The 72,089-nt window shown below is 43.9% G+C and overlaps 1 protein-coding gene across 3 annotated transcripts; it reads left to right on the top strand.

The window, feature by feature from the left end:
- Positions 1 to 13,621: 13,621 nt before the first annotated feature.
- On the top strand, positions 13,622 to 58,506 carry CDCP1 (CUB domain containing protein 1). 3 transcript variants are annotated; one of them, XM_084858101.1, is made up of 9 exons: positions 13,622 to 13,852; positions 36,137 to 36,343; positions 39,145 to 39,498; positions 42,019 to 42,393; positions 44,461 to 44,691; positions 45,810 to 46,196; positions 48,963 to 49,328; positions 51,367 to 51,466; positions 54,569 to 58,506. In XM_084858101.1, the coding sequence occupies exons 1-9, from the start codon at positions 13,792 to 13,794 to the stop codon at positions 55,011 to 55,013; spliced, it is 2,526 nt and encodes an 841-aa protein (XP_084714227.1). In that variant the 5' UTR covers positions 13,622 to 13,791; the 3' UTR covers positions 55,014 to 58,506. The 3 variants fall into 3 exon arrangements, with proteins under 3 accessions (XP_084714227.1, XP_084714226.1, XP_084714228.1); XM_084858100.1 differs by having other exon boundaries at positions 13,622 to 13,981; XM_084858102.1 differs by lacking the exon at positions 54,569 to 58,506 and having other exon boundaries at positions 13,622 to 13,981; positions 51,367 to 51,470.
- The last annotated feature ends 13,583 nt before the right edge of the window (positions 58,507 to 72,089 follow it).

The following is a 72,089-nucleotide window of genomic DNA, read 5'->3' as shown; positions in this document are numbered from 1 at the left end:
AAGAAAAATGGTCTTTGCCCAGTGCCAAAAAGCCACTGGGTTGGATCCAGGCTAAGTTAGTCATTCTTTAGTCCCACTGAAATCAATGGGGCAAGTTAAGCTACAGTCCTATTACACACATACCAGGGAGTAAGTCCCATTGTAGAAAATGGAGTTACTCCTGAGTAGACATGGATAGGGCTGTACTGTTAGTCAGGACTAACTTAGGTTGATTTCAGTAGGACTAAAGCATGACCGACTTACAGAACAATTCTATACGTGTCCTACATCAACCTCTCCCCACTTTAAAAACAACACACATTGAGCTTGGGGGAGAATTTTGTGTATATTGAAAGCTAGATCACTCCTTTATTATTTTTAGTTGGTCCCGATAAAGATATTATGACACATTCCTGTTTGTATTCGACATTATGTAACTCTTGGCTTCCTTATAAACAGTGCAGTATCACATAATGGTGGTGAGGACAGAGGCTGACATTATAAAAAGTATTACAGTTCCTATGCTTGTTTCTGTCTCTTGAAAGCCAAAGCAGATCTTCAAATTGTGTCTATTTTAATGGTACAGTGCCTGTGCACAAGTTGCTGATGTGCAACAAAAGGTATCCCACATTCTAGGACTGACCTTCTATTCGTTTTTCGTGGAATAGGAAACACAATTTGATACTGGATTGTGAAGTTATGAATATTTGTACTGTTCTGGAGGTGAGATATTTGTCTGACAACTAATGTGCAAATCCCAATGATAGCTATATGTGCAAATATGCATTCTGGGCTGTATGGAGATGTATATTTTGAACGTAATATTTCAAGAAGTCTTTCATAAATCGTGCACTGGGCCACACTGAAATGACTGGCTTATTGCTTGATTCCCCCCTTCCACACTTAACATAAACCTCTGCTGCACTTAATACAAGGCAGAATTTCAGCAGGCACTTCGTAAAATCCCCTCTTAGCGGAGTCCTACCGCCCTTTGCATCTGGTAATCCTATCACAAAGAGCATGCCCTTGTTAAAATCTATGGATCCTATCTTCCAGTACACAGGAATGGTAGTGCAGCTTTTAGAAGGATCAGCCTGGATTCCAGTGTCAGACTAGAACTGGGAAGATTCAGGTTTGAAACTCCATTCAGCCTAGAAGCCAGTCTTGGGCCAGTCACTATTTGTCAGCATAACTTACCTCACAGGATTGTTGTGAGGACAAAATGGGGCACCATTTAAGCCACACTCAGTGCTTGCAGGAAAGACAGGATATATATGTAATAAATGAATGAATACTGACAATTACAGGCATTCAGTTGAGTTACACTGTTGATGGGCGATACAGGGATTGTATGGTTAAACTTAGGTGAAATATTTTTATGAGCCCACAGGGAAAAGTACGCAAATTTCATTAACAAACTTAGGATGCAATCCTATGCATGTTTAGACAGAAAAAAGTCCTACATACTGGCAAGGGAATGCTGGGAGCTGTTAGGAATTTTTTCTGTCTAAACATGCACAGGATTGCATGCTTAAATAGCATTATTCCACTTAGGGCAATTTTAACAATATACGGTGGTAAATCTGGGCTTTGCCACCAAGGATACATGCAAGAAGGCGATGTAGCCCATCACAGCTCCCTGAAAAAGAACACATGTATGACACATTTGCAAACACTTCGTTGCTTGCATTCACACTTTCCATTTCAGGTGCACACTTATGTGTGCTCTTTAAAAATGTATCATGTGGAGTGGTCCTCGTTCATGATACACACAGACAATTAACTGAGATTTATAAAGCATGCTTGGCAACTTATTTCCTTCTCTCATCCATTCTCACAAAAATCCTGTGAAATGGGTCACTACTATTATTCATTTTTCACAGATGGGTTTTTAAAAAATGAAACTGAGCAATGGTGGCTTTTGCAAGCCAACCCTGTAAGTCAGAGGTCCCCAACATGGTGCCCACGGGCACACAACATGTTTAATTTCCTTTTTTTTCTTTTTACTTTCCCCCCATTTTTAAAAAATACACATACATGGATTTGTATGAAATGCATACAACTTTCTAGCAATTGTAGTAGGCTTCAACAAAAGCGGACCAAATATCCAAATAAGTATCCATTTGAAGCTGGCTATATGCCACCTGGCCCCTTCATGGATCACTGCCTTGTTGTGGCGAAGGGGCTTGCGTAACTCAGTGAAGCCATAAGCTATGCCGTGCAGGGCCACCCAAGACGGACAGATCATGGCAGAGAGTTCTGACAAAATGTGGTCCACTGGAGAAGGAAATGGCAACCCACTCCAGTATTCTTGCCAAGAAAACCCCATGGAACGTATCACAAGGCTAAAAGATATGACGCCAGAAGATGAGCCCCTCAGGCCAGAAGGTGTCCAATATACTACTGGGGAAGAGCAGAGGGTATTTCCAACTAGCTCCAGAAAGAGTGAAGCGGCTGGGCCAAAGCCAAAAGGACACTCAGCTGTGGATGTGTCTGGTGGTGAAAAGAAAATCCGATGCTGTAAAGAACAATATTGTTTAGGAACCTGGAATGTAAGATCAATGAATCAAGGTAAGCTGGAAGTGGTCAAACGTGAGATGGCAAGATTGAACATCAACACCTTGGGAATCAGCGAATTAAAATGGACAAGCATGGGCGAATTTAATTCAGGTGACCATTATATCTACTACTGTGGGCAAGAATACCTTAGAAGAAATGGACTGGCACTCATAGTCAATAAAAGGGTGGGAAAAGCAGTACTGGGGTACAATCTCAAAAACGATAGAATGATCTCAGTACGAATCCAAGGCAAACCATTCAACAACACAGTAATTCAAGTCTATACCCCAACCACTGAGAAGCTGAGGTTGATCGGTTCTATGAAGACCTACAACACCTTCTAGAACTAACACCAAAAAAAGATGTCCTCTTCATCATAGGGGATTGGAATGCTAAAGTAGGAAGTCAAGAAATCACTGGGATAACAGGCAAGCATGGCCTTGGTGTACAAAATGAAGGACAAAGGCTAATAGAGTTTTGCCAAGACAACACGCTGATCATAGCAAATACTCTTTTCCAACAGCACAAGAGGCGGCTCTACACATGGACATCACCAGATGGTCAATATCGAACTCAGATTGATTATGTCCTTTGCAGCCAAAGATGGAGAAGCTCCATACAGTCAGGAAAAACAAGACCTGGAGCTGACTGTGGCTTAAGCTTCTTGTTGCAAAATTTCAACTTAAATTAAAGAACGTCGGGAAAACCACTAAACCGTTCAGGTATGACCTAAATCATATCCCTGATGAATATACAGTGGAGGTGAGGAATAGATTTAAGGGATTAGACCTGATAGACAGAGTGCCTGAGGAACTATGGACGGAGGTCCGTAACATTGTTCAGGAGGCAGCAACTCAATCCATCCCAAAGAAAAAGAAATGCAAGAAAGCCAAGTGGCTGTCTGATGAGGCTTTACAAGTAGCTGAGGAAAGAAGGGAAGCAAAAAGCGAGAGAGAAAGGGGAAGATATATCCAACTGAATGCAGAGTTCCAGAGAACAGCAAGGAGAGACAAGAAGGCCTTCTTAAATAAACAATGCAAAGAAATTGAGGAAAACAACAGAATGGGAAAGACTAGAGATCTTTTCAAGAAAATCGGAGATCTCAAGGGAACGTTTTGTGCGAAGACAGGCATGATAAAGAAGGCAGGGACCTAACAGAAGCAGATGAGATAAAGGAGAGGTGGAAAGAATACACAGAAGAACTATACAGGAAAGATCTGAATGTCCCTGATAGCCATGATAGTGCGGTCACTGAACTGGAGCCGGACATCCTCGAGAGTGAAGTCAAGTGGGCCTTAGGAAGCATTAGTAACAACAAAGCTAGCGGAGATGACAGTATTCCAGCTGAGCTATTTAAAATCCTAAAAGATGATGCTGTTAAAGTGCTACAAATATGACAACACATTTGGAACACTCAACAGTGGCCACAAAACTGGAAAAAGTCAGTTTACATTCCAATTCCAAAGAAGGGCAATGCCAAAGAGTGTTCAAACTACCGTACAATTGCGCTCATTTCACATGCCAGCAAGGTGATGCTCAAAATCCTACAAGCTAGGCTTCAGCAGTATGTGAACCGAGAACTACTGGAAGTACAAGCTGGGTTTCGAAAGGCCGAGGAACTAGAGATCAAATCGCCAACATTCGCTGGATCATGGAGAAAGCAAGAGAATTCCAGAAAAACGTCTATTTCTGCTTCATTGACTACGCTAAAGCCTTTGATTATGTGGATCACAACAAACTGTGGCAAATTCTTAAGGAGATGGGAGTACCAGACCACCTTACCTGTCTCCTGAGAAACCTGTATGAGGGTCAAGAAGCAACAGTAAGAACCAGACATGGAACAGCCGATTGGTTCAAAATTGGGAAAGGAGTACGACAAGGCTGCATATTGTCGCCCTGCTTATTTAACTTATATGCAGAGTACATCATGAGAAACGCCAGGTTGGATGAATCACAGGTCGGAATTAAGATTGCCGGGAGAATTATCAACAACCTCAGATACGCAAACGATACCACCCTAATGGCAGAAAGTGAAGAGGATCTAAAGAGCCTCTTGTTGAGGGTGAAAGTGGAGAGTGCAAAAGCTGGTCTGAAACTCAACATTAAAAAAACGAAGATCATGGCATCTGGCCCCATCACTTCCTGGCATATAGAAGGGGAAGAAATGGAAGCAGTGACAGATTTTATTTTCTTCGCCTCCGAGATCACCGCAGACGGTGACTGTAGCCATGACATTAAAAGATGCATGCTCCTTGGAAGGAAAGCTATGGCAAACCTAGACAGCATAGTAAGAAGCAGAGACATCACCTTACTGACAAAGGTCCATCTAATCAGAGCTATGGTTTTCATAGTAGTAATGTATGGCTGTGAGAGCTGGACTGTAAGGAAGGCTGAGTGCTGAAGAATTGATGCTTTCGAACTGTGGTGCTGGAGAAGACTCTTACGAGTCCCCTGGACTGCAAGGAGGTCAAATCAGTCCATCCTAAAGGAAATCAACCCTGACTGCTCATTGGAAGGACAGATCCTGAAGCTGAAGCTCAAATATTTTGGCCACCTAATGCGAAGAGAAAACTCCCTGGAAAAGACCCTGATGCTGGGAAAGACTGAAGGCAAAAGGAGAAGGGGACGGAAGAGGATGAGATGGCTAGATAGCATCACCGATGCAATGAATACGGACTTGAGCACACTCCAGGAGAGAGCGGAGGACAGGAAGGCCTGGCGTGCTATGGTCCATGGGGTCATGAAGAGTCAGACTCGACTTAATGACTGAACAACAACAACATATGCCACCTGATCAAATACTGAAAGCATTGTAAGGTCCTCAGTCCATTGCATTATAGGAGGTGAGTGTTTATCCTTCCAATGTTGCAATATCAGTCTTTTAACTGTCAAAAGGGCACAGAGAATCGATTTACACTGGCCATCTGTTAATTTCCATGAAGCAGGTCAAAAATTTAAAAGAGTGAGTACATCAGTGAACATTAAAGACTGTTCCAACACAAAATTTACCTTCGTAATAACCTCCTCCCCAAAAGAAGCAACTACTGGTCACTGCCAAAACATATGACAATTTAAACATTATCACCTGAAAAATTCATTATGTGATGTGTATTTGGTGGAAACGTACTGTTTTGACATACCTTTCAACATCAGATGGAGGAAAATAGGTACAGTCATCCTCTGGACAACTTTTTAAAGTACAGAGCCCTGTTCACCTTTGCATCTGATCTCTTTCTGAACCACTTAGGAAGCTGCCTTATACCAAATCAGGCCACTGCTTCATCTAGTTCTATAGTCTTTACTGTCAACACTGACTGACAGTGGCAGCGGTTCCCCAGAGCTGGAGTCTCTCCCAGCCCTATTTGGAGATGCTGGGGCTTGAACCAGGGACCTTTTGCATGCAAAGCATGTGTTCTACCTCTGAGCGACAGCCCTTCCCTGCTGTGCTGTCTCATTATTGTGACAAGACTTCTGTCTCTTGGGAGAAATTCAGGGTTACGTAAACTGGCAAAACGTGTGCAGACAAGTTGTTCACAAACCGGTTACTTTTCTACTTCCAAATATAGGCCTTCTGTGATCTTCGGAAAAAGAAAAAAAACCAAGCAGGAAATGCAAATTTTTGAAGTTTAACAGCAGGAAAAACAACTACCACCAAAAAAGCATCTTAGGAGGAAGTCACCAATGATTTCCTTAAAACTCAAGTGCCTCCTGTTGTGAGCCGCCCAGAGAGCTTTGGCTATTGGGCGGTATAGAAATTAAATAAATAAATAAATAAATGCAGAGAGAGCAAAGGAATCTGGGATTTTCAGCTGCATTAGGAAACGATGGGAACAAGCGTTGTCCTTTGCTGTAATTTTGTGGCACTGCACTGAAGCCTTGCTTCAGAGTTGAAAATGCAATTCCTCTTTTATGATATGAAAGCCTCTCACTCACCTACTCCTTTCTAGAAATCAGATCCTTGTTTCTTACAAATTGCTTTCATTTTCTCTCTGTCTCTGTCTCTGTCTCACACACACACACACACACACTTCTTTGAAAAAGAATAAACTAAACATCTACCAAGGTTTCAAATCTCAATTACTCTGCCTGACAGTGAAGGATATTGTGAAAACATTGGTCTGATTTGAAATCCTGTCTATTACTCCAAGTTTTTCAGAGGTTTTCAAGACACATCTAGTTTACTATCAGTTATATTGCTAAGCAAATATGTGAATAAGGCTGCAATCATCCTATGTACCAGTCTTCCCCAACCTGGTGTCCTCCAGATGTTTTGGACTGCAACTCCCATCAGTCCCAGCCACTCAGCAATGATGGGAGTTGTAGTCCAAAACATCTGGAGGGCACCAAGTTGAAGAAGGCTGCTATACAGATTGAACATGTTCACACCAAACAATATGCCAGAATTCCAGAGAATCCTGACGTATTGTTCACAAGTAAGCATGCTAGTGCGTGCTGTCCTACTGCTCTCACTTGGCTCCTCTCGCCAGTGGGAGTGGCTTCAGTAACCCAGGAACTCACCAGGAAGAAAAAGCTTAGCATTACATCTGAACCCAACTCCTCAGTTGCTGCTCCCAAACAAGCCAGGAATCATAAGCCAACTTCAAATCCTGGCTTGTTAGTGGAACAATATCTTGGGAGCCATTTGGAGATCATTCAGGCTGTATGAGAAAGTTGTTTCACTTTGTTTTTTTTAGCAGAATTGACCCACTTTGCACCTCCCAGAACTGAATGCAGACCTGAACACAGTCTGTAGTCAAAGCCCATACGTTTCCAAGCTTGCACCACACAAAAAATGCATTCGAAAATGCATTGCATACATTTGAAAAGAATGTGCAGTTTTGAAAAAGGAACACAAAATTCTTTAATCAATGGGAGAAAACCATCTACCTTTCAAAAATGTGCACAAACATGCATGAATGTTCATATCAAAAGACAAAAACAAAACTTGCAATCTGATACAGACATGAGTTGGAACGAGTTTCAAGGTGGAATTTGGAGAACCTCAACAAACTCGAATTTTGCTGATTCACACATCCCTAGACATAATGCTAAACTTGTTCCTCCTGGTGAGTTCTGGTTACCGAAGCTGCTCCTGCTGGTGAGAGGAACCAAGCAAGTGAGATTGGGCACTGTACACCAGCACTGTTGCTCATGAACAATAAACCAGGATTCTCCAGAATTCTGTCTCACTGTTTTGTGTGAATGTGGCCATTAGTTGAAAGAAAGCCTCATTTAACACAGTGGGACTTACTTCTGAGTAGACATGCATCAGATTCTGCTGTAAATGAGATGTTCAGCTGCAGAAAGCCACTGAAACTGGATTCATTGGGTTTTGCTTCCATGTAAATTTATTTACGAATAGGCTGTTTGTTAACTGTAAACACAGCTGTTAATCCTATTTGAATGTAATCTAAATTCAGCATAAAGAAAACCAAAATTTAATGTATTTATTTGCATAATGTATTCTCTACAACTTGAGCATTCATTATGTGAAAAACTGCTTCATTTGCAGGTTTTACTCTAAATAGGATGTTCGGTTTTCTTTTTCTTTTTTACATGGAGTGGTAGCAGTAGCTAGAGTTGCCTAGTGGTCAGGAGGGGAGAAAAACAGCCAGGGCTGTTCTTTAACAGCACCTTGATACATAGGAATTTTGATATGCAGGTGAAGATTTTAACAGCAGATTGCTCAACATGATTGCTGTTTCAGGGACAGCCCTGCCATGCAGCAGTAGGGTGAAGCACCTTGCACACAGGGCCAGCCCTAACATTAGGCAGAGCGAGGCAGCTGGTTTTGGGTGTGATGAAAGGGCAGCAAGTGGTTTGTTATTTATTTAGTTATTTGTTGTATTTTTACTGCCAGAGAGAGGTGCTTGTGGGATTGTTTTTTTTGTCTCAGGTGCCAAAATAACTTGGCTGGCCATAGGTACTAAGCACCTTGACCAGGGAGCATGGGAGAGGCACCATTTGCTGCTCTACCTCAGGCAACAAAATGTCTTGGGCTGGCCTAATTTCAATGACAGTGCTATGGTTGGGATAAAAGGAAGAAATGAGTGTCTGAATGGTGCAGCAAGGCCTTTTAAAGTAGTGCCCCTAACATGTGGAGGCATTTGCAATCCACTTCAGGGAACAAAATGGCTTTGGCCAGCACTGGTGTTGCGGGAACAGTTGAACAAATGAAGACACCCCTGCTGAACTAGGAATTACTTAATGTTATATACTCAGAATGGTGCAGTACAACAATAAGGGTGAAATTCTATGCATGTTTAGACAGAAAAAAATGGCGCAACACCCACCATGCCCCAGCCAGCATGGCTGGCACATACTGGGAGTTGGAGGCCTTCTTTCTATCTAAACATGCATAAGATTGTGCCTTAGGAGACTTATCCTTGTTTGTCTTTATGCCTTGCTTCTCCTGCATTCTTGAGATAGAAGCACTTTTAGAGTGCAAACCTATGCATATTTAGACGGAAAAAGTCCTATAACTCCCAGCATGGCTGGCTGGGGCATGCTAGGAGTTGTAGAAGTTTTTTTTTTTTGGTCTAACCATGCATAGGATTGCACCCTTAGTTAAATAAAGGTGCAATCCTATCCATGTTTAGACAGAAAAAAGTCTTACAACTCCCAGCATTGGATAGCATTGCACCCTAAGGCTGCAATCCTATAACCTCTTATCTGGGAGTAAGCCCCACTGAACTAAATGGGACTCATCTCTTAGTAGAGACGTATAAGATTGCACTGTTGTTGTTTAGTCGTTCAGTCGTGTCCGACTCTTCGTGACCCCATGGACCATAGCACGCCAGGCCTTCCTGTCCTGCACTCTCTCCCGGAGTGTGCACAAGTCCATATTCATTGCATCAGTGATGCTATCTAGCCATCTCATCCTCTGCCATCCCCTTCTCCTTTTGCCCTCAGTCTTTCCCAGCATCAGGGTCTTTTCCAGAGAGTTTTCTCTTCGCATTAGGTGGCCAAAATATTTGAGCTTCAGTTTCAGTATCTGTCCTTCCAATGAGCAGTCAGGGTTGATTTCCTTTAGGATGGACTGATTTGACCTCCTGGCTGGGCAATTTCCTTTACATAAAGCTTTTTTCTCCTGTATTACATTCTTCAATGCTTCCGAGCCTGTTGCTGTGTTTCACTTGCTCCCTTAAGAGACTATTGCCCAATCCATTACTTTTTACCACTTGGCAATTATTCCTGCATGCAAAAAGTTATCCTTTGTTCAGTGTCATTCTACTACTCGTAATTACAATAGCCTTCAACCTCTCAAGTCATTACTTTATAAGGATTTTATGTGTTCTACTTCTACTGCTTTGTCAGTTTAATTGTGGTTTCCCTCTGTTCATTAAAAGGTAAGATGCATTTTTCAACTGTAATTTTCAAATGTGGTGGACTAAATGAAGCAATACTCAGTTCTTCCATGTGGATTTTGAGGAAAAGCTAAAAGTATATGACCCTCCAGCTTCTTCAGAGCTCAACAAGATTTGAAATTTTCTCTTAACCTTCCTGATTTCTTATCATTTGGAAAAGTCACATTATCTCATCACCTAAAAACAAAAGGATATCCACCATGGAATTTCTCTTGGCCATGCTACTAGCCTTCATTGTGTCCTTGGGCAAATCATTTAACAATGTTCAGTGCCTTACTCTTCTGATTTGCTAAATGCACAGAGAAGCAATCTCCTGGAGGTCATGCATGATATGAATAACTGCAAAGATTAAAACCCTAAAACAACCTACATATCCACCTGACTATCCTAATAAGGAGCTTAGTATCCATCCTTTAGCTGTTGCAATTTATTAACACAATGGGGAGGAAAGTGGAAAAAGAGACTTTTAGAAGCACAGCTTGTGCAGGCTGAGCACACACATTTATCTTGATCCAACTTAGGAGACCTGTGCACATCATAAGCAAGCTTCGGGAACCATTGGCATGAATTGGATGCACACCTGAGCACAGATGCCATCTATTGCATGAATTGCTTTCAATGGAATGCACTTCGGATGCGCATTCATATGTGCATCCCCCTCCCAGCATAACTAGCCACGTGTAAATACCTTTTAAAAGCACGACTACAGCTAGATTGGAAAAGTAATGAATTAGAGCCCAAACCACAACACTGAAGAGAAAGAAAAAGTGCCTTCTTCTGGCTTCGTTTAAAATCTGCTCAGTCTCTCTTTCAAGTTAGGTTGAGTTCACATGTGCATGTTTATCACTTGGTGGCTATTAAGTAACATCTTGCATGTATGAAACACAGATCAACCACCACACATGGAGTTTTCATCTCTCACAGGACACAACCTTATAAACAATGCTTTTCAACTAAGGCAACTCACATGTCCAGCAGATGTTAGACACCAAATGATGACCTATCCAGTGATTTACATGCATGTATGATTCAGTGTCTTCACATGTGATGGAGATGTGGGGAAAACAAGAAGTTCAAGTTTCTTGGCCTTCCTGTCTTGCACCTGGCGTGTCATTAGAAATAGAACTTTTTGAAACAGAACATGCAAGCTGTCTTTGCAAAGGGAGCTAGTGCATCTCCCTGGTGGGATTTGTGAGGAATGGGAAGAGTTGGCAAAGTTCTCTTTTAGACCTGACAGAGAAGTGCAAAGAATAAGCAACTCTTGATTTCCTGGCCCCCTACATCGCCATTATATCTAAAGTTGCACACACTTTCCCTCTGGCTATTATGATATTGTTCACTCAAATAAAAAAACAAAACAAAATTACCACAATATTCATTATCCGTTAGGACTGTATATCAGATCAGATTGGATGATGATTCAAAACATTTTTTTAAATACTACGTTGCAGCACACATGTCAATTGTTCGTCTAATTTATGATTATTATAACATAAACACATTCCTTGTTTTTAGAATCTAGTGGACTTTGGACCCTTTTGCTTGGAAAAGAATATTCTATAATCTGATCACAGGCGATATTCTTCCAAAATAGAAAAACCAAACATATCAGTGATTTGTTTGACATGGTGGACCATGCCAGCAAAGTTTTTTTTTTTGAACTAGATGACTGCTGATGCCTTTTTCCAGACCTAAAATTCCCCATTGCTACATTTCCATTAATCATGTACTCTTTCACCTGATCTATTACAACTGATGACTATGTATTTTTTCCTTTGGGTTAAAGTTGCAACATGCCTTTTTCTGTGACAATGGTGCAGGGTATGGAAGGGAAGGGGGTAGAGAGAGCAGCAGCCACTGTGCCCTGTGCAACAGAGTGAGAAGCAGAATGAACCCCTGAGGGAAGAAACAAGAGAGAGAAAGAGAAAGTTAAAGTGAGGGAAGCACAAAAGGGAATAAGCTGCCAGGTGAAAAACTGAGAAAGGAGGAGAGAACTTTAGGGCAGCTGCACTTAGCAATGTTAATAAAGTATCCATGTCTGTGTTACACACTACAATAATGCCCTGGCTAGTCCATTCCCATGCTTTTAATACCACGATTTGCAGAAATCATTAGGTAAAGCCTTTCAGGGCATGGAGAACAGCAGCAGCCTTATTAGCAGGTGATAACGTTTAAGGCCCAAGGGCACCTAGGGATATATCATCACATGCATCTCTGAAAAAGATTCCCTAGCTGCATATAATCCCAAACATCAATCCAGTAGCAGTATCCTGATAAACTGTACTGATGGGGGTTTAAATTCACACCTTGATCTTCACAGCTCAAGGTAAGCCAAGATTCAGCCCTAGAAGCTTATTTTCCAAGGCCAAAGCTTGGATACAGAGTATGTTAATTGAATATTACATCCCCCACCCCTTACAAACTAGTCATGGCAAGATGCAAACTTCATTATTCACAGTTTTGTTTTGAAAATGCAAAATCTATAGAGTACAAAATAAATGTTGCAAAAAATATGCCAATGTGTGAAAAAAAAGGAGGGCCTCTGAGAATGTACTGTCCGCTCTTTACCCCTGAAGACAGCTTTACATATTACACAGCAGTAATACACATTTGCCTGCCACACCAGTACATGCAGCAGGGAGATCTGGTACCCACAGCCACAGTTTTTGTATACATGTGTAGAAGGGGCCCTAAAATAAGGCAAGGCAGCTACCCCAGGCTGTGAATTTTGGGCATCAATATAAATAGGATTCTAGGACACGTAACCCATAGTTCTCTTGCATAACTCCCATTGAAGAGCACGGGTTTGCACATGAGGGCTTCCCAGTGTTTAATTAACAGGAGGTTGAGCTTCAAATGAGTTTTTCACTTCAGACATTAAAATATCATGAACATCTTGACTGTCCTTCACAGCTTTACATGCACCTCACAGTTTTAGGGGTAGATGGACACAAAAAATGTATGATGTGAAACCACACACATTGAGAGGCTTCTAGACTTCTCTTGGGGGGGGCGGGGTTAACGCTCTAACGTGCAGCTTGAACTTGCTTTTTTGCTTACAGTTATTTGAAATAAGTCCCACTTAGGACGATTTACTTTCAAGTAAATGTGCACGCATGGGGCCGCAGCTGTACGGAAACAATACACAAACCACGGCCTAGAAATTGCAGTCCAGTCACAGAATTGTTTCACAGAGGTTTAGGGGCAGGAGGACCCATAGTTACTTACGAAGCCAACACTTTTGTGGACCGCAGCTTTAATATCCAGAATTATCCACGAAAGACCTATTCATATCCACGCTCACCGATAGGATTCACTTCCCTCCACCCCATTATTTTTCCCCACCCCATTATTTTTTAACCCCTGATTCACCCGAGCAATCTAATATTCCCTTAAGAGTTGAGAAACTCCCGTATACTTTGCAGGGATGTTGCGTGCACGATCCAGAGCAGTCCGCGTTTCTCCAGCTTAGCGCGCTCAGACGCCGCAGCGGCGCTAGATATTCTATTATAGGATCCCTCCCAGTGGCGGGATGATCCAATCTGGGGCTGTTGGAATGGGGCAGGGGAGGAGCTGCGATGTCCTCCCCCCCCCTTGCCAATGGGGCAAGTGGAGTAACTCAACCGTTTCCCCCTGGGCGCGCATTGAGGAAGAGGCGGAGCTTTACCTGGAGATCGGTAGCTGCGAAAGGGAGGAGCAGCCTCCCGCCTGACCCCAGACAGAGCAGGAAGAGATCGCCCAACAGCCGCCACCGAGGACTCCCGCGTCTGTCCAGTGGCGCGCTCCGCCAAGCGAGGGAAAGCGCCTCGAAGGATCGCCCGCGGCCGGAGTTGGAGCGAGGGAGACTCCGCTGCTGCTGGCGCCGCAGAGGGGCGAATGCGCACCGATGGCTGCGGGCCAGTGGATCGCCCTGCTGCTGGCTGCGGCTCTGGTCCTACGTGGGGCAGGTAAACGGGAAGCCAGGAGGTCTCTGCACGTCTTTCGGCAGATCCGATCTTTGGGTGGCGTAAAAGGAGGTGGCCCGGTGCTGCTTGCTCGCTTACCGGAGTCGGCTGCAAGCTCAGCGCGTTCTGAACGTGGGTGCCTGAACTGAAAGTCGGCTTGGAAAAGTTTCCTGCCCGCGCGGGTCGCTTCGACGAGCGTCTGGTTTTGGTTTGGTTTTTGTTTTCTGGGTGTGACAGCGAAAGTTTGCGAACGGGCCAGAAACGCTCGTTTTCGGGATGTGTGTTGGAAGTGTGCTTTCCTAGTGATTGCATACACGGAGCTTTCACGTTGAGAGAACTTGTTGGGGTAGTCCAAAGGCAGAATGGGTTGGATCCAGACTGAAGTCATGCTCGGAGAGCAGACCCATTGAAATCAACGGGGCAAGTAAGTCACGAGTAATGCCAGTCCCATTGATTTCAGTGGGTCGACTCTCTTAAGCCTGCCTTACCCTGGCTCTGACCCACTGAAAATTATGGGGCTGAGAGGGAAATAAGGAAGTGAATAGCAATCTCAGTTGAGATCTTCTGTTTATCCAAAGTGAGTTGTAAAATAGATGGCACGTCTGCCTCCTTTTTAGTAAACTGCGTATCCTGAGTCTGAAGTGTCTGGTTACTGGATTTCGTTAAAACAAAAGTAGTATTTTTCACTTCCAATGCATGGCTTGTTTTCGGTATGCTCTTGGTTGTTTTTGTTACTCTTACAGATGTGATTATGCTACTTTTCTTGTATAAACTCCTTGCATTACCCTCCCCACTGATTTCCCCCCAGTGATGTGGCTTATTCTGTGTAGGGCAGCTTTCCAGATATTTTGGACTACAGCTGCCATCGTCCTTGATTATGTGGCTGGGGCTGATGGGAGCTGTTGCAGAAAAATTCTGGGGAGTGCCATGTTGGACAAGGCTGGTGTAGGGTGTCTGTCTCTGAATGGATTGCTCTGAGAGCCAGGTCTTGTGCATGTTTACAGACAGGTAAATCCCACCAGCCTGGGACTATAACCCAATGGGTTGAGTGCATACTTGTACAGAGAAGATCCTCCTGAGAAGATCCTCTGTCCAATCCTGGCAGTCTCCAAGTCTGAGAAAGACCCATCACCTAGGACCCTTGCTGTTGCTGGTAAGAATAGAAAAAGTCTGCGTCCATAGAAGGGATTTGCTCCCCAGTAAATATACTTAGGATTGCAGTTTTGTTTGGGGAACCACCGTCCTATATGCTCCAACATTATTAACTTCCATATTAAGGGTGCAATCCTATGCATGTTTAGACAGAAAAAAAGTCCTCCATCTCCCAGCATGCCCCAGCCAGCATGGCTAGCTGGGGAATACTGGGAGTTGGAGGACTTTTTTTCTGTCTAAACATGCATAAGATTGTGCCCTAAAATATCATTGTAGTTTTGCACTTAAGTTTGTAATTGCTCAAGACTCTCCCTAGTGTGTGTCTCCCCATTCCTCTGCCCCTCTCCCTGCCCTGTACTGAAGTCAGGAAACAATTGTGGCTTATCTGTGCTTTTCTCAGAATTGAACTTGCAACTAGAGAAGGAGAAGCGCAGTCATTGTGATTTTTTTAATAGGCAGTAAAACAGTCACAGCTAATTGTCTGAATAATTGTTTTGGACATGATTTCTACCTCTACCAAAAGGAATGGATGCTAGGGGCTGCAATCCTATACACACTTTGTTGGGAGCAAGCCCCATTAAACTGTAGGGATCTATGAGTAAACCTGCATAGGGCTGGGAGATTGCAGTCACACACACAGGTGAGTTAACAATGAGCACGTGGCAATACTTCGGGTTCTTTTCAGCCTCCTGGCTCTGCCTTTCTACCAAGAAAAATGGTGCGCAAAGCAAGCAGGAGGCTGGACTAGATGGTCACATCAATCTGTGGATCTGCAGTGCCTATAATTGGACCCGAGCTGTTACCTGATAACTGGCTGTACCTCGGAGCGCCAGGTCAGGGTGAGTCAAGTGGCTGAAAACACCCCCCAATTATTGCCCTGTGCTCATTACCTCTTCACTTAGGTCAGTCTTCCCCAACCTTGTGGCCTTCAGATGTTTTGAAGTAGAACATAGGAAGCTGCCTTATACTGAGCCAAACTATTGGTCCATCTAGCCCAGCATTGTCAACACTGATTCCAGGGTTTCAGCAGGATTCTTTCCTAGCACTACTTGGAAATGCTGGAGGTTGAACCTGAGACCTTCTGCATGCAAAATTTGTGCTCTGCCCACTGAGCTACAGTCCTTCCCCCTCCCACCAGCCCCAGCCAGCATGGTGAATGGTAAGGCATGGGCATCTGGAGGGTGCCAGGTTGAGGAAGGATGACTTGGGTCATTATCTGAGGCCCTGCTCTGTATCCTCTCTCCGTCTGAAGTATGGCAGGTTGCTACAAGACAGAGGGCTTTAAGAAATTAAGAGCTATATATAGAAATATTCAGTGGCACTCCAGTAATGTATGAATCAGGCCAGCTCTTCCCACTTAATCCATGTTTAAAGTGTACCTTTGGCATGTATAATATGGCCATTCTGTTCTTTGTTCTGGGCCATCTGCTAGTACCTTAGATTTTGCGATCAATTGAAGCTGTGAAACTGATTTCTTCCCATGTGATAAGGGAACAACCACCATGTTCTGAATTACAAGACTGTTTAAAAGAGCCTTGCATGTGACATAAGAGAGATGCATTCCCCACATTTTGTGTAACTCTTCAGAGGCTTCATAATTTGGTTGAGGTAATTCTGTGATGCTGTATTTGCATAATGGTTAATCCTGTGCTGATCTGATGCCAGCATACCATTGGGGTGTGCTTTATATGTTTCTGTGAGAATTCTGAGCCCAGGAATTTGTTTTGAGCACCAGAACTGAATGGAACTCACAGTTCGTCTACACAGAAATCCACTCCTGGATAATCCCAAGCTTTCTTCAGTTCAGCAGTATAATTGGGGATGGGGGTGGGGGGGTGGGAGAGTGGCTGACCTGGATCGCACATAACGCTAATCTATGGTTTATTTAACCCATGACTTGTCGCCCTTCCGTGGGTTTGTCTGGCAGACATTTGAACAAGCCACAGTTTGTTTTCTCATTTCCTGAGTAAGGAGGTGTCCCCCTGTCCTTTGCCTGCTCCCTCCCTATATCCCAAATGCCTTTGTGGTGCTTTAGTACTGGCATGTAGCATGGCTGGTTTGGTTTTTGTTTTTTACTACTCTTGCCCACTACCTCTGTAGCCTGGCAAAACAACCCATGAACAACCCACAGTTCTGGGTCCACACATAACACCAACCCATCGTTTAAACCCACTGTTCACAACCCAGCAACAAACCATGGCTTCTCGTTCTGGGTTGTTTGTGGTTAGTGTGGCTGGGTTCGCAGATCACAACAACCCAGAATTCAACTGCCTATGGGTTAAATAAACCAAGGGTTAGCTTTATGTGTAAACCAGGTCACTTTGTGGGTGCTTTTTTAAACAAATAGAAGTCAGAAATCCATGCCCATCTACTGCAAATGAACCAGAGAGCTACCAATATATCTACTTTCTGCCCACCCTTGCCATATACCATTTCTCAGAATGCGGCTACTTAGAGGTATTGCAACTTTGGCTAAGAAAATCCTTGGCTGCAGTCCCAGCATATGCAGTGGCTGTGATGCGCATGCTTTATATATGTATCAGAGTTTAAATTATATAAAACATGTTTAATTGTTGCATCATTTGAATCAGTAGATGATTGGTGAAGATATCTCAGATTTCAAGGAAAGAGCATATCCAGTCTCTGTTCGGTCACACTCAGACATAACCAGGGCTAGCCTAAGACATTTTGCTGCCTGAGGCAGTGTAGCATATGCCCCCTGACATCAGATACCTAATGCCAGTCAAGTTATTTTGGTACCTAAGGCAAAAAAAAAAAAAAATCACACAAGCACACACACACCAGGCAGTAAAAATACAACAATAATGAAATAACTAACGATTTGCTGCCCTTTCATGAGGCCCAGAATCAGCTGCCTGAGGCAGATGGCCCACTCAGCTTAATAGCGGGGCCAGCACTGATATCACTTAAATAATTTGAATATCTTTTCAAGAATACATTGAACAAAAAGAGTGGATTTTCCTTCTTAAACTTCTTGCGTGCCTTAATTTTTCTTTTCTGAAAAAGAGCTGTCATCTTACAACATGCAACTGAAATTACTCACCCAGATAGGCCAGCTGGAGTCATCACATGGAGTCAGAGGGGCAGGAAATGGCTGTTATTGATTGGTGGCTTCATAATGCCCTATTTGCACCACTAGCTGTTTTAACTCTACAGATGTTTATCATGTTATATGTTTTAGTAAGGGTTTTTTTTTTTATTAGCTTATTGAGGAAATCCATATTCCTGAAGTTTTGAGAGAAATGGGGCTTTCCTAAATCCCCAGAGCCTTTTTTACTCTTAAGAATGATCCTCAATAAGGCTCTTTTTGAAGTTGTAGAGCATCCTGTCCCTGTACACATATTTGTAGAATTAGAAATGGGAAAATAGCATGGAGACTGTTCTGTAAAACAAAAAAGGTGTGGCTGAGTGTGATGATTTTCTACCTTACATTAGGGATGGGCTTTATTGTTTTAGCGTGATTGCGGCTTGTACTGTAGCAAAGACATAGCTAAATGTTGACTAAATAACCCAGACAGCATTGTGATTAAGCTCTTGGACTGTTCTGTCTAAAATTCCCAAAGGATGTGACTTATCTTGCTGGAGGGATTTGGATTTTTTCCCTGGATGTTCTGCTAAGGGTGATAAACAAGAACATAAGAGCTTTACATAGCTCAACCCAAAGATCTAGCATTCTGTTTCCCACACTGGAGTATAGTAAGCTGCCTTATAACAAGATGGACTGATTTAAATCAGCAAGAGAAAGTATCAATTTAAATCGATGAAACTTTTTCGTATATTTCCGAACAGTGGTGCAAATCTGACCACTAAGCTTGTTCATTTACAAATAAATAGAGTACTATTTGCACTGACTGGGTTCAGACAACACGATAACCCACAATGTGTTAATTAACCTACAATGGTTTACTTAACCCACCATGGGTTATCGTGTCGTCTGGCAGTCACCATGGGTTATTTTGGCTGATTACAGAGCTGTGAGGCAAAAGCAATAAAAACCGCAGAGGCTCTGCTCACTACTGCAATACAGGCTAGGCTGTGGGCTATAAATCGCTAAAACACTGTAGTGAAAATGCACCCCCCACTACCAGCTCGAACACAAGCTTGTCAAAATGACAAGCCTGTATTCCAGCCATCGGGGCAGTGGGGGAGCACGTTTTTGTTTCATTGCTAAAGTGCTTCACCAAACTATATCTCTCAGCTCAACCTGCAAGGCAGCAATAGCTCTGAGGTGAAAATGTGCATTTTCATCCCAGAGTCATTGCTGAAATACAGGCTGGGCTGCGGGCTATAGATTGCTAAAGCGAAAACGCGTTTCCTGCCCCCCAAGGCTGATACAGGCTTGCCATTATGACAATCTGTACTCCAGCCATGGCGGCAGGGGACGGATGGACACATTTTTGCTTCATCACTAAATTGCTACAGCATTTTAGTGATCTATAGCCCTCAGCCCGGCAATGACATTTTAGCAATGACTTTGGGGCACATTTTTGCTTGATCAGTTAAGCAGTATAGTGCTTAAGCAATCTATCGATCACATAGGAGCCAGTATTCAGTGGGGAGTGGGCAGGGAATGGCCAAGGATTTCTTTGTGTCACCCGCTTTTTATTCTGCCTGGGATTTCTGCTCCTTTATGAGTAATGGTGCAGGGTTTTGGTGGTGCAACAGGTGCTCCCTGAATAGGGGAGGCTGCATATGAAGTTTGGTCCCAATCCTGCAAACCCCCAAGGGTTTATAGCCACCACCCCTTTTTTGCTGAACTTGGGAGTTTCACTCCCCTGGGGTAATTGTGCATTGTTTCAGTGGTGGATTGGGTGCCTCCTGGCAAGGAAAAACTGTGTGTAAAGTTTGGTCCTGATCTTGCAAACCCCCAAAGCTTCATAACCACATCCCCCTTTTTGCTGCACTCGGGATTTTCGCTGCTCAATGAGTGATGATGCAGGGTTTTGATAGTGGATCAGGGTCCCCCTGACCGGGCGAGGCTGTGTATGAAACAGTGCTACTGCTCGAGTGGGAGGACTGCAGCAGGACAGGGGGTGGGGGACAACTTACATTATGCACAGTAGTTTAATAAGCTACTCATAGTAGCCCGTTAGCCCACTCATGTAGCGGAGCTTTGTGGTCTATTTAAAAAATAAGCTACCATGAGTAGATTATTAAGCCACCATGGCTTAAAGTGATGTCCGAACGCGGCCACTGTTTCATTCTTACAAAGCAGGCTTTGTCTCACTGTGTATACTGTGTGTGCTTTCCTTTTTTACCTATACAGGGAATGTCTTTAAAATATTCCCATATAGGGTCTTATGATCAGCACCTGTGACAGTTTGAGGTTAACAGCACAATCTTATACATGTCTCCTCAGAAATAAGCTTGATTGAGTTCAATGGGCTTACTCCCAGATAAGTGGGTATAGGATTGCAACCTTAGTATGGGAATGCAGGAAGATGCACACTGGGCAATTTTGTCTTTTGTTTCTCTTTCCAGTGTTGCTCCTTTGTGCTTCACTCTATCTTGGCTCAGCCTTGCCTTCACAAAAACAAAGTAGCAATCAAAACCAGAATGCCCATGAGTGACAGGTCAAAGCAAGATTTGGTCGTTACTGGGCAGAAAATAATCCAGTTTAATTTTTTAAAAATCCAATCATTTGGATTTTATTTTAAGCATCAGTTTTTATCCACTGTGCTATATTGCCTTTTCCTCTTAACTAACTCCTGTGCCTTGCTTGGCCCAACTTCACCACCACATAAGCACAGTGCAACAACAATCCTATGTATCCTGTGTCTTTGCACGTGTGACTTTAGTCAAAGAAACGGAAAGCCCAGAACTTTAAAAAAGCACAAGCTGGAAGTTAAGCTGGACAGAGCCATTTTCATGGAATGAATAACCAAAATAAATGCCCATGTTTGATTGGTAGGTAACTTCATTGTTATGAGAGTTTAAGTTTAGTATATTTATGATGACATTTAATTGTAAATGTTATTTTTATGTGTGAGAGAAAATTAGTACTTTATGTTTTTTAATGAAAATATTTAAATTTTAGAGTTCCGTTGTATTTTTTTAATTTGATTTTTAATTTTTTTTAATCATTGCATTTTTATCCACCCTGCCTTATAAGTTAGACCATTGGTCCATCTAGCCCAGTATTGTCAACACACCAACTCCAGGGTTTCGAGGACGATTTTTTCCTAGCCCTATGTGGAGATGCTGGGGATTGAACCATGGGCCTTCTGAATGCAAAACATGTGCTCTCCCACTGTGCTACAGCCTCTGAATATACTTCTGCTGCATTGGCCAGGAATTGAGCCTGGATCTCCTGTGTGACAGGCAAGAATTCTACCACTGAACCACCGATCCATCTGGGAAGTCCATAAGCAGGGCATAAAGGTAATAGCCCTCTCCCAGTGATGCTCCACAGCAACTGGTATATCGTAACAGACTGTTCCAAACCGGCAAATAGTTTGGCAGTTCGTCCCAAATAGCCAACAAGACAACCATCATGAAAGGCCTGTTCTTGATGATTTTCATAATCCTCTTTTAAAGACATCTAAGCTTAGTGGCCCTCACACTGTCTTGTGGCAGCAGATTCCATAAACTAATAATGCCTTGTGTAAAGAAGTACTTCCTTTTGTCTGTCCTAACAGCACAATTCTCTGCATGTTTGCTTGGAATCAAGACCCACTGTGTACAACGGAGCTTACTCCCAGCTCAGGTTCTGTGTAAAATTGCAGTCTGAATCTAGCGCTAGCCAATTTCATTGGGTGATCCAGAGTTCTAGTGTTATACAAGAGGGAGAAAAATCTCCTGTCCTCTTTCTTGATACCAGCTTCCCCCAATCTGTTTCCCTCCAGATGTGTTGGACTACAACTCCCACCCTAACCAGCCAGGATGTATGAAAATTTTCAGTAATGGGAGATTTCTGGAGAAAATATTCCCTTTCAGAAAATACATTGTTTCATCAAATTTATTGGTAACATAAAGAATATGGATATAATACCAGTCAAATTGAAATTGCCCAGAGATGTAAAAACCGTTTTAGGTGACTATCGCTACAGAGGGCACATGCATACGCATAATATGTTAACAGTTTTCAGTGCCTTTGTTCTTCTTAGCTGTGGGCCTCTGAGGATGTTTGCTCATGCCTGGCCTGTTCAGACCCAAAGTGTGCTTGCAGTCCTGCCTACCACCACCTGGTGCTGTCCAGATGTGCTGGACTACAAAGCTTTTGTAGTCCAACACACCTGAAGGGCACCAGGTTGGGGAAAGTGGATATTGGAAGAAAAGTGCCTCCTACAGCACTCCGGTAATGTGTAAAGGGCACTGAGCTGATCTGGTTCAAGGTACAAAAACTAAGAGAAGTGCATGTTTAGTTCTGTCCGATGAGTCTCTTTGAAATCAAGGCTTTGCTTTGTCGCCTAATGTTTGCAAAAGCTTTATTTACCAGAGTAAGCATAATTCCTTTGGCCTGGCTTTTTTCTTTGTCAGGCTGATAAATTCCTTGCCCTTCCTTGTGCCCTTGCTCTGTGTGTGTGTGCATATGTGTATGTGTGTGTGTGTGGTATTGCTCAAAACAGATTCTTTATACCATGTGGAAAGAATGGGAATCTCTTGTGGCCTGAGTTTGGAATTTCATGTGTATTTTATTTATTTAGTACATTTCTATGCCACCCAATAGCCAAAGCTCTCTGGGTGATTCAACAATTTAAAACCATAAAATACAACATGATAAAACACAATATAAAATTTTAAAGCTACAGTATAAAATAAAAATTAAAACCAAAATTAAACCTATTTGATCTTGTCTCACTCTTCCAGTGTTACAAGTCAGCCTACTCTTATAGCACTTTTCGTTCTAGTCTGTGAGCTGTTGAGTTGTCTAACATGCAGGTTTTTAAAAATGTGAATTGCATCTGCCAGAGGAGTGTGTATGGGATCAGAGCAGGCATGGGGAAGAAACTTAACCATTTTCTCCATGCTGCAGTCCTGAGGAAAATCCTTAGGAAGGTGCTGTTTGCATTGGGGGCAGACTCCTATTGATGTCAATAGGGGATTCTCTCCCCCCTCCCCGCCCCGGCAACAAACACCAGTGTCCACAGCAGAGGGGTAAAGGATTAAATTCTCTTTCAATGTCTGCTCCAATCCTTTTTGTTATTGTTGTGTTGAGAGGCCTGAGACTCCTTGGAAGTAAGGCTTTGGATTTAGAGCAAGCTTCATAAATGATACATTTAAGTTGACCGTTCCTTGGTTGGGTTCGGCTACAAACAGTCTTCTGTTCTTCCACCCAGAATCCCGCTTGCTCTGTCTATAGATCCAGGGATGGACTAGGACTGTGATTAACCTAAAGCATTCTGAAATCCTGGCTTGGATCAAGAAATGGATCTGTCACAAAAACACATTGGCCCTTTAAATATGGATTTCCACAAGCTTCCTGTTTGTGGCTGTTTCCTCACCACACTCCTTTTACATGGAGTAGTGTTGTTAACGCCTTTTTGTAATGGTTTAGTTTTAATAGCACAGTGGTCAACAGTCCCCTCCCCCCCTCCCCCACATTTTTTTTCAGGAACTAGATGGCACTCCACCCTTCCCATTTGGGAATAACCCCCCTTTATTTCTCATCATCTTGGTGGTCTCACAATAGCAAGCTGGGGCTAAAAACATCCATGTCATAATAAAGTACAAAGAAAGGGGGAATGAGGGAAAAAGTAAATCGGCGGAGGCCAAGTGAAGTCTACATAATTTTCCAACTTTGTGACTCCTATTACGCAGTCCATAATCTTAATATTGCCAGGGGGCATAGTAGTCCTGTTCGGGCTATGGCAGGGGTGGGGAACCTCAGTCCACAGGGTGAATTCAGTTCTGGAGAAACTCTCTGGAGCCACATTCCAGTATTGGACAGGGCTAAAGGCAAGAGGGGGTGGAGCCAAAACCACAGCATATTGCATCTTAAAGCTCTTACTGTCAGTAACTAAGCCTTAGAGAGGCATTTCCACCTTTAAGAACGGGGCAAGGGCGGGGGGAGAACAGTACAAATGCCAGGAAACTACCAGACAATTTGCGGTCAGGGGAAAAAGGGTGGGGTCAGGGAGAAGGCATGGCCATCTGGGCAACCCAAGAGGGCCAGATTTTACCCCCAGGGCAGGGGTATTTTGCAGCTCTATGCTACAGATATGCTACATACCTCCAAATTTCCTTGACGGAGACTTGGACTGCTAAGAGTTCCTCTGCTTTTGATGGGTGCGAAATTCAAATGAGTTTTTCAACATAAAACCTTTTGTTGCTGACTTCTTGAAGGCGTATTAATCTTGTTAGCAAATGTGTGTGCATGCACGAGATTTCACAATATTCCTCCCACATTTGTTGTTGTAGAATCAACTGTGAAAGTGATTCAGGTGTCGCAACCGTTTCCTTTGCATATGTCAGGAGGGTTAGACTATTTCCAATAACAGGACATTAGTTCGTCTTGTTTCTCTCTGCTGAATGCTCAGTGGTGCTCAAGTCTACCATTTTGGGGGGTTTTGCTGGGCGTAATGTTATGGTGCTGTTGCATATTTTTAGAATTGGGGGACATGTTTTAATATCCATGTACACTCGTTGAAACTGAAAGGTCATCCAGATGTACTCTACATATTCTCTCTCATTATTCTTACGCTTGGAGTGGTGTTATAGCTAGCTTTATTGATGTCTTGATGTGCATCACCTTCAGCACATACTGAAAAGGTGCATAAAGGTGCAACCCTATGCATGTTTAGATGGGAAAAAGTCCTACAACTCCCGGCATTCCCCAGCCAGCCACACTGCTTGGGGAATGCTGGGAGTTGTAGGACTTTTTTCCCATCTAAACATGCATAGGATTGTGCCCTACATTGGATATAAATACATAAATTAGATTGGATCCTGAGAAGCACTGATGGAAGGGGTTTGGTGGGAGGTGACCTTCCTCTCCCCCCGCCATCCTGCAGCTCCCAAAGCCCCCCCCAAACCTCTCCCGAACAAATTCTTCTGTAATATGAAGAGACTAAAGGGGAAGGCAGGATAGCATAACACTGGGCAGAGGCTCTGCTTACAGAAGGTGCTTCCTTCCCCCCATTTTGGGCAGTCCCCAGCCCCCATACCACAGCCTACCCCATTCAGGGGGGGTCTCCCAACTCTCTGGAGAAGATTTTTAGGGGCTTCATGGAGGAGGAGAGGGTGGGAAGGTCACCTTCTAACTCCCTTCTGCCAGTGCTTCTCAGGATCCAAACCAATAAGCAGAAGCATCAGTACATATTAACCACCTCCTTTCCATAAAGGATGTTGATCCTACTAATCCCTTGGTATATTGTTCAATATCATAGATTTAGGAAAAGAGGGCAACTAAAATTATGAAGAGGTTGCAGCACTTTTCATGTGACCTAGGCTGAAAACATTGGGAGAGACAGTTCCGGAACTGCAAGTTAGATGTGATATTTTGTTAAATATTAATGTATGCCATTAAAAAGTTATTTTATGGGTGGGTTTCTTATGAATTTGCTACAGGACAGAACTGCTTTATTATCTAGATATAGACGTTACTGTATTTATACTGGTTTGTAATTTTGATATTTTTGTATTATCTGTTGAGGAGATGCTTGGGGGGAAAATGCCTGCCTCTTTTTTTTTTTTAATCCCCTATTTCAGTCCAGGGAACTAGAATCTTCATTCCATTGCTTCTGTCCTGTCACGTATCAAGCATCACTCACTTATGCAGGATGGAATTCCCCCTTTTGATGTGTCCCAGCTAGTAAATAGGACATTTCCCCATTTTTCTTCTGCATATCTGGGTTGTTGGGAAGTATTAATGGCTCACTTTCACAGAAACTCTGTATCTGAGATGGTTGTCCATTTACTTTCTTAAATATAGTTTTTTAAAGTATGTTTAGGAATAGTTGTCATTTCCATGTCCTGCTTGTGAGCTTAGATAGCTCCTTTGGAGTTCTGACTGAAACCCGGAGCAGATTCACCACCCCACTGACATCAGAGCCACCCACTTCCTCCGCTTGGTGGGCTTACATGGCTGCTGTGGCAGTGCTTGGCAGCAGAATCTAGCCATCCTTTTAATTTCTCACAATGCCCCAGAGCAACGCTAGGTCAGGAAATTGAAAGGGTGGCTAGATCCAACAGCCTAACATTGTTTGCAGTTCTGTTCCAGAAAAAAATTAAGGGGAGCCCAGGGCAGGCATCAGCAGTGAGGCTCTCCCCAGACCCTGGCAGCTGCCCATGGATGCCAGATGCTGGCGCTGGTCCTAATGGTTGGAAACAGAACACTAAGTTAAATAGACCGTAGTCTGATTCAGCAAAGCCCTTGTTTTGTTCTTATCAACTAGCAGGGTTTGGCAGACTTTCTGTATGACCTGTGAGTTAAAAAACAGAACCCTGTGTGGAAGCGCTTCGAGGCTGCAAACCTGTGCACACTTACTTGGGAGTAAACCCCATTGCACACAATGGGACATATTTCTGAGTAAACATGCATAGGGTTGAAAGCATCACATTACATTGCTCTTGATAGTCAGGCTTCTGAGAATCTCTTTAAAGTATGTACTAATTCTGTGGGAATTCACTGAAATGAATGAGAGCTCTACTGCTTCATATCTGCTTTCATTTAGGAAATAAAGGATTATGATTCAGGGCACAATCCTATGCATGTTTAGACAGAAACCCCCCCCACACACACACACAAACACACACAACTCCCAGCATTCCCCAAGCAGCATAGCTAGCTGGGGCATGCTGGGAGTTCTAGGCCTTTTTTTCTGTCTAAACATGCGTAGGATTGTGGACTTCAATTTTATAGGGTCTAGAGTGTTTGGGTGCACGTCTTTCCACACACACTTGTTCCTGGCATGTAAATCTGTCTCAGCATAACTATTCACCTGTGGAGGCAACTTTTATTTTAATTCTGACCAACTTATGTCTTGATTAATCTTGCATTTGAATTGGGACTTGCCCATCTTATCCTTTCATCTTGGGATGGGTAATTATATAATAAATTATTTCTTGAAACACCCAATTAGGCAAGTTATGATTGTGCCCATTTTACAGATACAGAGCTGCAGATGAGGTAACTGCCTGAAACTACCTTACTGTGACTGTGTAATCTATCTATGATAGCTGTGTGTTGAAGGCTTCTGCCAGCCTGGCCCAGGAGCTTTGTAGTACTGCTTGGAACTTGTAGAGTAGGGGGAAAAGAAAAAGGGCAGCCCTTTCCTTCCCCTGCTGGCTGCCCAAACCTTGGTGCTTAGTTATATATTAGGAGAGGGAGGTGTGTGTGTGTTTGGAGAGTAGGAACTATAGTGCAGTTAGGTAATTTTAGACTCTGCACTTAATGGCCTTATGGAGATCCCTCTTTAGAGGGTAATATGTATTCTTTCCCTTCCTTAAAAATGTGGTAAGACTGCCCTGCTGCATTTAGCACCCCCTCCCCTGCTCATTCTGCCAAGTGGAGCCCTGGACCTCTGCCCCAAAGTCCTACCCTGATGGCTCCACTGAGTAAGAAAGGGAATAAGTGTGCTTTCTCTTTTCCTTCTTCCTGAAACCTCCCTGTATAGTGCAGGGAAGAATGTTTCTTCGCCTCATGGCATACCTCTTCTGAACCACTGCCATTCTGACCCTAAACCAGGTTACTATAACTGTTAGGATCTCTGTCCCAGGAAGCTTATGATCTACACTATTACACAGGAGAGACAAGAGGGAGGATGCAGTGCAATTCCCAAATAGGTTGTTACATGGGAAAGGCATGTAAGAATCTCTGGACTGTGGTTGTGGCTGTGTTTGCTTTCTTTCTTTAATGAGAAGCAGGGTAGGACTGGGGGTGAGGAGCTGGAATGGGGGAAACTTGGAGCGGGGGGGTGGGGAGGAAGAGACTGTTCAACCCTTTCTTGTCCAGCTGTCCTTCTACTCAAAATCACTCCCCGCCCCTGCCTTTTTTTCCTCACCAGTGAGGAAAATATATTACCTTGTGAGTGAAAAAGCAAGTTTGGAGGATAGGGATTGAGAAGAGAAAAGTGGCCAAGGGAGATGGATTTAAGTAGCCTCTGCTCTGCCATTTCTTTAATCCAGGGGGAACCTCAGGCCTGGGGTCCCAATCTGGGCCTCGGGGGTTCCCCAAAGGGCCCTACTTGCTTTTCCCCAACCATTGATCATTTGGTGGTTTCCTGGTTTTTGTGCAGTTCCCCCCATTCTAAAAAGTTCAAATGCCTCTCCTAAACCTTAGTTCCTGGCAGTAAGAGCTTTAAGCTACAATATGCTTGTATTTTTATAGTGTTTGCATTTCTGGCCCCACCCCATTTTGTGTTCAGCCCCACCCACCACTGGAATGCGGCCCCCAAGAGCTTCGCCGAAATTGAGTTCGGCCTGAGGCTGAAAGAGGTTCTGCACCCCTGCTCTAATCTAATTCACAGCCTCCTGCCTCTTCTTTTTGTGATAAAAAACAGACATGAGACTGTTATAGACATCTCCTGTATAAATGTCTAATTAGGCCCTTATACTGCAAGGAATATTTAAAAAAATAATTCACACAGCACTTAATATTCCCTACAAAGAGCTCTTGATTGGAGGTGATATTTACACTTTCTTCATGTGATATGAACAACAGCTTGGAAGCCACTCATACTAGGCACACTGAGAATACTTAAGTCTTGTGCTGTTGCTGTTGTTTCTAAAGCACTAAAGAAAAGATCATGGATCACTGCCTTGTTGTGGCGAAGGGGCTTGCGTAACTCAGTGAAGCCATAAGCTATGCCGTGCAGGGCCACCCAAGACGGACAGGTCATGGCAGAGAGTTCTGACAAAATGTGGTCCACTGGAGAAGGAAATGGCAACCCACTCCAGTATTCTTGCCAAGAAAACCCCATGGAACGTATCACAAGGCTAAAAGATATGACGCCGGAAGATGAGCCCCTCAGGTCGGAAGGTGTCCAATATGCTACTGGGGAAGAGCAGAGGGTATTTCCAAGTAGCGCCAGAAAGAGTGAAGCGGCTGGGCCAAACCCGAAAGGACACTCAGCTGTGGATGTGTCTGGCGGTGAAAAGAAAATCCGATGCTGTAAAGAACAATATTGTTTAGGAACCTGGAATGTCAGATCAATGAATCAAGGTAAGCTGGAGGTGGTCAAACATGAGATGGCAAGATTGAACATCGACATCTTGGGAATCAGCGAACTAAAATGGACAGGCATGGGCGAATTTAATTCAGGTGACCATCATATCTACTACTGTGGGCAAGAATCCCTTAGAAGAAATGGAGTAGCACTCATAGTCAACAAAAGGGTGGGAAAAGCAGTACTGGGGTACAATCTTAAAAATGATAGAATGATCTCAGTACGAATCCAAGGCAAACCATTCAACATCACAGTAATTCAAGTCTATGCCCCAACCACTGAGGCCGAAGAAGCTGAGGTTGATCGGTTCTATGAAGACCTACAACACCTTCTAGAACTAACACCAAAAAAAGATGTCCTCTTCATCATAGGGGATTGGAATGCTAAAGTAGGAAGTCAAGAAATCACCGGGATAACAGGCAGGCATGGCCTTGGTGTACAAAATGAAGCAGGACAAAAGCTAATAGAGTTTTGCCAAGAGAACATGCTGATCATAGCAAACACTCTTTTCCAACAGCACAAGAGGCGACTCTACACATGGACCTCACCAGATGGTCAGTATCGAAATCAGATTGATTATGTCCTTTGCAGCCAAAGATGGAGAAGCTCCATACAGTCAGTAAAAACAAGACCTGGAGCTGACTGTGGCTCAGATCATGAGCTGCTTCTTGCAAAATTTCGGCTTAAATTGAAGAACGTCGGGAAAACCACTAAACCGTTCAGGTATGACCTAAATCATATCCCTGATGAATATACAGTGGAGGTGAGGAATAGATTTCAGGGATTAGACCTGATAGACAGAGTGCCTGAGGAACTATGGACGGAGGTCCGTAACATTGTTCAGGAGGCAGCAACGAAATCCGTCCCAAAGAAATGCAAGAAAGCCAAGTGGCTGTCTGATGAGGCTTTACAAGTAGCTGAGGAAAGAAGGGAAGCGAAAAGCAAGGGAGAAAGGGGAAGATATACCCAACTGAATGCAGAGTTCCAGAGAATAGCAAGGAGAGACAAGAAGGCCTTCTTAAATGAACAATGCAAAGAAATTGAGGAAAACAACAGAATGGGAAAGACTAGAGATCTCTTCAAGAAAATTGGAGATCTCAAGGGAACGTTTTGTGCAAAGATGGGCATGATAAAGGACAAAGAAGGCAGGGACCTAACAGAAGCAGATGAGATTAAGAAGAGGTGGCAAGAATACACAGAAGAACTATACAGGAAAGATCTGAATGTCCCTGATAGCCATGATAGTGCGGTCACTGAACTTGAGCCGGACATCCTAGAGAGTGAAGTCAAGTGGGCCTTAGGAAGCATTAGTAACAACAAAGCTAGCGGAGATGACAGTATTCCAGCTGAGCTATTTAAAATCCTAAAAGATGATGCTGTTAAAGTGCTGCATTCAATATGCCAACAAATCTGGAACACTCAACAGTGGCCACAAGACTGGAAAAGGTCAGTTTACATTCCAATTCCAAAGAAGGGCAACGCCAAAGAGTGTTCAAACTACCGCACAATTGCACTCATTTCACATGCCAGCAAGGTGATGCTCAAAATCCTACAAGCTAGGCTTCAGCAGTATGCGAACCGAGAACTACCAGAAGTACAAGCTGGGTTTCGAAGAGGCAGAGGAACTAGAGATCAAATCGCCAACATTCGCTGCATCATGGAGAAAGCAAGAGAATTCCAGAAAAACGTCTATTTCTGCTTCATTGACTACGCTAAAGCCTTTGATTGTGTGGATCACAACAAACTGTGGCAAATTCTGAAAGAGATGGGAGTACCAGACCACCTTACCTGTCTCCTGAGAAACCTGTACGAGGATCAAGAAGCAGCAGTAAGAACCAGAGATGGGATAACCGATTGGTTCAAAATTGGGAAAGGAGTACGACAAGGCTGCATATTGTCACCCTGCTTATTTAACTTATATGCAGAGTACATCATGAGAAATGCCGGGTTGGATGAATCAGAGGTCGGAATTAAGATTGCCGGGAGAATTATCAACAACCTCCGATATGCAGACGATACCACCCTAATGGCAGAAAGCGAAGAGGATCTCAAGAGCCTCTTCTTGAGGGTGAAAGAGGAGAGTGCAAAAGCTGGTTTGAAACTCAACATTAAAAAAACGAAGATCATGTCATCTGGCCCTATCACCTCCTGGCATATAGAAGGGGAAGAAATGGAAGCAGTGACAGATTTTACTTTCTTGGGCTCCAAGATCACCGCAGACGGTGACTGTAGCCATGAAATTAAAAGACGCTTGCTCCTTGGGAGGAAAGCTATGGCCAACCTAGACAGCATAGTAAGAAGCAGAGACATCACCTTGCCGACAAAGGTCCGTCTAATCAAAGCTATGGTTTTCCCAGTAGTAATGTATGGCTGTGAGAGCTGGACTATAAGGAAGGCTGAGCGCCGAAGAATTGATGCTTTCGAACTGTGGTGCTGGAGAAGACTCTTACGAGTGCCCTGGACTGCAAGGAGGTCAAATCAGTCCATCCTAAAGGAAATCAACCCTGAGTGCTCATTGGAAGGACAGATAATGAAGCTGAAGCTCCAATATTTTGGCCACCTAATGCGAAGAGAAAACTCCCTGGAAAAGACCTTGATGCTGGGAAAGACTGAAGGCAAAAGGAGAAGGGGACGGCAGAGGATGAGATGGCTAGATAGCATCACGGATGCAATGAATATGAACTTGAGCACGCTCCGGGAGAGAGCGCAGGACAGGAAGGCCTGGCGTGCTATGGTCCATGGGGTCACGAAGAGTCGGACACGACTGAACGACTGAACAACAACAAAAGAAAAGAGGCTAGACATACATAGGTAAAATAGAGGCAAAATGGCCTGGAGCTGGGCAGAGTGGTCTTAAATCAGAAGTAGTAATGTTTATAACCATTTGTAACTGCTAGTGCAAGCTTGAACAAACAGTAATGAACTCCAAGTGCAGCAGGAAAATCATAGGCTAAAATGCAGGAAGGATCTTGTGTGGCAATGAAGGATACAAAATCTGGATAGAATCAGAATGGTTCCTGGGCAGCTTCCAGACTGGGGGAATGGGCATTAAAATAGTAAATGCAGTTCAGCATAAGCAAGTGTAAACTGATCAACATTGTGGCAAAAAGTCCCAGCTTCTCATATACAGTGATGTGGTCTGAAATGGTGGTGACAGATCAGAATAGGGGTTTTGGGGTTGTAGTGGATAGTTCAGTGAAAATGTCCATCCAGTGTGCAAGTACTGTGAAAAAGGCAAATTCCATGGGGTCATTAGGAAAAGTAGAAAATAAAACTGCCAATAGCATAATATCTTTACACAAATCTATGGTGGGACCACACTTGTAATATTGTGTACAGGCCTGGTCACTGCACCTCAAAAAGGATATTGTAGAGCTGAGAAAGGGGCATAAAAATAATTAAGAGGCTGGGGCAACTCCCTTATGAGGAAAGGTTACAACATTTAGAGCTTTTTAGCTTAGAAAAAAGATGAGTAAGGGGATATGATAGAGGTGTATTGATGGAGAAAGTGGGTAGGAAGATTTCCTCCCCCCCCCCCCAAATACTAGAACTCGGGGTCATGCAATGAAGCTGAGTGGCTGGAGATTCAGGTAAAAGAAAGTACTTCTACATACAGCAACATAGTTAAACTATAGAATTAGTTACCACAAGATGTGTAGTGATGGCTATCAACTTGGACAGCTTTAAAAGGGCATTAGACAAGTTCATGGAGAATAGGGCTATCAGTGGCGACTAGTCATCATGGCTGTATGATCGCCTCCAGCATTGGAGGTAGTAGGCCTCTGTATACCACTTACTGGGGAATACGAGTGGGATGGTGCTGTTACACTAGATGGTGCTTGTAGGCTTTCCCACAACTAGGCATCTGGTTGGCCACTGTGAGAACAGAATTCGGGACTATATGGGCCTTTGGTCTACTCCAGCATGGCTGCTGTTAAGTTCTCCTGTAACTTGGGTGGGCATGAGCCCTTCTCGGTGTCCATTTTCATGTGTGTGCCTTGACTGAGCAAAGAAGCAAAGTATCTTGGCAGAGTTAAGCTCTGTGCTCCTTCACTTCATCATCTGGTGAGTCATCATGCTAAAATGGTGTTTTATAACCCAAAGAAATCCCCTTCTCATGAGCATGATATGCATTTCTTGGAATTCTAACAAGGATACATGCAGAGAGAAGCATAGACTTAAAAACACACACACACAAACACAACATGATACTTCAGCATGAATCATCGCTACTGCTGTGCTTGCAAACCGCACTGATTAATCAAAGGATATATATAATGCTTCTTTCTCCATATGCTTGCTAAGTTGTTTGGTCCTGAACGCTGAGTACACTTTAGGCCTTTGCTTATGCTGTGGCCCTGCTTGTTTACTAGATGGAGCTCTTTGCTTACCCTTTCAACTGTGTTAATCTTACTTTTTGCAGATCTTAAGGCTTTTAAAAGAGGTTTTGCTCATGGGGATAGTAGAATTTGACTACTCCTCTGTCGGGGGGCGGGATTTGTTTACTGTGCTATCTTCTGGCAGAGTGGTTAGCTCACTTCGCATATATTATCCTTGCTCTTGACTCCATGAAGCAGCTCGGCTCTCATTTCAGACATAGGCCACTTACATGGTCCAGCATGCCCATACACAGGTCATTCCTAATTTACTCTTAAAGCAGCCAGAAGTAGTAGTTCAGATTCAAATTTTATTGTTTATAGCCAATGGCCATTACAATATAAACACAAGAAAACATATTTATAGAACATTGAACAATCAATCCGATAAAACACAAATAGGCCCTTGGAAACACAGATTAAAAGTTTTAAGCATATGTTTGAAAAACACAACTCCCCTTAGCTTTTGTCACTAATGTGATTCAGAAAGGCCACTCTTAACTTGGTTGCAGCTAGCGCCAGCAGGCCTACTTTGTAACTAACAAATTTGTCTATGTCCGCCAGCAGCCATCTCATCTTATTAAGATCATTGGAGAGGCCTTCTAGAGAGGTCTGAAAAGGGAGAATGAACTTAACCCTAGGTGAATTATATAGAGGGCAGTGTAAGATATAATGTACTACATCTTCAGTTTGGCCTAATTCACATACAGAGAAACGATCTTTTGCTGGCTTTTTAGAAAATCTGCCAAGCAGGTATTCAGTGGGCATCAGCTGAAATCTGAGCTGAGTAAAAGATCACCTTACAGGGAAGAAGGTTAATTCCCACACAGATAGGTGGCCCTTTTATAGTCTAGCTTGGTTTTGGCATACCAAATAGCAGACTTACAATTCTTTATATATTCAGTATATAAAGTATATCTACAGTATATCTACTAACTTTCTTTATGAACTTCTCAAATTGTCCTAGGTTCTTTCTTTTTTTTAATACTTGTGGGTGTGAAATGGATTCTTTTCTGCTTAGTAATCTTAAGAGAGACTTGCCAGTTACAAACCAGCACTTCAGTCAAAGAAGACCAGAACTGTGTTGTGTGTTTAACAACTATAATTGTACAAACAGTTGTAGTTTGACCCTCAGTTGATAACTGTGAGGGGCCAGTTCGTATTCCTTCAAAGGCCCAGTTTGGTCTTGAGGCATCTAGTTGCCCACCCCTGGTATATCCTGTTTTCTGTCTGTGCTAAAACAGGCCATAATATCTTTGGTATTGGGAGCAAGTTCTTCAACATGTACTAAGCCAGTCTTTTCCAACCTGCTGTCCTCCAGATGTGTTTGACTACAACTCCCATCAGCCCCAGGCAGCACAGGAATTGCTGGGAAGGCTGTGCTAAGCTATGTTGTTATATTTTCAAGCTGTGGAGCAGTATAGCATGGTAACCAGGCTCAATCTTTAGTCTTATTTGAGCAGACATGACCAGACCTGCGGTCTTTCTTGTGAACGTGATGATTTGCTGTATAAGGTTACCTTCCTCCACCTACTCACTTGTCATTATAAACTTCTCAAATTATCCTAGGGGTTGTTTTTTTCCAAATGCCTGCAGGTATGAATTGGATTCTTTTCTGCCTAGCAGTCCTAACAGAGAGTTGCCAGTTACAAATTTTGCATTTCAGTCAGTGAAGACCAGAATTGTGTTGTGTGTTTAACAACTGTTGCAAGACTGTGTCCCCCCAAAAAATCCATATAGGTGTCATTCAGGGTTTCTTTAAAAGTTGGTTTGCCAAAAGGTGAATGTAGCGCTCAAAAGCGTTGTTGTTGTTGTTGTTGTTGTTGTTGTGTTTTTGTGGCAGCTGTTGCAGCAATTTTTGGCTTGGATCCAAAGGCCTGTCTGCCTGACCTGAAACACTTCCATGCATGCAAAGGAGGTGATCCTTTTTTCCCCTCCTGCTGCGTCCCTGGAAAAGATGCTCCAAGGTTGGGCGACTCTCCAGAGTATGATGCATTGAGAGGGGAGGGAACTGCAGCTGTGGGCAAATCAGTCTCTCTCGCACACAACTTCATCGGATAAAGTGGACAAAAGTCCACAAAAGCTTGTCCCATAATACATTTGTGAGTCTTCCAGGGGCTACAAGGTTTTGTGTGTGTCATGCTGCAACAGGCTGATATGGAGCACTAATATGGAGCACTCTCGCCAAGGAAGCCCACTAGGTGCTAATACTGTCATCTTTTCAGCCTCAGGTGAAGGCGGACTTATTTTCCCAGGCATTTGGACATTGGGTATGGCCCAGGTGTTGTGGGCTGCTTTTGTGGCATTCATTCTAGACTGTAAGAATGGGGAGGGGGTGGGAAGGGCTTGTGTGTATTGTGGATGAGCACTTTTCATATTGTATTGTTTTTAGATTAGTTTTATGGTGTTTCTTTTTATTTGTATTGTGCTGATTATGATTGATACAGATTTTGAATTATTCTCTGTTATATTAATTATGGATTTCTGAATGTGTGTGTGCAAGTCACTTCAAGAGTGCTTTTTGCAGCATATATGTCACTGATTAATAGCCATAATGATAATATGGCCACTGCTCTAGAAGCAAATACATGACATACATGTTTTTTCCCTCCCCCTTTTAATTTTCTCAGATGCCTTTACAATCTCCCTTTGGCCTGGCGACAACATAACAGTTAGGATAAAACCTGGAGTTTCAGATCCGAAAACTTGTGCACTGCTTGTAGGAAGAAAGCCGCACCTTTCTGAACAAATCATAAAGCCTGGACAGCCACTTGTTGCTGAATTTGGTTGTCAGACACCAGAGAAATTTTGGATCTTGGTGGTTGAGAAGAACATTGGTAAGCTGTGTTATAGGGAGCTACTCTTAGAAGGGGTGTGTGTGTGTGGCGGGGGGTTGGTGTTGGTGAAATTTTAAAAGTAATTTGGATATTTGACAACATGGGCTACATGCCAGAAGCCCCAATGGAGCTGCAGGGGTGTGCGGATCGTCCCTATGGGAACCATCCTGCCCCTCTTGAGCTCCAGATTTTGAGGGAGGAGTGATGTCAGGGGTGGAAAACTGAGCCGATAGAACCCCAGAGCAGTTCTGATTCTGAGGAGGAACAGCAATCCGTGGGAGAGGAGCGTGCTCATCTCTCACAGTCACAGCAGCTGGCAGAGATTTCTCCTGCCAGCATTCCTGAGATAGATAGTGACCCTGGCAGTGAGAGAGCGCTGGAGGGGGGCTTGCTGGACGCTTGACGCCAACGCTGGGAGTAACGGCAGCTGGAGGGTGCGGAAAGGAGGCATAGTGCTCGTTTGGCGCGCAAGCAATGGTCGCGTCCCGAGGACCCAAGGGAAGGAGGGAGGAACTCTCCCTAGCCCATAAGTTCAGGGTCTTCCCGTAATTCTCCTTCAAACAGGGACCAACTGCCTAACCTGGAGCATAGGCTACTCTGCTGTTTCTTGCTTAGTCACTGGTGATTAGCATCTGAAAGAGTCATTAAGTTGTAAAAGGATTAAAGCCTTGAAAAGAATCCTTTTGTCTGTGTCTTGAGTTAGCTATTGGAGTGGACTGAAAGAGGCCGCCAGGGCACTCCTGACAAGTGAGTTGCTTTGGTGCTTGGGCAGCTCAGCGCCCAAATGGCCAGTCCCAGCCTCTCTCCCTCCTTCCCCCCCTTCTCTGTGTCTTTCTGATGCTGAAGGGGAAGGCTTGGGTTTGGTTTGGTCCTGGGTGGCAAGGTGCTCTGAGCTCCTCCACTGCCCAGGGGCGAAAGAGCTAGCTGTAGCCAGCATCTCTAGAGTCAGAGGGCAAGCAAGTGCTCAGAGCATCCCGTGGCACCAGAGCAGCCAGCCCCAGGAAGGTGATCCTCCCCAATCTTGAGCTGTGCGTCTGAGTACAGTGCAGTTGTAGCAATGATCCCTTTCTCCCTAGCTCCAAGCTGGAGAGGGAGATGGCTAGGATTTCTCTTGTCACCCTTGCCAGAGACTGAAGGTTCACTCACCGTAGTCAGGGTGGCCAGCTGAATTGCGGGCTGCTGCTTATCGTAGTAACGCAAAACCAAAATAGCTCAGCAAATAAACAAGTGTACCTTTACCCAAGCAACATTTGCCCTTGTCAATTAGAATTTTCACTGATTGATCTATCAGTTAAACAGATTATGATCTGTTTTTAAATGAGCTATATACATTAGACAGCCTGACTGTTACTGCCCAAGCCTTTGTGTTTGTCTTAAATAAAAGCCCATAAATGCTTAATTTCTCATAGGACGCTTTTAGAATATTAGGAAAAATGAAGGACAAAGAGGGCAGAATCCAATGGGGCGCTTACACCCTGCCAATTCCTCTACACCCCACCAATTTCATTCTCTAAGCAGTAGGCTCCGCTGACCTGCTTCCTTCCATAAAGTAGCATTTCTGCTCCTTTCGGGTTGCCTCAGAAATGCTAAATCACCATTGTGCAAGTGGTGGGGCTGTTTGTGCAACAGAATTGGTGGGGCATAAGTGAATCGGCGGGGCCATAAGTGTCTCGTTGGATTCTACCTGAAGACTCCAAACACAAAATTCAACCATGGGCAGCATATGTGTGATACAGGGGCTAAGGGTGCCATTTGAAGGTACTTGAATGCTCTTTTTGCAGTAGTATGATGGCGAAGAGACTTAGGCTGCAAACCTAAATACACTTACTAGGGAGTAAATCCCACTGAAGTCAACGGGATTGCTTAGGATTGCAGTATTAGTGTGCTGTATGTATCCAAGCTGTACAGCTGTTAATAGCAAGCGTGCCCTCTTTGGAGCAAGGAGTTTTAATAGGGAAAGGAAGATGGGTGTCCATGGGCTTTACCTTCCATTCAACTCTCAAGCTGTATCTGTGTTTCTGTTCACCTGCCAGAATGATGATGTACCAGACAGTCTTTGAATCTCCCTTCTGCGTAGGCCCAGCTGATCCAAGACTCGTACATTTGTTTTCCTGTATGATATGTATTATGGGGCCAGTTCACAATGGAATATTTTAGTAGAAGAGGGATAGGAAACCTCTGGCCCATGGGCTTAATCTGGCCTGCAGAGGCTTGGGCTCCCACTATGGGCCCTGCCCCTGGAGGCTATGGGGGCTCAGGGAGGAGGCCGGAATCCCTGATGTTATCTCTGATTGGAGGTAACAACAGGGATTCCCCTGCATGCTGCTCCCCTTCCTAATTGTTCAAAAATGACAACAGGGGTTCCCCCCTACTTAGCATGCCACTCATCCTGCTACATTAGAAATATAGAATCTACTTCTCAAGCCAGAATAGGGGTTCTGAAGCCAGTAATTAACCTCTTGCCTGATTATAATCAGAATATTTGGCTAGTATAATTTTTCATTGCATCACATTCAGTGCCTTCCATTTTCTTACCTTTCCTGAAGTTGTGATGTCTTAAATTTTAAGTCTGGAAACCACAATTGTTTCTTTATTAGGTGGCTCTTCCCCACCCCCAAAGTGTGTGTGTGTGTGTGTGCGTGTGCGCGCGCGCCTTATGTTATTGCTTGGTTAGAATGGGTGTAGACTGAGAATTCAGGTAGTTTTATAAATGCAGGAGTAAAAACCCAAAGCCTTATAATTTTCACAGGCATCTATGATTTTGATTCTATCTTATGTGGTGCATGTTTGTATGTTTCTAGATTGCATGGTAGGACTATGCCCCTTTGGAGATGTTCCGCTTCAGCCTTCTGGACTACCGCGCCTTAACAGGACCTACACTTGGGAGGTTAAAGCCGACAGGCTAGTTGGACTTGAACTGAAGTTCTCCCCATGGTTAAGGCAACTTCTGCCTGGAGACACATGCTCTGATAAAGTTCTGTATAATATTGGCAGCCAACTGAAAGGAAACAGAGTCAACATTGGAAACTTTTGCAGAAATGGCTCGGTGTCTCGGGTGAAGGTCCAGGGGGGAGTTAGCTTGAAGCTCCAGCTTTCTTGGGATTCCAAAATCTCTGACTCTGGCTTTAAGCTAGAAAGCAGACATTCCATACAAAGTAAGTCTAGGAAGTTACTAACTTACTTCTATTGTCATTTATCCAAATTTGTGATATTTAAGTGGGATACCCTAGGTTTGCTTTCAAATAAGTGTATGTGGGTAGGGAGAACTATATTTACTAGGAATGGGAGAATTGGTGATGTTCGGGGATCACTGAAATTCTATGAACTCCACCTTTAAGCTCAGAGTGCCTTGCTCCCATCTTCAACTGTTTTTTTTGTGTCCATTTCAACAGGAAAAGTGCACATTTTAGTAGCATTATTTGAAAGTAGGCACACAAATGCACATCCCCCCCCCCCGACTAAAGTGTGAACTTTTTTTTAAATGCACTTTTGAAATGTGAATGCAACTTTGGGAACATGCGAGCTCCCCCTCCCCCAAATGCACTTATGTTTGGAGGTGTAGATGGGACAAATTTGAATAAAAAACGAATCAAAATGAAATTCTCATACATCTTTAATATTTACTAGAGTAGGTTCTTCTAAAAGACATTCCTGACTTTGTAATGGTGAAGGAGATCAGAGAGGGTACTGATGGAAGAAGAGAGACTTCAGAATCCTGGCCTTCGTTTAGCATTCTCAGCCTAGCCACAAGTAATATGGAAGGGGCTAAATCAACACTGTGGGCTGCTTTGATGCAGATGTGTAAATTTGCATTTTAAGAAATGTACACGGATAAGGCAGGAAAAGTAATACATATGTCTAGGAAAGATCGGCTTGCTAAAACCTTGAAGGCCTGTCCATAGAATGCAGGAGCACTGGAGGCATGTCTTTGTCTTTCCCCATTTTAAGACAGGGATGGGGAACATCTGGCTCTCCAGATGTTGGTAGACTGCAGCTCCTAAGCCAGCATAGCCAATACTGAGGGATGATGAAAATTTCAGTCCAACATCTGCAGGGCTAGACATTCCCCTCTATTAAGAGATGACTGTGTGTTTCCTATCTTCAAATTATAACATAGCCATGGTATAGCAGGTAACTTTTTCTTTTTATGTTGTGATGAACAACACCTGACTCTTTTAAAAAGTGTTTAGAATAGTAATTTGACACTACTTTAAAAATTCAGTTCTAGACACAGTACAGTCCTCTTACCCAACTTTGCCACCTGAGAATGGGATTAGTTTGAAAGTGCTCCCGTAACAAAGTTGCTGTCCATGAATACCTGACATGTGTAGTGTGATCTTGGTATGGGTGTACTTTCAAAGAGACAAGTACACTGAACGGGAAGGCACAGAATACAACAAATGAGCATGGGAGAAGCTGTTTTCAGAAGTGGCTTTCTTTTTTCAAGCCTGACACATTTTGGAAAACAAAATTTCCTTCCTCAAGGAAAATCTCAAAATGAAAATGTGTGAAGATACATGAAAACGTATACTTTAAAAAAAGAAAGAAAAACAACCATTTAAAAGTGTTTTTTTAACCAATAATTTCTGCCAAATATATAAATATATTTATATAAATATAAATAAATTTTGTTATAAATAAAACGAAAGCTACACTAAGAAATTAGTTTGGTTTAAAAGCAAACTCCAAAATGTTTTTAAATGGTTCACCATTTCGTGGAAGGGAATGTTTTGTTCCAAAATGTGTTGGGTTTGAAATTTACACACACATACATATGTACACATACACCTTTACTCATACATGATCTGAGATGATAAAAGTCATGAGAAAGGACTGTACCACATGAAGAACCAACCGAATGTTAATAATTTTAACCAAATTGACTAAGGGCTAACATTTTCCCCCTTGTGTTACTATTTTTGCTGATGGTCTTCTGGTATCTTCATCTGTATTGATTGTTGCCTGTATTGGGTGAATGTTGATCTATAATGAGTTCGTTCACTTACCTTCAGTGGTTGAGTCTGGTCACCAGACCATAGAGGAGGGGTGGGCGGCTTGTAGCCTAACTGCAATTCCCATCAGTCCTAGCCAGTGTAGCCAGTGGTGAGGGATGATGGGACCTGCAGTCCAACAATGTCTGGAAGGCCACAAGTTGCCCATCCCTGCCATAGAGCATGGGTTGCTCTTCTAGGCCACAGCTGCTTACTCAGAGTATAGAGGCCAAATCTGGAAGGGGTAGTTGCATTGTGCAAGAACAGCTACATACAGAGAGCCCCCACAAGCCACAGTAAGCACGCATTCCTGCAATGCACATCATCTAAGCTAAACCCATATGCTCTCCTTAATGCCTATAATTCTGTGGAACTTTATGTCTGGGTGCACTACCAAGATAATAGATGCTTTATTTGAGGGGAAAGCCCTAATGCCGCTACCATTGGTCTTCAGAGTGGTTTTAACAAGGTATTCTTCACTATCCAAATCAAGTAATTGGGCCGGCTAGTGACTTCTAGTGAATGCTGGGTTCTGAACTACCAGAAGTGCCTTGGGAAGGACTTCTGAAATGGAAGCAATCACTAATTCCAGCAGGATCACAGAGCTGAGATTCATTGGTGCGTGTACATGGAAATTTCCTCCCTTCCCAATGTTATCTTCCTTCTTTTTTTAAAAAAAATTAGGATTGTTTATTATTGAATCCACGTTTCTAAGTGAATCATCAGCATACTTGATGTCAGCCAACTACCCATTGGCATCACCAGAAGATGAACTCATGACATGGACATTTGTGGTGCCATCCAACTTAAGAGCACATGTCCGCTTCCTCAACTACACCAAACCGATCTGTGTACGGAAACCTGTGAGGGCGGAATACTACTTAACTCAATTACACTCTCCCCACGAGGTTAAAGTGCTCCAACTGCATGAGGTGCAACCTGTCAATATTGAGGGTAGTTTCAACCTTTCCCTGCACGGTTGTGATCAAGATGACCGGCACCTTGGGGCCCTCAGTCTGCTCTTTCAAGTTGATGTTCGATACCCTAAGAATGTACTGAGTAAGTAGCCATCTTCTCTTCAATGTCACTTTCCTTTGGTTAACATTTTTAATCTTTGCATTGTTTGTCTGCAGACCAGCTAAATACAGAAGAGTTCCCTCTAGAGCAAGCAGCCTTCTCCAAACTTGCACCATCCAGATGTGCATGACAGCTCCCATCATCCCCAGCCAGACATCTGGAGGATGCTAGGTTAGGGAAAGCTGCTCTGGAGGGTGTGTGTATGTGCTTATACATGCATGCACGTGGTAAACCTTAACGGTGCTAAACATGCAATTTATTGGATTAAGGAGACTCTGTTCCTGCTGTTGAAAGAAGCTTTGCAAAATCTACATCTATGGCTGCTGTAGTGTGTCCTGGTTCTGGATGCCATATTTTAAGAAGGACTTGCAAAACTTGAAGCAACTAGAGTATAGCTCAACAGCTGGAGCTCCCTAAGCCAAATCCAGTCCACTAAGAAGTGACACCTCTCTTCTCCTCCCCCCATCCCATTGCCAGCCTGGAGACAAAAGTGGAGTGTGGACAAAGTGGCATTTGTGGCAACAGAGCTTGTTGGCAGGCCATGTCGGAGGTAGCAGTTGCGGTGCTAGCCAGCCACCCCTCATTTTCAAAGTGGCTCTTTCTCTATCTGGTCCTGTTTTACAACTTTTGCTGCTTCAAATCCTATCACAATAGACCAGGGTGCACAACTCATGGGCCCATGCATCCCCAATGTGTTATTTGCAGCCCCCATGGCCCCCAGCTAAAATTATCACCTAATTTGGTGCTGCCACTGCCGAGGATGCTCTGGGAATCAGAACTCAGAGGGCCACCTTCCACATTTCAAGGGGAAGTGTTTTGATGGGTGTGGGACAGAGTGTTTGTATGTGTGCTTGCAAGCATCCACTCAGAGGCATGTGCAGCCCCCAACCCCCCCAGCTAACACTGAATGTGGCCCTCAGGGCCAGAAAGTTGTGCACCCCTGCAATAGACCTAAATAAACGTTTCTGCAGTATATCCTTCTATTTGTTGTTGTTTATTCGGTCAGTCGCTTCCGACTCTTCGTGACTTCATGGACCAGCCCACGCCAGAGCTTCCTGTTGGCCGTCGCCACCCCCAGTTCCCCCAAGGTCGAGCCCGTCACCTCCAGAATATCATCCATCCATCTTGCCCTTGGTTGGCCCCTCTTCCTTTTGCCTTGCACTTTCCCTAACATCAGCATCTTCTCCAGGGTCTCCTGTCTTCTCATTATGTGGCCAAAGTACTTCAGTTTTGCCTTTAATATCATTCCCTCAAGTGAGCAGTCTGGCTTGATTTCCCGGAGTATGGACTGGTTTGATCTTCTTGCAGTCCAAGGCACAGATCTTGCTAAATCCTGGAATAACCACAGTAACGTATGGGATGAGGTGCCACAGTTCTTTGGTATTAGTGCAAATCCCTTGTTGCCACAGGGGCTAGTAGTGTGAGAATGATGGGATAAAACTATGTTTGCCCATTTCCTTTGCAACTGGAACAACTTTACACTTTAAAAATAAATGTACTACAGATAAACTGGCAAAGGTGAAAGCAACAAAGATGTTCTTTTTTAAAAGATCGTTTACCATTTCTTGAAGTTTGAGGTAGAAAACACGTAATGTAAGATTTTTCTCTCTCTTCTCCATCTGGTGCCCTTTCAGTTCTTTCTCCTCAGCTTCTCTTCCTCCTACTCTATCACCAACTGATTTTTCTTCGGCCCCTTTCCCAACATTCTCTCCTGTCCTTTCATTGGCCCAGCACTGTAAGAGCTCACTTACATGTGTAAGCATTATTACACGTGCATGCACACACTGTGTCACATGTTACATTACATGCACAGTGTAGAGCATATGCATTAAAGTCCTCTTTGCCTTCCTGTCCCTTCCCAAGCTGCCCAAAACTCAGGCTTTGAACTGTTTTGAAGTTTCAAAATTTCCTGCACACGTCTACACTGCTCAAGTTTCCGTTTAAAACAAAAATGAGCAAAATTGGTCCTGCAGATCTCTAGTAATAAACCTTACACTACCCGCATTCTTATATATGATGATCTTATCTTTCTTTTCTTCTCATTTTCAGATGTAACCCACATAGTTGACCTAAGGGGAGATAAGAACATGAATATTACAATTTATTCAAAGCCAACCAAAACTGGGCTCAATCCAACGTATGAAGATGAATGCTTGATCTGTATTGATCGCAGTCAAAACTGTAAACCTAACGTGACTTTACCATCTGGGGTGAAATACTTGGTCACCTTTCTGTGCTTAAATCTGGAGAATGTAAGGATAACTGCTGAGAAATCTATAGGTATGAGCAACATTTCCAGAATGTAGTTCCCTGAAAGCAAGGGGAGACATCAGAGAAGCATGGATTTTGTCCTGTATTTACTTGCACTTCCAAATGCTGTTTGTTTTGGTTATATTTTTCTGGCTTTGCTTGTGAATAGAAATAACACTGAATTTCTAGATTGCAGCTGGAACTGTGCTAAAGTGTAACTTGGGTCCACCGTAGCTATGTTATGGGAAATCAGATTCCCACTTGCCTATAGGCTGTCTCCCTGGTAATTACAACAATGCATTGAGAGGAGACACACGTTAGAAAACGCATATCTGACGCATAACCAGTTGTGCATATGAGGAGGTTGGCTATCAAAGACAAGGCCTTCCCTGTTGTGGTGCCTCATTGTGTGGAATACCCTCCTCATATCCATTCAACTGGTGCCCACTTAGATGGTTTTTAGGTGCCAAGTAAAAACTGTCTGTCTCTCCTTTTCTTAGGCACAGTCCCTTCCATAGTTCAGTTATCCAACTCCTATATAGACCAATAAACAGCCTGCAGATTCTTGTGAGGACATTAGGACCTCATAACTGGGAAGCTAAGCTTGAAACATGGTGGCAGTGAGACCCAACAACAGCGAAACCAGTCCCAAATCCATGGATTCTTCACATTCTCATTGTCCCTAAACTCATTTCATATAATGAGATATCAATGGAACCTTTTTCAGCAGTGGTGTAAAATACACCTTAGTAATATGACGGTAGTTAATCTTCCTTGAAATAATAGCATCTAGTGGAGACGAGAGGAGTGGCAGCCCCCATGGGGGTGGGAAATGTACTTGCCTCATGCTCTGTAAAGGACAGCCTCTTGAGAATGAACTTGAACTGAATTGACCTGTAAGAGCAGCTGGAAAAATGTCTGGCCATCTACCTCACTGTGATTTTGTTATTAACTAATGTGTATTTGCACAGCTGCGCATGTGTGCACATATGCATTTGTACTAATGCGCTAATCTGCTGTGGAATCCTCAGGTCAGATTCATAGAAAACGGAACTCATTTGAATCTGTTGTGAATATCCCTAGTAACTAGTTGCCTGGTTCTCTGGTTTCAAGTCTGTAGCTGTAATTTTGTGTCTTTCTGCTTGCAGCCTGTTGGAGTGCCAAGCTTTGCCAAGACAGACTGTTTCCTCTGCATGTACCACCTTCTCTTACCCTTCTGCCAATCCTACTTGAGACATTTACATGGAAACTCCAAGCTCCAGACGACGTCAACATAGAAATAAGGTCTCCAACCTTGAAACTTAAGCAATATATCCCAAACAAGAATCAAATATGCAGTGGAAGTTTTATTTATGCCATTAATGGCACGACCCCAGGAAAGGCGTTAGGCCTTGGTTTATTCTGTAATGGAGGAGCCACTGAAAAAATTCAGATGAGAGACAATGTCACCATAACCCTTAAGACGTATGGGAAGAGGTGGTTCAATGAGTCTCAGAAACAGGATCTTCAGTTGTTCTTTATGCCAGTTTCACAAGGTGGGTTTATTCCCTTTCATTGCTTCTCTACTTTCAAAGCAGATACAAAGTTTTAATTTTATAACAAGTAGTAAGTTCCTACTTGGGTAAAAGCTCCTTCCAAAATGGATCTTAAACATCATGAAGCTGAAATTCATTTATCATGGGTGTGTGTGTGTGTGTGTGTGTGTAATATCCACATTCTAGTAGAATCTGGAACCTTTAGCTAGAACTCGAATAGTGTGTGACAAAGAAGCAAGAGAAGGTGTCACCTGATATACTACAAGGGTGGCAGAAAGTAGATTGGAATCTACTAGTAGATCTCAGGGTGATTTGCAGTAGGTCAGCAAGAGTTTTTGATTCCCAACTGTTTAATGATAGCAACAACAACACAACTTTACCCAGTTAAATTAGGCTGATGAAGTGAGGAAATCTTGGGGTAACCAGGAATAGACATTTCTGAGAAAGGACTGTAAACTCAGTTCAGTTCTAGGAAACAAATTCTTAGATTCAGAATGTGCTCAGAGGCACCCTGGTTTTTCTTTCGAAGGGTATTTCTTTTGCACCTGGTGCTGGTCGGTGGATTTTGGAGTTCTAGTAAAATATGAAGTAGTGTTGATAAGCCGAAGTCTGCTGTAGGATTAAGGAGCCTTGGCAAGTTGGGGAGCTTCCATGGTTCAAGTGCATGCTTGTCTAAGTGCTTAAAGCCCTACCTAAATCCCTTCTAGTTTTAGTGGCAAATTCTTAAAGTGATGGGAGTACCAGACCACCTTACCTGTCTCCTGAGAAACCTGTACGAGGGTCAAGAAGCAACAGTCAGAACCAGACATGGAACAACCGATTGGTTCAAAATTGGGAAAGGAGTACGACAAGGCTGCATATTGTCACCCTGCTTATTTAACTTATATGCAGAGTACATCATGAGAAATGCCGGGTTGGATGAATCAGAGGTCGGAATTAAGATTGCTGGGAGAATTATCAACAGCCTCCGATATGCAGACGATACCACCCTAATGGCAGAAAGCGAAGAGGATCTCAAGAGCCTCTTGTTGAGGGTGAAAGAGGAGAGTGCAAAAGCTGGTTTGAAACTCAACATTAAAAAAACTAAGATCATGGCATCTGGCCCCATCACTTCCTGGCATATAGAAGGGGAAGAAATGGCAGCAGTGACAGATTTTACTTTCTTGGGCTCCAAGATCACCGCAGACGGTGACTGTAGCCATGAAATTAAAAGACGCTTGCTCCTTGGGAGGAAAGCTATGGCCAACCTAGACAGCATAGTAAGAAGCAGAGACATCACCTTGCCGACAAAGGTCCGTCTAATCAAAGCTATGGTTTTCCCAGTAGTAATGTATGGCTGTGAGAGCTGGACTATAAGGAAGGCTGAGCGCCGAAGAATTGATGCTTTCGAACTGTGGTGCTGGAGAAGACTCTTACGAGTGCCCTGGACTGCAAGGAGGTCAAATCAGTCCATCCTAAAGGAAATCAACCCTGAGTGCTCCTTGGAAGGACAGATAATGAAGCTGAAGCTCCAATATTTTGGCCACCTAATGCGAAGAGAAAACTCCCTGGAAAAGACCCTGATGCTGGGAAAGACTGAAGGCAAAAGGAGAAGGGGACGGCAGAGGATGAGATGGCTAGATAGCATCACGGATGCAATGAATATGAACTTGAGCACGCTCCGGGAGAGAGCGCAGGACAGGAAGGCCTGGCGTGCTATGGTCCATGGGGTCACGAAGAGTCGGACACGACTGAACGACTGAACAACAACAACAACAAGACCTTGCCTGCTTGTTTCTTGAAAAATTCTCTACAGTGATGATGCCTAGACATTAAAAAAAAAATCAGACTCCCATGAGACAAAGTGATGCGTCTAGGTTCCACTGCGCACACCATTTATACAGTCTTAGAAAAGGTGCAGGGGTGGGAATCCGTAGACTATAGTGTTGGAAGGAAGGCCGAGGAGAGAAGAAACTAACCTGTTACTTTACCACTTCTCATTCTGGGCTGTTCAGCAAAGGAAAGCTTTGCATGTCTGAGGACAGATTTGTTAGCAGTGCAAGCTTAGCACTTCCCAAACGGTGTTTAAGCAACCCCGCAACGATGGCATAAAATTGAAGCATAGGGTAGCTTGTCCCTGAATACTATGGGCCCAGTTACTTTCGGATGGAATTGAAGTGATGCACTAAATAAGGAGGAAGGTGGGGAGAAGAGATGCATTTTGGTGGGAGTGGGGGTTGTTATAGTTTGGCAGCTGAGCAAGAAGCGCTACAGGGCATTAGGAGCCAGGCAGGTTTCTGGGCGAGGGGTGTACATAGAATATCTCATAGATTTTTTTCACGGAGCATGATGTCATCAAATATAAGAGACTATTTCCTGGGTGGTGGTACCCGTGGAATTCTAAGGTAGTAATTTTCTGCACAGCTTCAGACCAAAATAGACATTATTTTAACGCCGCATCTACCAGGTTTTTTTCATTTTTACTCTAGGGCAGGCACAGAAGGCCCAATCCAGATCTTAAAAGCCCACCCCCACCCCCCATGCTTGGATCCAGACTGGGCCTCCTGAGCCTACTGTGAAGTAGAAATGAAAAAAGATGTAGCTGCCAGGTACAGATGTAAAGTAATGCCAGATTTGGCCCTTATATTGCAGAATCTGCAGGTCCGAGTACATTGGTTACCATAACAGTCAGCTAATACTTCCTTTAGCAAAGTGTTTATTTTGACTTGTGCTGTGGGAATAAAGAGCAAGAATGACCTTGCATGTGTTCTTTTTGTGTCTCTGCAGAAGACTGCATTTTCACCCTAACTCCAGAGCCAAAAGCCAAAGTTTACCTGCAGACTCCTAACTGGCTGGAAGGCATGCCTCCTTACATGTCTGTGTATTGGAACATCAGTGTCCCAGCGAAGCAAGTTGCACAGCTCGCATTCCTAAGTGATCAGATGGGCATAACGTGTGAAAAGGGCCGGGCTTATACTTATGTTAAGGAACAGAGACCAAATGCAGAGGAAACAGTGTGTCGCGATGATCAGAAACTGCCCAAGACTCTGAATCTGCATCACCATTTCTGGATCAACATCACTAACTGTAAACCATCTGCCAAGCAGGTCCTGAGCATGCAACTCGTAGTGACATTTGCTTCCAAAAAACCAGGTGAGGCGTCACATTTTCACCTCTTGTTTCACACAACCCAGGTCCCCGTAAGTCCACACGAAAGGAAGGATCTAGCCTGCCAAGTGTTTACCTTCCAGTTCTATATTCTTCCCCTTGAGCCTAGTAGCTTGGAAGAATAAGCTACCTGATGATAGATCACCTGGGACTTAATTTTTTGAGCTACAGATAGCAGCTTCTAGCTATTAATATGACTCAGGTCGAGAATGTCTCTCACCTTATGTACCTTTCTAACTAGGGCAGTAGGTGCACAACTGTTTTGGGCCCCAAGGTCCCATGCGAGGGTGGCTCCAGGGTTGGGGGCTGCATACATGTATGCACACAGATAGGGATGATGTGGGCGCCCAATTTGGTCTGAGAGTCTGGCGGACTCCCCCCCGCCCCCCAGGCCAAACCCTTCCCACTGAGCCCCTGCCCCACTTGACCTCCCCGCTGCATTCACCAAGCCACCCACAGTCACCCGGGTCCTGTCCTCTGGCATCACGATCACCATTTTGCATCCTCTGGCGATCGCGAATATGCGCATATACAGCTATACGCAAAATGGCGCCATAAATTGCCCATACACACAAGATTACGCCTTGTAATTTCATTTCTTCTTGGTGAAAGCACAGCCAACAATTGGTTTGGGACTGGCTTATAAAAGCCTCTGTGAACTCTCAGGGGCTTAAATGTTTTTTGCTTTACAATTTTATATCCCTCCAGTTAATAAGCCTTGTGCCAGCCTTGCCTAAATCATATAAAAAAATCCTGGAGTAAAATAAGCCAACAGCAACAATAAGCCTGGTTGCAACTAATGCCTAAAGAATATTCGGTTGTATGATAGTGGTCAGGATTATTTTGCCTTAATTTCTTTTTCTGCAATATTTTGGATGTCCCATGCAATGAACATTGGAATTGTACCAGCTGTAGTTTTATTTAGAGTAGACCCATTTAAATTGGTGCCACTTCAGCTACTCCCATTTAAATCAATGGGACTTACTAAGTATGAGTAATTCTGGCTCTAACCCACTATCTTTAAAAAGAGAGAACATCTTGTACATGACTGTTCTTCAGTTACGCAACTTGTGACTTTTGGAGCCATTTTTATCTTTCTCTTCATCTTCCTCCCATTTCCTTCCCCTCATGCCACCACCCAGCTCTTAACCACTGGAAGGACAGTCCTGTATCTGCTGGAATGCTCATGAGTTACAGGCTGCTTTGTATCCCACCCCTTCCAATGACTCGGTTCCCACAATCACTGGTGACTTATTTCCCCTGCTGCGTGTGCCAGGGGGATTGGCATAATTATCCTTGTTGGTGTGGCTTGCCGTGTCATGCAAACCCGGCAAGGGTGGCTTGTTGCCATGGTTGACAAGCCACCCCAGACCCCTAAAACAGCCCTTGGGTTCTGGGTGACTTGTTAACTGTGGCAACAAGCCAGCTTTGCTGGGTTCACACAATATGGCAAACTGTGCTGACAAGGGTAATTAGGCCAATCCCCCCAGCATGTATGGCAGGGGAAATAACACACCATGGCTTATTTCCCTCGCCGAAATCGTGCAAACCGGGCCACTATATTGTTGCTGGGGAAATTCATTTCCCCCCTGCCAGCTATTGTGAGGATTGTAACTAAGCTCAGAGGGAAGAGGGAATTCTGACGGGGATGGGGGGCTGATGACATCAGTGTCTCTGCTAATCAAAAAGTGTTGCGTGCTGAGCCCCTGTGAGCCCTGGCTCCACAACACCACTGGAAATGTGTGCAATATATAAAATTCAGTCTCTTTCAAATGTTCAGTACATGGTGTGAAAGTTTAGACCAGAGAGAGTGTCCTGTGCTTAACTCCTTCCTTTCCAGATCCTTTTTTATCTTTTGTATCGTTTTTGTTTAATGAGTCTTTGGATTTCAGGGGTCCATGCACATGCTCATAAAAAGACTCCCAGCCCATTTCCGAAGATTCAGAAATGATTCAGCACAAGATGAGCTGCCTCTTGGTTTGCATCTCATTGAGTGTCCCTCTAACCCTTTATCTTTTCACAGGGGTGGCAGCTATAATTGGTGCGGTGGTCGGCGGGATAGCAGTACTAGCAGCTATCGGGCTTGCCGTCTGCTGCACTATGAAGAAGAAGAAGACGAAGAAGTAGGTTCACCTTATTCCCCAGGCTTTCTCAAGCAGAGTAAAATGTACTGGATTTTTTGCTAGGGGCAGATCTGTGTTTTAACAGAGACTGACTGGCCCCAGCCAAGCGCACTGTGAGGAGCCCGCATTTCTGGACTGAGTCCAGAGCAGGCTTCTCTCGCCTCCTGTCTCATATGTGATCAGTGCTGTTGCAATTCATTGTACTGATCGTATCAGGAAGGGATCTCTGCAATCATAGCAGCAAACTCCTAGTCTCTGTGTGCTCGTGGTGCACACTGGCTTCGTGCTAAGTGCAGGACTGTCCGGACACCTGTATTGGCCCCAGGAGCGTAGCCAAGTCATTTGTAGTGTTAGAGGGGCCTAGACATCCATAATGCTTGCTTAAGTTCATTGTTGTTGCAATTCCTTTGCTCGTAGGTCTCTGAGCATGTGGAGATGATTCAAAGGGCCAATAGCGCGGCCTAGCACATTCCATACTAATGAGTGAGAGTGTTATCAAACACTCTGCCTGGGAAGCAAAGTTTGTTTATCTTAGGGAGCTGTGCTTGAGAACCAAACACTTCTAGCCTATGCTGGGAATGAACGCTAGGGGTGCTTGCTAGTGTCGTGCTGCCTTATAGCTAACATGTATGGTAGGAAACCCATTTGACCCCATGGCTCGTGGTTCAGAGAAGCTGTCTGATCCAGCCATTGGGTACGCCTGTGTGCTGCAAGTTACCCAATAAAGTTTCCTTGTAAGAAAACCTTTGAATCTGATTCACTAGCACTAGCTTGGCACCTCTAACTTAAGAGTTCAGTGCCCACAGCCAGGGCAACACAACACCCTAAAGTTCTTTCTCCTCCCCCACCATCTCTGAATTGAGATGGCCATGGAGGTCAGCCTTCTCCAACCTGCTGTGAGCCAGATGTTTGGGACTAAACTCACTAGAATTCCTGACCATTGGCGATGGTGGCTGGAGCAGATGGAAGTTGAAGTTGAAAACACCTGGAGATCACCAGGTTGGGGAAAGCTGATGTAGGTAAACTCAAAAAGAGAGTCTGAAGGAGGAATGGTATAAGTTGGATCTCACTGTTTCATATGAATGGTCCTGTATTGGCCCAGCGCTTGGGAAGCAGAGAGTTAATTTTCATAGTATCCATAGCTAACTCTAATTCGGCAAGAGCATGATTCAGGGCAGGGAGTAGGGGAAACTCCATAATAACACAGAACGAGCAGATCTGTTCACCACTAGATCAACAACTAGCTTCATATTCCTTGACATCTGCTGTTTGTTATATTGGCCATGGTTGCCTCCGTCCTATCCAGTCTGGTAAGGCTACAATCAAGCACACAGTTGCATGCTCTTAAAATAAGTGAGATTTGAATGGTGTACTTGGGAGATGGATTGTAGACGAGGATCGAACCTGGGACCTTTTGCATGCAAAGTAGCTGCTCTACCACTGAGCAATGGCCCCTCCCTTACCAGCATTCATATGGGGTGTGGGGTGAGAGGCTAGAAACGATTTTTAGAGAAGAATTGCATCCTTACAGTAATTCCCTTCCTTTTTATTTTTCTCACCCTGCCACTTCGTGATCCTCTCCAAGGCCAGGTTCTCTATGAATTTTCTTTCTCTTTTTTTGGTACTGAATATGGTTATATTGCATATTATGAGTTCCTTTTTTTTGTAAAATATTCTCTTTCATTTCTCATAGCCTACATAAGGCAGATATACATTGGTACAATTACAATTCAATAAAGGTTGCCAGTCAGACTTGAGGGTTTCCCACTCCTGCCCCACCACAGACTTGTTGACCTCTTTTCGTGCAAGTTTCCCTTCCCCTTTATCAACATCTCCATTGGCAAGTTGGCCCTATGCATCACAGCCTCAAACAGCGTACAAGCCCAGTTTCCCAATTCTCTCCTGCTAACGGAAGTTGCCTTGCGATGAAGCAGTCATGACTGTGCGCTTTGTAAGGTAGCCGTGCTTCAGAAATGGTTGCTCCAGCATCAGTAAGATTTAGCCACGGTCAATGCAAGCTCTCAGAGGTCTGAGTCACAATTGATTTTTGAGGATTGTACATCTTGACATGCTCATATTATGTGAACCAGGTCCACGCACAAAATGGAAAGTTACGTCAGAGGAAATGCTTAAATTAGTGTATTAGCAATGTCTTTTTTTCTTCACGTGGTGGCTATTTCGTGTAGTTCCCTGTGTGAAAATAAGGTGAGAAATCCATTGCTCCGTGTGAGAGAGGTTAGATCAGCCTTCCCCAGCCTGGTGCTCTCCAGATGTGTTGGATTACAACTTCCATCATGGCAGTTGTGGTTCAGCACGTTAGACAGATGGCCATACAGACCAAAGCCTTTTCAGCTCCTGGCTGTGGAACGCCCTCCCAACAGGGGACTATCAGGTTCAGTTTCTTGCAGTTTAGAGGGACAAAATATGTTTATTCCACTAAGCCTTTGGGTTGTTGAGTATTTATGTATTCAGTGCTTTATGCGTGCTGCTTTCTTTATTAATAATGGCTGCAACCTGCCAAACCAGACTCTGCCTGCCAGCCCTGCACAGTGGTTCCACTGGGGCTTAATTGAAAGCTCTAGCTTTTGTTGCCTGTCTGGGCCTGCAAAGCCAATGGAGTTATCAAGCACCTGGCAGACCACCATACACTGTCCTATGAAAAGTAGAATCAAATGGGAATGATGTTCAGTCAAGCATCTACTTTATAGGGAGGAAAGGTGTTCTCTTACCGTAACCCTTTTTGTTTTTAACCCTGATGAATTGGGTGAATTGGCCACCTACAACAGACTGCAAATGGGTGTATCCCAGGCAGTGAATGCCCCTGGGGCTCTAATCCAAAATCTAGCTTTTCTCACCCTCTCTGGTACAGGTATGGAAGAGCTGATGACTCTGAGAAATGTCTGTGTATTGGTCCTAGCCAAGCTCAAGGTATAACATTAAATGTGACCCTTTTTTAACTGGTCAAACTAGATTTGCAGGCTTCTGGACCGTAAGCTTTGCAAATCAAAATCATCAAAGGGAAAATTGTGTGTGTGTGTTTAAATGCAAAAGCAGCATATTTTAATGTGTTTTGGTTTTTTTTTGCTTTATTTATTTACACAGCAGGAAAAAGGAAAGCCAGGCCCCGATAGTGGGGGTGTATAATACCCATGTCAACACCCACATCCCCGGACGGCAGGGCAATTTCAAAAAGGACAGGAAGAACAATGAGTCTCATGTCTACGCAGTCATTGATGATGTCATGGTTTACGGACACTTGCTGGATAACTCTCTGAGACCAGAAAATGCTGAGGTAGGTGTGTACCGGCCTTTTTCTGGGCCCATGATTACCACACCACCTTCTCCTCCTCCAATCCGGAAAGCATCCAAGGCGCCCGACACGGAGGAGTCCTTGCCCATGCTAGTGACGGACAAAGATAACTATACAGTTGCGCGCCGCGCACAAGAGGAACTCCAGAGTAATGGTGACGTGAATGTGAGTGGTAATGGAACCATGGGCAGCAAGTCACTACTTGAAAAAAATGAAGAGGAAAATTCAGCAGAATAGCCTTTATGCCAAATCCATGACTTCTCTGGTTTAGAGACGAAACCAAGCCTTAACACCTGAGTGTGCGGTGGTGTTTTGAAAGGAGAATACGTTTTGACATCAACTTTTCTGTGGTTTCGTTTTTTAAACAAATTGATTGCAGCTCTATTCAGATGTTAGAATGAACTTTCTGACAATAGGCTGCCATGGGATGTTGTGCAGGGATGCAAATAACTTTGGACATGGAAAGGGACAGCAAAGATGCATGTTCAGACTTTTATTATGAATGGACTTTAAAGAAAAAACAGCAAGTGGCCAAGTTTTGCATGTTAAATGAAACTGGGGGATTACATTGCCCAAAACGTGTATTGGTTCCTCTGTCCTCTTGGAAGATGGGGTCGCAAGGATTTGAAGATGTCAGCCATGCTACAGAATGAATACCTGTGGCAGCACAATGGCACAGCGTGAAGACGGCGTTGTCCAAGGATTATCCTACTAACTGAGCCGACAGCAAACTAAGCGGCAAAAATGACTGTGCTATTTTTAAATGGGAATTCTGCTTTTTCTCACTTTCAATCAGTTGTGTAATATTTGCATAATTAAGGACAATTCGTTTTTATTTTTCCTCTACTTTTATATGGAAGGAATGTTGTGAGTGTTAAGCAGTTGTCCGCAATGGTGCTTTTAAAAGTTGGGTAATGCCAAGGATCTTCTAATGCAAAGAAATTTATTATCCTAGCATTAAAACCATGGCTAATTGAAAGCTATAGTGCTAAACATAGTAGTCATAAATATGAAAATATCACAATGTGTGCTAGTGGGAAATAAACACTTAGTGACTTATGGGCTTAAACACCACTGATTCTCAGACAGCTTTATGCTCTGCAGATATGAGATTCCCTAGAAATTGCACTGTAAAAATATAATACAATTTTGTGCATAAATGGATAAGTACTTGCCTTCAAATACAAAAGCACAGAGTTAAAGAAAGCATTTGTTCAATTTGCATGGGTAATGCAAACACGTAGCCACCGGAGCATTGTACTAGACTTTCACAGCCCAAATTGCCAAATGTCTACCTCTGTGTTCAAGTGCCTCATTTTGGAGTACGGGAGCTACTTTTGTAGAACATACACAATTTTGCACATAGCACTAGACTTCCAAGCATGCACTGACAGGCTTATTGTGCATTTACTTTTGCATAGTGATAATTAAACAGAATGCAAGTTAGGAAAGGAATGAAAAGACCAAGTTTGTTTTTTATTAGCATCATCATACTTTATCTTGAACAAATAAAATTGCCACACAGAGACTTCACTCCAAAATATTCAATAGCTAATATTATGTACAAATTTTCATTGTGAATGCTACTTGAAATTAGTGTTTTGTCTATGTACATAAGCCTACAACAGTTGCAGAAGACACAGCTTGCACAGCTCCCATTTAACGCAGTGGTTCTTAAATAAGGAATGTTTCCACTGGGTGGGTGTGGTATGTATAAGCAGAATTTTAACTAATATCAAAATCCAAAATTAATGGTTAGGCTCATGAGGGCTGTATGGTGATGCTCTGTATGTGCAATGGTGCTTCTGAGGGACCCCCTTTCCAAAAGCAGCCATCTCCATAGAATCATAGAATTGGAAAGGACCTTAGAGATCGTCTAGTCCAGCCCCCTGTTCAGTGCTGGCTCTGCACTGCAGGGTGCAGCTACAGCATCCCTGACAGATGGCCAAACAGACTCTGCTTAAATACCTCCAGCAAAGGAGAACTGACTGCCTCCCAAGATGATCTGCTCCTCTGCTGAACAGCTCTCGCAGCTAGGAAGTTTCTCCAAACGTTTAGCCCAAACGTTTCTCCAAACGTTTAGCCCTGCAATTTCTACCTGTTGATTCTCCTCATTGCCAAACAATTTGCTCCTGAAACTCAGGGAAACATCAGCAGTGGCCTCTACACTGTGATAAGCGGACAAAATGAAATAGGGCACCGCTAAGATAACCGTAGAAGTGCCTGCACTTACCCAAGGATCTTTCTAGATTCCTTTCAACTGTTCAGTTCACCCTATTATATCCATCTTGGCATGACCCAATATGCATTTCCTTTGTCTTTTTAAATGTGTATTATATTGAAGCCATCAACCCAGTTTACATTATTTACATTTCATTAATACATTAACATTGCTTCTAGTTTGTGGAATTAGCTCTCTTCTCCTATACTACATAGCAGGTATGGACTAGATGTAGTTGGGTGGACTCTTAAAGGGGTTGTTGTTTGTTTGTATTGCATAATCTGTCCAGAGTGTCTTAAGGTTCACAGTGTATGTAGAAAACATTAAACACTAGGCCATTGTACAGTTGTGAGATGGATGGGGGTTTGGTCCTTGCAGCCTAAAAAAAAAGCACATCCCAGTTAATGCCAACCTTCATTCACACTCTAGTTCTATGTGTCTATCATGGAATTTGTCCTGGAAGTTTGGGCTTATTTTATAAATATGAAAGGGCAGTAAAGCACTAGACGTTGCCCTTCCAAAGTTGCACAAAACATCATTTCCTTGCAGCATAACTATTTCCAGAATTAATTTTCTTTCTCAGCTGAACACTCTTGCAATAAATAGTATCTTCATAAGAACGGCAGGATCAAATTGGTGTTGCGGAAATAATCCCAATCACCCTCTCCAAGCTATTATTTTTCTGTCACTATTTCTATAGAACAGGGGTGGGGAATCTCAGGACCAGAGGCCAAATCAGGGTTCCCCAGATGACCACACCCTCTTTCTCAGTGGAGGCTGGTCGCTCCAATGTCAGTGGGCCAGTGAATCCGCGCTGGGTTTCAGTCAGAACTCTAAAGGAACTATCCAAGCACCTTGCATAGTTCCTTCAGAGTTCTGACTGAAACCAAGAGCAGATTCACCACCCCACTGTCATCGGAACAACCAGCCTCCACTGCTCTTTCTCTTGACCACCAATGGTGTGGTGGTTTCCCCGGTGTTTGTGCTGGTTTTTCCCATTCTAAAAGGTTGAAATGTCTCTCCTAAGGCTTAGCTACTGGCACTAAGAGCTTTAAGCTAAAATATGCTGGCGTTTTTGTCTTTCTGGGCCCACCCCTTTTGCCTTCAGTCCTGCCCACCAATGAAATGCGTCCCCCCAAGAGCTCCTCTGAAATGGAATTTGACGCTCAGGCTGAAAGAAGTTCCCCATTTCTGCTATAAAGCTTACTTTAATGATAATTTATTAACTGTATATATTTCTCTCTCACATATGCTCTTTTTTAAACCAGGTTTAAGGTGTTGCCTTAATCTAGACATGGTCTCTGTAAATATTTGTGACACTTTTGAATATGACTGATATTCCCAATGTTTTTGTAGTCTTGTAACATTGTCGGTTTCTTGTGTTCCTCTGACAGAGGTGTTTTATTTAACTTGCATTTTCTGGGTACAGTGGAAAGGTACATTTTGATGCAAAATACTTTTTATGTATATATAGTCTTCGAAATGAAATAAAATTTTGTTTACAGTGGCAACCGCTTCTCTGGATCTAAAGTGATTTGTACTTAGTTGAGAGGCTTGCTTTGAAATCCCTGTTTTTTTGGTTTGGTGATTGCCACAAATTGGCAGCACTTCAGCTTGTAACAGGCCATTTTGGGACTGAGTTTGGGATGTTTGCTGTGATTGAAATTGGTTATGAATTAGTGGTGACTAGTGGGATCTGCAACAAAATCTTGCAGTATATCTTCCCTCCTAATGGGAGTTTGCCTAGGCAGAGTTCCAGCCAGTCTTTCCAGTTTTCTTTTTAAAACTCAGTGTCTAATAAGCATGTTCAGCTGTCATTGGATTGAGTTTTTTGGACTGGAAGTTTCCCCCTTAGGTTTGTGTTTTGGCGGTTTTAGTAGCTCTGCAAGCTTCTTGTTTATCCACCTTGAATGCTGATACTTCCTTGTTTCTCAACAGCCCGGTTTTGACACGAAACCTGTCAGCACTTACTATCTGAGTTCATTATTAGAAGGCGTGATTTCACTTACTTATCCATAGCTATCCACCATCCCATTACCAACATGGCAAGCTTGTGACCCACCAAGTTGAACATAGCCCACCAGGGGTTTCCTGTTTTTTTTTGCTGCCTGGCTATGACTGTATTTGGCTTGATGTGTGACAAACGGGCCTCTATGGATTTGTTTGTTTGGTCCTTAAATTGAGTGCCTTAAGGTTTTGTTTTCATTGTATTTTATTTGTTTAAAAAAACGTTCAAGGTGGCTAATAAGAAATAGAAAATTAACAAGTTAGAAACAATCACATCAGTAAAACCATTCTGTAAGAATAAATCCACTCAAAACGACAGAATGGTCTAGAAAGCAGCAGCATTAAATAACAAATCAATTGTTAAATAGCCAAACAAAATTGTCTACATGTGGTAGCTGAAGGACAGCAGAGAGGGGTGCCAGGCAGGTGTTTCTGGGCAGGTTACTCCACAACAGGGACACTGCCATTGAAAATGCCCTGCCTGCAGTATTGACCTGCCTAAGATCTAAGGAAGGGGTGCACAACCTTTTCAGCCCCAAGGGCAGCATCCAATGTTGGGGGGCACACATGAACACATGCATACATAACATACACATAGATGCATATGCACATCTCACATTTTCTTCATCTCTCCCATCTCCCATTGATCTCCACAGGGATTGCTGCTTCTCCACCTCCAGAAGCAGTGGGAAAATAGCAATCTTGGAACAGGGTTGCTGGGGACTGGGAGAGGCAAAAACGAGATCCCCCTCCTGCAGCTGGGCTGTGGGAAAAAGTGGGGGGCCTAGAATCTAAGAAAAGTCCAGAGCAGGGCCTATGCAGATGATCTCAGAAAAATGGGGCAGGTTCACATGGGAGCAAGTGGTCCCATCAGAGACCCTAGTCCCAAGCTATATAGAGCCTCAAAGGTAGCACTTTGGATTTCGCCCAGAAATGGACTAGAAGCCAGTGAAGATCTTGCAATACTGGCGAGATGTGTTCCACTGAGGATGTTTGAGTCAGCAGTCCAGCCGCTGTATTTTGAAGTGGTTTACATTTGTCATTTCAGAGTAGAATAGTCTTCAAATGCAGCTCCTTGTACCACAGTGATGACCTACCTGGTCTGGATGTTTCCTGGGTTTCTCTGTCCAAGAGTGGCGATAGCTGGGGTACTTATCCAAGTTTTGGTCTTATATTAGGTCCAAAGTCAGCCCCGGAATGGCCTGTTACAAGCAGAAGTGCTGATAATTTGTGGCAATCGCTGTTATGCTGAAATTTGAGACTTTTAAATTCCTCAATTCAGACTTTATAGTTCATTGATACACTCACCTTTTATAGCAAGATAGGAGATATAACAAGATAGACTTTTTTTTAACGGTCACAACTTCTGTTTTTTAAACTAAGAAAATGCTCACAGAAAATGCATAGAGTTTTCTTACTCTACTGTTGTCTCACAATTCTTTTCTGTGTTTTTTTTTTAGCAATTAAAATAATTTTACTTACAAAACACTGTCCATTTTAGTTTTGTACTTTGATTGCAAATTATTTTTCACTCTGAAAACAGTGATGCCTCAAATACATTATTAAGCTTTGGAAATAGTCTCCATTTCCAAGCTATTTGGAAATCTATTTAAAGCTGAATGCTTAGTTCTATTGGTGTGTGTGTGTGTGTGTGTGTGTGTGTATGTGTGTGTGTTTAAACTCCCCTAACTGGGTTTTTACAACACCTAAATGCACTTTATGAATTTGGATTTCTGATGTAAATTAAGAGAAGCAATTTAGTGTCACTGTTGTGAAATCAACCCTGTTTAGATGTTGGACAATTACAGTGTATATGCGTGTGTGTTGTGCAGTGTGGTGGGTGGGTGGGTGGAAGGGGGGACATTAGGGTAAGTCATAGCTATCCAGCACCTTAGAAATATTCCTTTTGTCTCTCTCCCTTTGTTTTCTTAAGCTAATGAGAACTTAAAGTTGCCTTTAAAATGCTGAGCTATGCTCAAAATACGCAGAAATGTAACATTTCTTTAATGGGACTGGGCCATTAGTAAGCATTGGATATAAACGCCCCCCCACACACACACACCCAACATTATCAGAAGATAAAGCAAAATGGTTCACTCTCTGCTTCACTCTCTGTACCTCTACTTCCCTGAGCATAGACAAAGGGGTCTCCCTACAATCAGCAGTTGATGGATTAAAAATATTCTGAGTAACTGAGAAAGAATATCCCTCCCTCTCTTAATCCTGGAAAGGGGTAAAGATCTGCCGTTGCTCCTATTGAATTGCTGTCTACCTTGTGATGGTTTTGTTTTGGCCAGGTTGCCTGAGACTGTTTGAGCCACCTTGAGTGCCCTTTGGGTAGAAAGGCTGGATAGAAATAAAAAATCAAATCAATAAATCAAATCAATAGATCCGATCCAATGTAATTTACATGCGTGCAATGGGCTTCATGATTACAGCTACAGTTTTGACTTAAGAAACTCAAATGCGAACATGGGGCAGCTGGCAGTTTTCTCATTTGATTTGCTCTCTGTACCGCGATGACTACTTACTGCAAGACCCATTGCCGAATGTCCTACTTTGGCTGAATCTACACATAGCATTTATACCGTTATCATTCCGTTATCATAACTATTGGTACACATGACACCAATGGGCACCAATAGTTATGAAAACAGTATGATAATGGTATAAACGCCATGTGTAGATTCAGCCCTTGTGTGAAGACCAGGGCCAATTAATACAATCAACTGGAGGGTGTTGGTTTCAGAACAAAACAAACAAAAGTCAATATGAACCCTACCCAAAGGCTTGCAAGCTAATAGACTTGATAATAGACAACATACACCTGCATCTCTGGGAAACACATTCAAGGGCCCAGGCCCCATAGGTACAGGCAGGGCCACCATCAAGGGTTGGCATGGTTGGGCACCTGCTGAGGGCCCACACCCCAGCAGGGGCCCACTGACAAGAGCCTCTTAGAGCTGCTCCTCCTCTTCACCATTGCAACCTGCTTGTTCATCTGCCTTTCACTCTGGCCCAGACAATGGTGGCGGGGGGAGGGGTGAGAAGAAGGAGCAATAGATGCCACTGCCTACTTGTTCACTGCTCTCTGTCTGCCAAGCAAGCAAGTGGTAGCAACGCCGAGAAAGTGGATGAGAAGCAGTAACAGCTTGTGACAATGGCGGTGAGAGGGTAAACTCACTGAGGGAGGGGACCCATTGAGGCTGTCTTGCTTAAGGGCCCTCAAAAACCTGGTGCCAGCACTGGGTGCAGGTGTAGCAATTCCCCTACCATACAGGCAAAGTGTTGCTTGAACAGGAAGGGAAGGGTTTTGCCCAAGAAGACTCTCTCTCAATCAAAGTATGACAGCACCAAAAATGCCTAGCTGGTTAACCTGGAATACTCCTGCCAGATTTAGGCAGAATATTAGTCATTGCTGGATATTGAAGTATACACTTGACTGCTCCTTTTGGAACTGGGAAATCTAAAGAAATGTATTGTGCTCAGATACGTTGATGTGGAAACTCGGTGACTTAGAAAGGTCCAGTGTGTTCTTTCCTTTAAAAATGCTACCTCATTTCTTTGATTTCTGACAATGACACACACTGCCTCATACCACTATGTCTGTGCCTGCTTGCTTGCTTGTGACTGAAATAGCCTTGCTGAATCAGATCCTATTCAATGTCAGGGATTATTAGAAGGAAGGAGGAGAATCATTGTTATTACCAGTTCTTTGATGCATGCTTGTTAGGACAAGCTGTGTAGTCTGCAGGGGCAATCCTAAAAAGGATAACTGAAAATGACTTTTAACTGACTGGTGAATTGTTTGAGAGATATCAGTTCTATTTTTGGTCACTCCTGCCTCCTTCTAGTTACTGACTCTCAGTTGCTGGAGTTATATGATTAATGCCCAGTCAAAGACTCAAGACTAGTCACAGTTGTTTAGAATAACTTGTCTTCATTAATAGTGAGGTGAATCATGGCGTTAATCATAGTTCTTCTTTACCTATGGAAAAAAGTGTCTGTCTCTCACATGCATATACACTCACTCCTTGAAATGATCCCACTGAGAACCGCTATAAACATTCACAGTGGTGGTAAAGTTGAAGATCAGGGTGTTTGTAGACATGGCCCAGTTAAGAACCTTAACAAGGCTGGCATCAAGGGTAGGCATGGTCAGGCAACTTCCAAGGGCCCTCTCCCCAGCAATGGCCCCCTGACAAGAGCTCCTGGAGTTGTTCCTCCTCCTCATCATTGTAAACTGCTGGTTCACCTGCCTCGTGCTCTGGCCCAGACAATGGTGATGGTAAGGAGGACTGTTAGTAGATGCCTTTGCCTGCTTGCTCCCTGCCTCTCTGCCTCTCAAGCAAGCAAGTGGTAGCAGTGATGAGAAAGAGGAGGAGCTGGTGACAAAAGGCAGTGAGACAGAAGGTTCACTGAGGGAGGGGTCCCATGGAGGGTGTCTTGCCCAAGGGCTCCCAAAAACCTGGAACCAGCACTGGTCTTTAGGCCCAAACTACACGTTACATTAAATGTGTGACTGCATTTAATATGTCTGGTGGTGTTGGTTACTTTTTGTGTTAAAACAACAGAAAGAGCAGCTGCGATTGGGATGGGGGTGAGGAGAGGGACCACTGTGCATGGGGAGGACGGATAGCCCCTTCCCATTGAAAATACACTCACACACACTGCTACTGCTGATTCTTTTGCCACAGGAGGGAAGCTTCAATTGTGCAGTTTCCCTCCAGCAGCACACAGCAGCTTCAGGGTATTTATTTTTTTTTTTTAAGCTCCATGGTGTGGTGAAAGAGTTAACCCCCATCCCAAGTACCATGGTCCAGTTTCTGATTGGCACACTGCAACCGTTTTTTTCTTTAAACAAAAAACAAATGTGACCATGCATCTAAGGTATAGTTTGCCTCTTTCCATCTTGATGCATGTTGCTCACCAAAAAGCTGATGGTTTGAAATGCAGAAGGCTCCCTCCTAACAGTCAAGCCAGGCTTGAAACAGGGCCAGCCATTGGCAGAAGGAGGCAGCTGCCTCAGGCAGCAGACTTGGGTGTCATGCAAGGGCAGCAAATTGCCAGCTATTTGATTCATTGTTATTGTATTTTCACTTCCGGGGAGAGGATAAGGCGCTTGTGAGATTTTCTCCTTCAGAGATCAAGGCAAACCCCTTTTGGCTTTCCGCTTCTGCCAGGAGGGAGCCTTCAGAATTCTGGACAGCCAGAGCCCGGCTCCTTTGAAGTAGGACTCGGATGTGGCAAGGTTCTCACCCCAGACCAGACGGTGGCCGCTTTCTCATGATGGTGGAGCAGGTCCCCCATGCCTATCACCGATGTGGATGCTCCATGTGGGTACTGGTACAAGTAACCAAATAAATTGCGCAATTCCCCCCTCCCTCAAAAAAAAGAGGGAAGGGGGAGTGTGTGAAACAGGCTTCTATTGCTATGGGCCTTTGAATAGATGTCCACATTGCACATTGCATGCTTGCAGCCTGCCTCCCAGAACTGCCCACTAAATGTGTTTGCATTTAAATATATCCCAGTCTTTTGAGAGAATAATTTGTCTTTTTAAAAAAAGGATAACTCTCATGCTCATTTTAGTAACATCCCCCCACATCAGATGCAGTTGCAAGAATGAGGTATAGCAAAGTAAATGAATACAGTGTACAGTAGGCAAAAAAACAAAAACAGAAACACCCTTCAGCAATGTGTAATAGTGAAGGGAGCTAATACCTAGTGAGGCTTTTGTGAGAATAAAGGTACACACAAGTACACAACAGGGATCTATTTTCACCTTTGGTTGCAGGGCTGGCCCTACCATGAGGCGCAGTGAGGCAGTTCACCTCAGGTGGCAGATGATGGGAAGTGCCAGCAAGGTGTTAGAGGGGAGAACTCTGTGCCACGTGGCCTACCTTTCACCCCCTTAGCTAGCTTACTGCCTTCAGGTGCAGTGGAGGATGCTGCCCCATCGCCATAGTGAAGTAAGATTCAACTGCCAGTCCAGTCGACTTTTGTACATGGAATGTGAGGGGGCGCCATCTTGTTCTTCACCTAAGGCAGCAAAATGTCTTGGGCCGGCCCCGTCTGGTTTGAAAGTATGTTGGAAGGTTACAGGCTTGATATGACACATGCTCTCTCCAGATCAGGGGTGCACAACCTTTTCAGCCCCACGGGCTGCATCCAGTATCACCTGGGGTGCCGGCAGCCACACTTGTGCGAACATGTGCACAGACAAAGTCTCAGCCCCTACACAGTTTTGGCGTGGCTGCAGTTATCTCAGCTTCCTCCCCCAAGTGACCCCAATTGTCACTTTACCACTGCTAATGGAACAATCCCGGCAAGCCTGTGGCAAATTGGTGGCGAGTTCAGTGGCCACCACAGCAGCATTAGGGGTCATGGGGGGGCAGTTGTGCACCTCTTCTCTAAATATAGCTATGGATCTAAGCTAATTTAGTCTAACTGAAGGACTGCATTGGCTTAAATCCAAGTGCTCTAGGTTCAACTGGCTTTTTGTCGGACTCTTTCATACAGTTGTGTGTGTAACTTCTGATTTCTCTCCCCACCCCGACAAACAATCTCAGGAGGCTGAGATCGGGAATAGAAGAGTGAGTAGCTAAAGGGGTGTGTATGTGTGTGCTTAACCCCTTTCTCCCAATGGCAATTTTCCTGCTCAAACCCAACTCCCCCCCCCTTATTGCTCCCACCTGCAGCCTATCATGGCAGCTCTTCATGGGGGAGTTTCTTAAAGGGTGTGAGAATTCTGCACGCAGTTACAGTGCTGTGCCATTAACGTGCATTAAGATTTGCCTGTAGACAAATTTGCTACAAGCCTCTAGACACTATGGGCTTGGTTTTAAAACAACAACAAACCGATATGAAGGGACCTGTTTAAAACCAAAGCACTTTGGCTGGAACAACAGTGTCTCCCTGTGGCGAGGCAGAGTGGGTAGATGGGCTCTTTGGATTTCTCTGGCTATTATGCCAGCTTTCAAATACGAGCAGTGTTAATGGGAGCTGAAGTAAAATGTAAGTACTGTATGTGCTCTGGGGCATTTCCGTACATCAGATGAACTGGTGCAGAAGGGAATCTGTCTCAAGTACTAACCAATTAGCTCGTATTCTCATTACCTCATGTTAGAGAAGAAACCCCGTGCTTCACTGAAGAGCATAGCAGGAGGCAAGATGCCTGCGTTGTTATATGCATGATGGAACCCTCCATTGGCCTGCCTAAGGAGATGACTATGCTATCGGTTCCACTGTAGTCCTGACAGTCTCATAGAGGAGGATGGGGGCACCCCACCAAGCTCAGTGCCTGCTAGTCCTTGCAAAAAGAACAGGAATCAGATGAGAGTGCTGAACGTTTGTTAGTCAACGCGTACAACCCGATTTGTTTGCTTATTTCAGGAATTTCCTGTACATCCCATCAACATCAGTTGTCAGGGGGATGTACAAATAAAATCATAAAAAGCACATCAGTACAGATACAATCAAAAATAGCTGTTAACATTAGAGCCACTTTTTTAAAAAGTGTGATCTAAAAGTTCTTTCAAAGTTTTTTTTAAGCTTGCCACCGCCCTGCGCCCACCCCCTGCAAAAAAAAGGGGGGGAAGGCACGTAGCGGTGTAGCTGCCAGGTAAGTATCCCTAAGGACAACGTTCCAGAGATGGGGTGCCACACCCCAAAATGCCCCCTCCCTTGCCTCACCCACTAGCCCACCTTACCTTAGATGGCAGGGGCATCTGATGAGGCGGAGGGCATCAGCAGATGACCACTTTGCAGGGGGATGTGGGAGCAAGTGCTTTTCAGGTACCCAGGGTTCAGGTTGTGTAGGGGTATTGTTGGCAAGCACCAGTATCTTGAGTTGAACTCAGATATCAACCAGCAGCCAGTGGTGTTCTCTTAGCGTGGGTGAAATCAGTGGAGGCTGGTGGCTCAGATGTCAGTGGGGCAGTGCATCCGCTCCAAGTTTCAGCAGAAGCAGTCAGAACTCTAAAAGAGCTATCCAAGGTTCAGAAGCACCTTGGATAGCTCCTTTAGAGTTCTGACTGAAACCCAGACCAGATTTACCGCCCCACTGACATCGGAGCCACCAGCCTCCACTGGATAAGCTATATCTCCAGTGAGGATCCCAGTCAGTACTCCAGCAGCTGCATTCCATACTAACTGACATTTCCTGACTGTCTTCAAGGGCAGCCCCATGTATAATGCACTACAGTGGTCTATACCACAGACTATTGTATGTGGGTTCTGCCTACTGCCTTTTATGCTAAGTGTAGGGCAAATACATATACACAAATCTATTTCTGCCTGCAGATCATTCTTGGCGCGGTTATTCTGTGAACCGCCTAGAACACTTTGGCTATTGACTGGTATAGAAATGTAAAAAGTAATGCTTTTAGCGCATGTACCTCAAAGCAGTTGCCACTTATTGCACATTATGCTTGAGCCAGGCTACCTTTTAACTGCATGCAATGAATTGTCTTTGCTTGTTTCTAGCAAATTATCTGCAGGCAGCTAACTTCTTAGTAACAGACACAGACGACTTCACTGTCCACACTTAACACTGCATAAATTAATTTAGAATCATAGAATCATAGAATAGTAGGGTTGGAAGGGGCCTACAAGGCCATCGAGTCCAACCCCCTGCTCAATGCAGGAATCCAAGTCAGAGCATCCCTGACAGATGGCTGTCCAGCCTCGTCTTGAACGCCTCCAGTGTGGGAGAGCCCACCACCTCCCCAGGTAATTGGTTCCATTGTCGTATTGCTCTTACAGTCAGGAAGTTTTTCCTGATGTTCAGCCGGAATCTGGCTTCCTGTAACTTGAGCCCATTATTCCATGTCCTGCCTCTGGGATGATCAAGAAGAGATCCTGGCTTTCTTCTCTGCTTTCAAGTACTTGAAGAGCGCTATCATATCTCCCCTCAGTCTTCTCTTCTCAAGGCTAAACATGCCCAATTATTTCAGTCTCTCTTCATAGGGCTTTGTTTCCAGTCCCCTGATAATCTCTGTTGCCCTCCTCTGAACCCTCTCCAGTTTGTCTGCATCCTTCTTAAAGTGTGGTGCCCAGAACTGGACACAGTACTCCAGATGAGGTCTAACCAGTGCTGAGTAGAGGGAAACTAGTGCTTCCTGGGATTTGGAAGCTATGCTTCTATTAATGCAGCCCAAAATCACATTTGCCTTTTTTGCAGCCACATCACATTGTTGGCTCATATTCAGCTTGTGATCGACAACAATTCCAAGATCCTTCTCGCTTGTCGTGTTGTTGAGCCACGTATCCCCCATCTTGTTACTGTGCATTTGGTTTCTTTTTCCTTGGTGCAGAACTTGGCATTTATCCCTATTAAATTTCATTCTGTTGTTTTCTGCCCAGCGCTCCAGTCTATCCAGATCACTTTGAATTTTGTTTCTATCTTCCAAAGTATTAGCTATCCCTCCCAATTTTGTGTCATCTGAAGATTTGATCAGCATTCCCTGCACCTCCTCCTCCAAGTCATTAATAAAAATGTTGAAGAGCACTGGGCCCAGGACTGAGCCCTGAGGTACCCCGCTCATTACCTCTCCCCAGTTTGAGAAGGTCCCATTGATAAGCACTCTTTGAGTCCGATTCTGTAGCCAACTGTGGATCCACCGGATCGTTGTTTCATCTAGCCCACTTCGAGCTAGTTTGCTCATCAGGATATCATGGGGGCACTTTGTCAAAAGCGTTGCTGAGTCGAGGTATATGATGTCTACAGCATTCCCAGAGTCCACAAGGGAGGTTTCTTGATCAAAAAATGGGATCAGATTCGTCTTGCAGGATTTGTCCTTGACAAATCCATGTTGGCTTCGAGTAATCTGTTTTCAAGGTGCTTCCAGATGGATTGCTTTATCATCTGCTCCAGAATTTTCCCAGGGATTGATGTCAGACTGACTGGTCTGTAGTTCCCAGGTTCCTCCTTTTTACCCTTTTTGAAGATAGGGACAATATTAGCCCTCCTCCAGTCATCTGGCACTTCACCCGTCCTCCATGATTTCTCAAAGAGAATAGACAGCGGTTCTGAGAGTTCGTCTGCCAGTTCCTTTATTGCTCTAGGATGCAGTTCATCTGGCCTTGGAAATGTGAACTCATTCAAAGTAATTAGGTGTTCCTTGACCATATGCCTGTCGATCTCAAGCTGCAATCCTGCCCCTTCAGCCTGTACTTCGCCTTTGCCAGGGGGGTCATAGACCCTCTTTTGGGAGAAGACTGAGCCAAAGTAGGAATTGAGCACCTCTGCCTTTTCTTTGTCATTTGTTATCATTTTGCCATCTGTATTTAATAGCTGAACCACCATTTCTTTCCTCCTAGTGGAGAACATTCCCAATTGCTGGTTCCATACTCACATCAAATGCAGGAATCATCTATTCATCCCTTTCTTTAGTTTTTTATGTCCAGGCCAGGGATAATAGTATCCATTTGTCATAATACTATGCTGTTTCTATGTCATGCCCCCTTTCTGTATATTTTAATTCAGGAATTACAACCCTTGTTGTTTCATGTAACTTTTTTTTTGCCTAGACTTGCACAAACAAACTTGTGCTCAAGGTGATTCAATTACAATTTGTTCTGGTGTGATCCCACCACCTTAAAGTTTAAAAAGGCTTAGGGAGCAATCCTATGGGGATAGGCGGCCTCCTCCAAACTTGAAGGCCACCGACTATCCAATGCAGGGCAGGTGGAGCGCAGAGGGGATCTTTGCCTGCGTGCTCCGCCCACCCTGCATTTGCAGCTAGACGGCTGATTTTGGCTATCTCGCCGCAGCACTTTGGAGCGGGGGGAGGGGAGCAGCCAGATGATGCATAGGAGGTGTCATGTCAGCCCTTCCAAGATCCCCGCCCCTCTTCGCCCCCAGGAACACCCCCTTTCCTCCCACTCCACGCTGCTCTTATGAGCGCAGAGCCCCAGACTATCCGTGCCGCCTACGAGGCAGTGGGGGAGGGGTCAGGGAGGCAGTTTTCTGGGAACTGACCTCAGAGCGTGGGCTCCAAGGTCAGTTCCCCAAAACTGAATAATCCTATGGCCATCCAGCCACTGTCTAGTGGCCATAGGACTGTGCCCTTAATGCATTATATTAGTGCATGTAGGCATAGAAAGAGTTTGCCAGTCCTGTTTTGGTGAACAACCATAACACATTGCCCACACCCTCATAATTCATTGCATGCCTTGCTGTTCAGGCAAAGCAATTGCTTTAACATGTTTATAAGCAGTGATGCTATATCTGGAAAATTTCCTAAAACCTAACATTTAAAAACAGCCTACATGTTGTACAATCAGATCTGCTTGTCAAGAGAGGGTCACTTGGGTTGTTCTTCCAGCTGTCCCTCCCCCCATACCCAATGTGAGTCATCTTGAAGCTATTCATAATAAGCATCTGTACAGAATGGTGTGATTTCCCCCAAATTTGGCTCATGTGTATCCACCTATTCCCCAAATTGGAGGCTGTTCTAGTGTCTGGACTTTTGGCTAGACCACTGGAAAGATGAACTGTTTTTGCATTGTTTTTCCTTTTCCTTTGAGGCCCAACATTTACCAAGGCCTAGTGGAAACAGTTTTACCAGATCCCAAAGCCTAAGCTAAAGAATGGAAGGCTTACAGCTACAACAGAATTAATGTACAGTTATTTTTCTGTTTGAACAGTTGGGGGGCAGGAGAAGGAACTCTGGGTCACTGACATCCATCCCTTTACAAAACAGGAGCACAGGCTGGGTGTTAACCATTTTAACAACACATATAAAATAACCAGCTGTGAGATCAGCATATAAAGACTTGAAATGTATACATAATGTATTGTTTATTGGGTGTAAGTCTCATAAAGTTTGATTTAAAAACAAAGTTTAAGAAATTCAGTGGTGTCTCAGACCAATAGCTCACTTGGCTCAGGATTTAGTCTCTAGCAACGGCCAACCAGACACCTCAATGGAATTTCAAAAGTAGAGAAAGTTACACTCTTTGGTAAGTGAATGAATATGGCCTCTGAATACTAAATCTGTATTTCAAGGTATTGCTGCCGGTAGACAAGAGTCAGCTCTCTCTTTCATGAATATATGGAAGAAATTACTTTTTAAAACCACTTAACGCTAATGTCAATCACATCATCACATGAAAATGAATTTCATCTGCTGAACTATGTGCTGCAGCAAGAGAAGTGCTTCCTAGGGTTTTGCTTAAAAATGGAATTGTCTGGTGATCAGTTCTCCTAGTGATCCGTCTAGCATGGGATGTTTGCAAGTTGGGGCAATGATGAGTACTAGATGACATGGAGTTGGATCCAGACTTAGACATGCTTAGAGTACTCCTACGCAGATCGGTGGGCTTTAGGTTTGTCATGACTAACTTAAATCCCACTGATTTCAATAGGTCTACTTTAAGTATGACTAAGTCTGGATCCAGCCCATGGTTTCTGATAATAGCTAAACCAGCCTTCCCCAAGCTGGTGTTCTCCAGAAGTGTCGGATTACAGCCCCCACCATCTCCAGCCAGCATGGCCACTGGCTGGGAATGATAGGAGTTGGAGTCCTCGCAGCACTGGCTCAGGGGTCTTTGCTTTCCCCTGTCAGTAGGGTGGTCTCTAATGAATTGCCAAAAAAGGAGGAAATGTATCACCAAAAAAAGGACAAAAGAGGATGCCAATTTCCATAATATGCACATTTATATCGATGGATGCAAATTTAATCTCACCACAGTGTGGAAGGCTGTGACCAGGTGACCTGTGTGCCTTGCTCAGTCTGCTGTCCAGGTGCTCTTGATGGGCAACTCCAAGGCCCAGCTCTTCCTCTGATGGAACTTTATCCTGAAACCAGACTTGGCCTGGACAGCCCTTCAAATAGAGGACTGTCCTCTGTAAAGGAGGCCACATGGCTACCTTACCATGTAAGGTGAGGGGTGGGGAAAGCCAGTTCCATACTGAGTGGGTGCTTTGAAGAGCTGCTCCTCGAGGCACTGGGTCTGTCAGGAGCCGGCTTTGCCCACCCCTCACTGTTCCCAATCAGGAAAGAACTAAGAAAGAGTTGGTCAGCTGCTGTCCAGAAACAGCAGAGTTTTGAGTTTTCTAATGAAACATTAAATAAAGTATA

The sequence above is a fragment of the Heloderma suspectum genome, chromosome 5, assembly GCF_057233095.1.
Source record: "Heloderma suspectum isolate Gila_16-S chromosome 5, 16-S_ref, whole genome shotgun sequence".
Classification (NCBI taxonomy): Eukaryota; Metazoa; Chordata; class Lepidosauria; order Squamata; family Helodermatidae; genus Heloderma; species Heloderma suspectum.
The sequence above is the reverse complement of the archived record's forward strand: the minus strand, read 5'-3'. Positions and strand labels throughout refer to the sequence as shown.

Excerpts from the sequence above, each read along its gene's own strand:
- CDCP1 (XM_084858100.1), top strand. The coding sequence starts at position 13,792 with ATGGCTGCGGGCCAGTGGATCGCCCTGCTGCTGGCTGCGGCTCTGGTC. Across the intron at positions 46,197-48,962 it reads CTTTATGCCAGTTTCACAAG|AAGACTGCATTTTCACCCTA; the intron begins GTGGGTTTATTC and ends GTGTCTCTGCAG. Across the intron at positions 51,467-54,568 it reads AAGAAGAAGAAGACGAAGAA|CAGGAAAAAGGAAAGCCAGG; the intron begins GTAGGTTCACCT and ends TTATTTACACAG.